Source organism: Myxine glutinosa, chromosome 12 (assembly GCF_964187855.1).
Source record: "Myxine glutinosa chromosome 12, kmMyxGlut1.1, whole genome shotgun sequence".
Lineage (NCBI taxonomy): Eukaryota > Metazoa > Chordata > Myxini > Myxiniformes > Myxinidae > Myxine > Myxine glutinosa.
The window spans coordinates 7350456-7415455 of record NC_136272.1 but is presented as its reverse complement, the minus strand read 5'-3'; the positions used below and the strand labels follow the sequence as shown (position 1 = coordinate 7415455).

General features: G+C 45.6%; 2 protein-coding genes across 2 annotated transcripts; one reads left to right on the top strand and one right to left on the bottom strand.

Annotated features, from left to right (window-relative positions):
- The first annotated feature begins 9361 nt into the window (after positions 1-9361).
- LOC137416566 (GTP-binding protein Rheb) lies at positions 9362-40011 on the top strand. The gene is made up of 8 exons (XM_068102205.2): positions 9362-9589; positions 29185-29256; positions 29531-29598; positions 29727-29809; positions 29934-29990; positions 30169-30216; positions 36948-37029; positions 39284-40011. The coding sequence occupies exons 1-8, from the start codon at positions 9538-9540 to the stop codon at positions 39374-39376; spliced, it is 555 nt and encodes a 184-aa protein (XP_067958306.1). The 5' UTR covers positions 9362-9537; the 3' UTR covers positions 39377-40011.
- Positions 40012-40202: 191 nt separating this feature from the next.
- GOSR2 (golgi SNAP receptor complex member 2) lies at positions 40203-61927 on the bottom strand. Its single transcript, XM_068102204.2, has 6 exons — positions 61659-61927; positions 60391-60455; positions 60001-60109; positions 51644-51776; positions 51407-51547; positions 40203-40971 (listed from the first exon to the last, which is right to left on the bottom strand). Exons 1-6 carry the CDS (start codon positions 61685-61687, stop codon positions 40810-40812), a joined length of 639 nt encoding a protein of 212 aa, XP_067958305.1. The 5' UTR covers positions 61688-61927; the 3' UTR covers positions 40203-40809.
- Positions 61928-65000: the final 3073 nt, after the last annotated feature.

The following is a 65000-nucleotide window of genomic DNA, read 5'->3' as shown; positions in this document are numbered from 1 at the left end:
TTTCATGTGTCTTTCACCGAGGAGAGGCTTCCGTCTGGCCACTCTGCCATAAAGCCCAGATCGGTGGAGTGTTGCAGTGATGTTTGTCCTTCTGGAAGTTTCTCCCATCTCCACACAGGATCTCTGGAGCTCAGCCAGAGTGACCATCGGGTTCTTGGTCACCTCTATTACCAAGGCCCTTCTCCCCCGATTGCTCAGTTTGGCCGGGCGGCCCCAGCTCGAGGAAGAGTCCTGGTTGTTCCAAACTTCTTCCATTGAAGAATTATGGAGGCCACTGTGCTCTTGGGAACCTTCAATGCAGCAGAGATTTGTTTGTAGGCTTTCTGAATGCACTGTATACATGTAGATTTTGGCCTATGTCTCAATGGTGAAGAATCATTTAAACATTCTAATATCCGGATCCGAATCCGGATCTTCACCAAAATCTAATCATTTCGTCCTTGTCACATACGCTACGTCTCTGCCAAATTTCATCAGAATCCGTCCACAACTTTTTGAGATATCTTGTTCATGGACAGACAAACAAACAAACAGACAGACAGAGAGCGGTGAAAACATAACGTCCATCCACCTTCAGTGGCAGAGGTAACAAAACTGTGACTTTCTGTTACTCTTTTCGTCATAAGTAACATCGACACGATCACGTGTGTCTAACTCACACATTTGAGTGAGTTTAACTCACAAGGTTGAGTATGTCCAACTCAGACGGTTGAGTGTATCTAACTCACACGGTTGAGTGTATCTAACTCACACGTTTGAGTGTGTCTAACTCACACTGTTGGTAGAGGCATTCATGCGTGTGATGTCCCTCGGATGGACATTAAGCCGGGCGTCCCAACTGCTGGCATTAGTCGGTGGACGTTAAAGACCCCACGGTGTCCTTCCTAATAGTGAGAGTTCTATACCCGGCATCCTGAAACTCTTCACCTGTTGTATGAAGAAATTAGAAATTCCATTTTAGAAAGAAATTACAAAAATTGTTTAAACAGCAGTTTATGCATCATTTTCTTGTGATGCGGCTGTGCAGCTGATGCAGTGCCCCTACGTTACCAGTAAGCTGTTTTTGGTGTTTTGTTGCTTTTTTTTGTCGACCTCGGAAGGATGACATGTGCAGTTGACCCACCTGGTGTTATTTAACGGCTAGACAGGGGCTCAAACTCAAGAACCTCACCGGCTCACCGGCTCCTCCAAACGCTCCTGCTCTTCAGATGACGGAGAACCTTGGCCATCCAGATTTGGTCAACCAGGTGTTTTTCAAAGAGCCTGGAGTAATAGGCCTCCACTGCTTCGGTAATTTGGTCCAGGGCCAAAACATGGCCTCCTCCCACATTAACCTGCGGCAAAACTCCCCTCTGTCTGGCACATCGTTGGAAGAAGAATCTGGTACACATTTCATTCCCCTCCAATACCTGCACCCTGCTCCGGAAGATGACGGTCCTCGCTCTGGCTTCGAGAAGGCAAAAAATCCTCCCCTTCACCTGGTGGATTTTCTCCGACACGTCCTTCCCTTCGCAAAGTTTCTTTTGCAATCGTTTGAGGTACACCTGCATGCGCTTCAAACGCTTCTCGCCTCCCCGCGGCCCTCATTCACCTGGCCGTACAGAAAATGCGCTAAGGTCCGATGTTTCACCTCCTGCCACCAGGCTGCTGAGGTAGGGAAGAGGCACCCAAAAGTTTTCCAATCCCTATACTTCCGAACTAGGAACGCACTGAACTGTCATCCCGCAAAAGGTGACAGTTAAGGTTCCAGAGTTCAGAGCACCGGGCGCACACCCCATCTAATTCTATGCCCAGAGACGGATGACAGTGGTCTGAAAACGCGACCACGTGAAGTATCAGGTCCGGGTCGCCAAAATTTGGTGTATTAAAATATGTATATATATATACAGTCACGTGAAAAAGTAAGTACACCCCATGTAAAGTTTTGACTTTTTCAAAATATTTCAACATACAGCTATTTGATCTTCATTTCAACAATATTGAAAGATAAAGGTGATATAACATAACAAATATCATGAAACATTTACATTTTGTAGTCCATTGTATAATTTAAATAAACATAAATGCAAATTTCGCATGTGGAAAAAGTAAGTACACCCCCACATTTATCACTACTTCAAACACCTAAAATTAGAATCAGGTGCACCAGCTCAGGTGCAAATGATTAGAACATCGTTCGAGAGGATCTTGGAGGAACCTGTGTGAAAATTAAATTAAATATTATATATTAAATACAAATTAAATTAAAAATTAAATCTGTCTTCGACCGACTCCTCTCCGGCCTTGCTCCCCCAGCTCTCTCTGTGCTCTGCCCCCCCAATATTCCTTCAGGTCGCACAAGATCTGCCTGCAACCCTCTTATGGTTAAACTGCCAAAGTCTAGGCTCTCTGCTCACCTTCACTCTTTCATTCCCCTTTTCTCCCGCCTCTGGAACAAACTCCCCCACTCCCTTCAATCCCACTCCTCCCTCCAGGTCTTTAAAACAGCTGTTCACCACCATCTCTTATCTTCCCCCATCGAAAACCTTGATCTTTTCTACCCCCGGTAATTCACCCCAGAGTCCTTGCAGTGTTCATATGTTTTATTGCTCTCCCACCTCCCCCCAAGTCCTCCCGATGTCCGTGCTCTCAAATGTTGTGTTTGTGTCCTTCCCCCTCTCTCCCCATCTTGTCTGTCGCTCCCCTTGTTTTTTGTGTTTTGTGTGTCGGTTTGTCTTTTTTTGTGATTAATGTTAGCTCTTTCACGAGCCTCGATCTTGTATACACAAAAAAAAAAAAAAAAAAACCTGTCTTATTTAAACCTCAGCCATTTAGTTTGGTTTGCTCTTTGTTGTTGAAGTGTGTGGCGTCACCATGCCCAGATCAAAAGATCTCTCTGAGGCCTTCAGAAAGAAGGTTATAGATGCCTACGAGTCTGGGAAGGGATTTAAAAAGATCTCCAAACAATTTGAAATCAATCATTCGACTGTCCGGAAGATCATCTACAAGTGGAGAAGAGTCCAAACAACTGCCAACTTGTTCAGGCCAGGCCGCCCCAGCAAGTTCAGCCCGAGAGCAGACCGCAAGATGCTGAAAGAAGTCTCTAAGAACCCCAGAATGTCATCACGGGACCTACAGGTAGCTCTTGCCACTGTTGATGTCAAAGTGCCTGAGTCTACCATGAGAAAGAGGGTGCACACATTTGATCTACATGGGAGGTATGCCAGGAGGAAACCTTTGCTGTCCAGAAAGAACATCAGGGCAAGACTAAAGTTTGCCAATGAACACCTAGGCAAAGACCAGCACTTCTGGAACAATGTGCTCTGGACAGATGAGTCGAAGGTAGAGCGATTTGGCCACAGTACCAGAAGGCATGTTTGGAGAAAACCAAAGACAGCATTTGACCACAAGAACCTGATACCAACTGTAAAGCATGGGGGTGGAAATATTATGGTTTGGGGCAGCTTTGCTGCATCAGGGCCTGGGCAGCTCACCATCATAGAATCCACTATGAATTCTTCATTGTACCAAAGGGTGCTTGAGGATAATGTGAGACCATCTGTCGGAAGGTTGAAGCTCAACCGACGGTGGACCTTACAACATGACAATGACCAGTAAATCCACCAAGGAAAGGCTGAAAAGAAAGAAATGGAGGGTTCTGGAATGGCCAAGTCAAAGCCCGGATCTAAATCCCATCGAGATGTTGTGGGGGGGATTTGAAACGAGCTGTGCATGCAAGAAACCCCTCAAACATCTTAATTTGTTGTTGAATAAATTATTGCAAAGTCAATTTTTCATTGTTTTTTGTTCAATTAGATCACCTTTATCTATACTGTTTAAATGAAGATCAAATATTGATATGTCCACATATGTTAAAAAGATTTAAAAAACATTTTATGGGGTGTACTTACTTTTTCCACATGCGAAATTTGCATTTATGTTTATTTAAATTATACAATGTACTACAAAATGTAAATGTTTCATGATATTTGTTATGTTATATCACATTTATCTATCAATATTGTTGAAATGAAGATCAAATAGCTGTATGTTGAAATATGTTGAAAAGGTCAAAACTTTACATGGGGTGTACTTACTTTTTCACGTGACTGTATATATAGTATATATATATATATATATATATATATATATATATATATATATATATATATATATATATATATATATATATATATATATATATCGATCCTAGCCCGACTGGTACCAGCCGCATCGGTTCGGGTGATCATTCCTCCTTGCACCTGTATCCCTCAACCTAAAATCCGAAACAAGCCCCCAAGGGCCCGCACCAACGAGCCCCGGACCAATCTGTGCAAACTTATATTAAAATCTCCCACAACAATCACAGTACCAGAGCTGGAACGCAGAAGCCTCAACTGGTGCAAGAGCTCCAATCTTTAACCTGCTGTCTGAGGGGCGTACACATTGACCAAGGTCGGTTGGGTTGACGACCTAGCCACCCTAAGCGACACCAATCTCCCCAGAATAATTTCTTCGAAACCAAGGACCACGACATTTGGGCTCTTAATAAGGAACCCTAATCCTGCCGCCATATTGTACACCGCGCTCCTTTCCTATGCCATCTCCAGGCGCTGCATGACGTCATTGCAGGGCACCGAAGGGGGCTCGGCAGTGACGCACGCTGAAAGGGAGTACTCAGTTTTCACCCTGGTTGTTTGTTTGTTTGTTTTCTTTCTTGTTTGTTTGTCCGGACGATATCTCAGCCATCCTTTGAGCTAGGAAGTTGAAATTTTGGCACAATAGTGAGCAACTACTTTGACAAAAACTGTATTTTTGTTTTTTGATTAATCAATTAATTGATGAGTTATTTAATTATTAGCGATTAATTAAGTACTTATTTATTTCCTTTCTCTTCTGGCCATGATCTCAGGCACCTTTTGAGATAGGAAGCTGATATTTGGACATGACAATGACCAAGTGATTTGGCTGTAAAATATATTTTCGATTTATTGATTAATGAATTAATTGATGAATTATTTAATTATTAGCGATTAATTAAGTACTTATTTATTTCCTTTCTCTTCTGGCCATGATCTCAGGCACCTTTTGAGTTAGAAAGCTGATATTTGGACATGCCAATGACCAAGTGATTTGGCTGTAAAATATGTTTTTGATTTATTGATTAATCAATTAATTGATGAGTTATTTAATTATTAGCGATTAATTAAGTACTTATTTATTTCCTTTCTCTTCTGGCCATGATCTCAGGCACCTTTTGAGTTAGAAAGCTGATATTTGGACATGCCAATGACCAAGTGATTTGGCTCTAAAGGCTATTTTTGATTTATTAATTAATGAATACATCGATTAATTATTTAATTATTTGATTAATGATTAATTTTTTTAATTTTTTTAGTTACAGATTCAGATGAAATGGTGGTGGTTTATGTATTATATTAGCGAATTGATTAATTATTTATTTTTTTATGATTATTATTTATTTATTTTCATTATTAATCATTTATTTATTTTCTTTCTCATCTGGCCAATATCTTAGGCACCTTTTGAGCTAAGAAGCTAATATTTGGACATGACAATGACCAAGTGATTTGTCTGTAAAGGGTATTTTTGATTTATTGATTAATCAATTAATCGATTAATGATTTATTGATTAATAAATTAATTATTTAATTATTTAATTCATGACTTATTTAATTAAATTTCTAAAAGTTACATCTTAGGATGAAGCACTAGTGGTTTAGTTATGCTATTAGCCAATTGATTAAGAAAATATTTTATGATAATCTTGTATTGATTTTGATTATGCAATTAATTAATCAATTATTGTACACCTCTCCCTCCCAATGCACTCTCTATGAGCTGCACTGCGGTATTGCCGGGCGCCTGAGGCAATGCCGAGCTGGAGGATATTTAATTATTTCGCATGGGGGCGGTGTACTTTGAATGTATCTGTACTTGTTTGTATTATTTCCAGACCAATACGACTTTCAATACCACCAATTTGCATGGAGGTATCCATGCTCACCATGCGGAACATGGCATTCCTCCAACAGGCAAATGTCCCATTCAAAATTGCATAGTTCTTCAAAAATGCCGATCCTGCGGACCATGCTGCGGACTCCCCGTAAGTTCAAATACGTTAATTTTAAACTCATGGGTGTCAGTACATTAATCACCACCCACAGCGCAAAACACAAAGGAGTCATGGGACATATGAAGCTTCTCCCTCCATGCCAGGACACCACAGGTTACCACCATGTTTCCTCCCCCCCTGTGGCTCTTCCCACAGCCAGGGGTCACGAGGGTGACATGGAGCCAGTCTCCATCAATGCAGACATTCTACCTGGGCAGCTGGGCGAGCTCCTCCTGCTCAGGAGTAAAAAAGATTACCTCCCTCAATTCCCGCTGCCTGAAAGGCAAGAAAAGGGAAGAAAGGCATCGGTCATCCTCAGGCAAGCTATCACTGATGCCCATGACCACAGCCACCCCTGGAGGGACAAAACGAAGGGATGGGGAATGCCTCATGGGGTAACGAAAGCGGGATCAATCAAGAGAATATTGACGGGGGAGGGAGGGATCCCCTGGCGACCTGCTGCGGCCAACCCCTCCCTCAAGCAGGCATTTCCCCAGACCTGGCTGGATCGCTTGACGCACAAGGGGGCTCTGCGCCCTACAGGAGTGTTTGCATTTTCAGTTTTTGCTAACTTGCCCTGTGGTGCTAGACCAGGGAAGCTTTTCCTTTATCTCAGACACTCCTCCGGTGCCAAGGCGATGGCGAGGAGGGGTCAAGAGAGCGGAGCAAGAGGGGACCGGATAACATAACCAGTGGTGCAACAGCTCAACTAGACCCACTCAATGTGGGCACAGCACACGACCCAAGCTTTCTCTTGTAATGTACTTTTCATCAGTGCCAACTTGTTAGTACTTTCCCTCATGAACTTTGTTTCATTTATTTGTCCCACCAATGGCTGTAGTGTATGCATGGTTTTATCTGGTTGCTAACCAATCATTTTGCCCCACACTCGACTACCGGGCTCGATGACCTCTCCCTTACTGGACTTTGAGGTAAAGACTTTATCGAGAATGTGAGGACGCCTTCCCTCCTGGCAGCTCACTATTTTACATCGTAGTGGAAATGACTCATGGAATTGAGTTTCACTGGAGTTAAACTAAAGTTCACTGGAGTTAAACTAAAGCTCACTGGAGTTAAACTAAAGTTCAATGGAGTTAAACTAAATTCACTAGAGTTAAACTACGTTTGCAGCCCGATCTTCACTTTTCAGCAGCGTTTCGCTCTCTTCACCCGAGAAGCTTAGTACTGTCGTGTCCGTAGCCGATGCAGACCAGCCTTGGATAGATAGCTGAACGAGCTTTCACTCTGAGGCATATACCCAACTATGGTGGTACCTTTTGCACTCGGCGCATGGGTGGTGGAGGGTAGCGAGGTCCTTATCTGCACAAACAGACGTGATGGGGGTTATCCGATCCCCACAGACAAATAAACGTATAAGACAAGAAATTGAAAATCTAACAAATTGGGTTTAATGAAAATAAATGCAATACAATAAAAAGGTAGCACTAAATTCCTAAATGAGGGACCCTCCATATGGACTCGTGTACAACACAAGGAGATGACGAAATAAAAATAAATGTGTAGTGTGGTGCATGGGCTGAAACTCCGCCTGGCGTCCTTGACCGGCGCCACTGTCCGCGACAAAGCCAGAACAAAGGAGAGAGCGGCAAACACGACCATCCGCAATGAATCCCAGGATCAGAATAGGAGACCAAGATGGCGAGACTCCGTCTTTTTGTTCTCCTAGCTCTCAAATGTTCTACTGCTGACGTCACTCTGTCCAATCACCAACGTTCCATGACATCGCTATCGTTATTTTACTGAACCCTTGATTTCCTGGCTGGCTGAATGTAATAAAACCGAAGGGAAGACCACAGGAGACAAATTACACACTGGGGAATTAATCTTTAAGCCCTATAATTAATTAGCACAAAGCCACGTCCCTTATGGCAACATGCAAACACTCTTACCCGGACAGACGGCCTACTTACTACATCGAGATGGCTTCTTCTTCTTCGTGACACTCGGAGCATGCTAATTTATACGATTCTGGACTTTCCTAAGGTATTCCATACTTACCCCCACAAGCGTAACAATATTATTTTCATGGATAATGGTCATTTATGATTGGTGATAATCTTGGATCATATTACTTTGTGGAAATGACGCCAGATTGGCCTACTGGTGATATGCCATTTCTGGTGATAATCTACTGGTGATATGCCATTTTGGTGATAATCTACTGGTGATATGCCATTTCTGGTGATAATCTACTGGTGGCATGCCATTTCTGGTGATAATCTACTGGTGATATGCCATTTCTGGTGATAATATACTGGTGACATGCCATTTCCAGCTTCTTATTGAACTTGTGACAGTATACCACGTGCTTCAGCTTAAGAGCTTACGGGACACCGCTCAAACTGGACAAAATCATTAACCTTTAGAGGTGAGTAGAGGTCGAGAACTCGATTTTCTAACCTCTCCTTTTGGCTTGACCCAATACCCAATCTCTCTTTTTTCCAGATGCATGCGGTACCAGCAATTGTTGAGTTGTTAGGTCACTATTAAGGTTATGAGGATGGATATGTCGAGTAGGGGTAATGGGAGTGTGATACGTATTGTCGATGATTGCTTTGATTGACCTGTGTCTCCTTTGGTAAGCGCTAGATACGGTTACGTAACCAGTGGTCCCGCTCGGCCAACTATTTGAGATCGGTTTTGTGATCGCCGGCCTGGTACCCCCGCTCGTACTCTGGCTTTTTCGTATGGTAACACGACTTTGGGCTTGGGACCCAGCAGGTAGTTCTGGGACGACTGGCGATCGTGGTCTCTTCGAGACAAACCGTCGTCTTGGAGTTACCCAGAGGCGACGACCATCGCAGTACGAAGTGTCAATTTCAGCCACTGCGTTCTTCCATATTTGATTACCTCAAGCTCATTCATTCCAGAAAATCTGACAGTCATTGCTGTGACGTCATCTCATTGTCATTGCGGTTTGAGTGTGTGGGGTACAGGACGTCATCATACCAAACTCAACGAACACAAAGCGAGTGAATGAAGTTCGCTTTCTTGAATGAGCATCAGTTTATACTGTATTCGTGTTTAAAAGTAATAATTGTAACTTAGTACTGCTCTGCGTGATGCTGCCACGACGATGTAGTTCGCTGCAGTGCTTTACGGTGCGCAACGGCAAAATTCACGGTGCGCAACGGCAAAATTCACGGTACGCTCGGCAGGTCACCCTTCGTCCACCTTTTCAGATATTCTGTATCCAAACACTGATTAAAAATGCGATCAAAAGTCAAAGCAGATGAAATTAAAAAGAAACAGGAGTGTTCGTCATTTTATTTTTTTATCCTCATTTCACACTTTCGTTTCGTCCCGTCGTGTTCTATCGGCGCTTCCCGTCCCGGCTCTTTGTGTCCCGCTCTACCCTTGCACACTCCTCCCCTTTCCCTCCCCTCATACTTACGGTAGCGATGCCGCAGACCAAGTTCCGAAAAATTGTCATCCTGGGATACCGCTCCGTGGGTAAGTCGGCCTGGAGGTGAGACCGCCTCGCGACTCTGTCTCGTCTGACTCCTGGCGATGCCAGACGGTAGGCTTTGCGGCCTAACGTTGTTGGTGGATTTCTATCTGCTGTGATCGATTGAAACAAAACGAGGTTACGGGCGTAAACTGGATAGGCGGCTGCCTTCAAACCAACTGCCTTAACGAATGCTTTGTCGAGTCTTACAGGTAGAGCAGAACCATGTCTTCCCGTCTGATAGTGATACATCATCACGAGTAATAAAACCACAATGGACATTACATCGAGGGCAAATACAAGAATTCTTGATGAGTCTGCGACGTGCACACCAGTCACCACTTAATAATGTCAGGTATTAGAGCCAAAGAAGTGATATTATGATCCTCCGCGACCATAGCGTTATCATCTAAAATTTCATCTTGTGGCACAATAAAACGAGGAGCTGGGGGACGACCGCCTGCCATAACCGAGTGCTCAAACTGAACGGATCAATATTTAAAAAAAAAAAAAAATCAATGGACAAAGGTTTGGGTGATCATGGTCAAGGTTTGGGTTTGGGTGTTCACGGTCAAGATTTGGGTGTTCATGGTCAAGGTTTGGGTGTTCATGGTCAAGGTTTGGGTGTTCATGGTCAAGGTTTGGGTGTTCATGGTCAAGGTTTGGGTTTGGGTGTTCACGGTCAAGATTTGGGTGTTCATGGTCAAGGTTTGGGTGTTCATGGTCAAGGTTTGGGTGTTCATGGTCAAGGTTTGGGTGTTCATGGTCAAGGTTTGGGTGTTTATGGTCAAGGTTTGGGTGTTCATGGTCAAGGTTTGGTTGATCATGGTCAAGGTTTGGGTGATCATGGTCAAGGTTTGGGTGATCACGGTGAGGGTTTGGGTGTTCACGGTCAAGGTTTGGGTGTTCATGGTCAAGGTTTGGGTGTTCATGGTCAAGGTTTGGGTGTTCATGGTCAAGGTTTGGGTGTTCAGGGTCAAGGTTTGGGTGTTCAGGGTCAAGGTTTGGTTGATCATGGTCAAGGTTTGGGTGATCATGGTGAGGGTTTGGGTGATCATGGTCAAGGTTTGGGTGATCATGGTCAAGGTTTGAGTTTGGGTGTTCATGGTCAGGATTTGGGTGTTAATGGGCAAGGTTTGGGTGTTAATGGTTTCGGTTTGGGTGATCATGGTCAAGATTTGGGTGTTCATGGTCAAGGTTTGGTTGTTCATGGTCAAGGTTTGGTTGATCATGGTCAAGGTTTGGGTGATCATGGTCAAGGTTTGGGTGATCATGGTCAAGGTTTGGGTGATCATGGTCAAGGTTTGGGTGTTCATGGTCAAGGTTTGGGTGATCATGGTCAAGGTTTGGGTGTTAATGGTTTCGGTTTGGGTGTTCATGGTCAAGGTTTGGGTGTTCATGGTCAAGGTTTGGGTGTTCATGGTCAAGGTTTGGTTGTTCATGGACAAGGTTTGGTTGTTCATGGACAAGGTTTGGGTGTTCATGGTCAAGGTTTGGGTGTTCATGGTCAAGGTTTGGGTGTGTTAATGGTCAAGGTTTGGGTGATCATGGTCAAGGTTTGGTTGATCATGGTCAAGGTTTGGTTGTTCATGGTCAAGGTTTGGGTGTTCATGGTCAAGGTTTGGGTGTGTTAATGGTCAAGGTTTGGGTGATCATGGTCAAGGTTTGGTTGTTCATGGTCAAGGTTTGGGTGATCATGGTCAAGGTTTGGGTGATCATGGTCAAGGTTTGGGTGATCATGGTCAAGGTTTGGGTGTTCATGGTCAAGGTTTGGGTGTTCATGGTCAAGGTTTCGGTGATCATGGTCAAGGTTTGGGTGATCATGGTCAAGGTTTGGGTGATCATGGTCAAGGTTTGGGTGATCATGGTCAAGGTTTGGGTGTTCATGGTCAAGGTTTGGGTGATCATGGTCAAGGTTTGGGTTTGGGTGTTCACGGTCAAGATTTGGGTGTTCATGGTCAAGGTTTGGGTGTTCATGGTCAAGGTTTGGGTGTTCATGGTCAAGGTTTGGGTGTTCATGGTCAAGGTTTGGGTGTTCATGGTCAAGGTTTGGGTGTAAATGGGCAAGGTTTGGGTTTGGGTGTTCATGGTCAAGATTTGGGTGTTCATGGTCAAGGTTTGGGTGTTAATGGTCAAGGTTTGGGTTTGGGTGTTCATGGTCAGGATTTGGGTGTTAATGGGCAAGGTTTGGGTTTGGGTGTTAATTGTTTCGGTTTGGGTGTTCATGGTCAAGGTTTGGGCGTTCATGGTCAAGGTTTGGGTGTTCATGGTCAAGGTTTGGGTGTTCATTATAAATAAATGTGACTTTAATGGGACTGTGTTTGATGTCGCTGTAGATTAGCTAAATGTAATGTGCTCAGTCCAAGAGACGTGGATGCAACATGGACTCTGATGGCCCCTTGTCTGATTTTTACCGTATTTACATTGGGGAAAGGTGAGGGGGTAGGAGTAGGTAGAGTGTGTGTGGGTGTCTGTCTCTGTGTGTGTTTCTCGCTGTCTGTGTGTGTGTGTGTGTGTGTGTGTGTATATTACTATTAGTCCCCTCAACTCTCAATTGGACGCCATTTTGTTTCCATCGTGTGCAGTGCAAGGAACCTATGTCCATTGCGTGTGAAGCGTAATGTGTCCGTTTTCCCATCAAAATCTTTCTCTGCACCCAAAAGTGAGATTATATTACGTAATTTATCTTCGTTCTTCCAACGCGTCAGAATAAGCATACACTCAGACATGATAAATTTAACCTTAAAACTCATCAATGAAGACCCGGTAAAATGAAGTGTAATCGGCTGATAAATGTTCACACTGACTCGTGCCTGATTTGAGGTGTACAGAGTCTGTAAGGAGAAGAAACACATGCAGGTAAGTGACAGAATGGAGAATTTTGAAAGAAGTGGAAGAAGGAAACAGATGGAGGCACACCATTCATGCTAGATGTGCACACCATTAGGAGAGCAGATCATCTACCATACAGAGCACAGTCAGTTTGTGTGTTTGTACAGATGTCTGTCCCCCTTCATAAGGATAGGTTTTGAAGGCCAATCTTTTAACATCAATGTGTGTTCACTACGGTCTGTTTTTTGAGGATAAAACAAACTCGAAAAACATTTTCCAGAAAAGAGTAATTATGTCTCTTCTATTGGAATTGTAGACGGTGACTTTCAAACCGAGCCCCAAGGGCGGTGTCGAGAAGCGTTTAAAAAAACAATACAAGGTTCAGGGAGGTCAAATTCGCTGCACATGATGTGCAATGGGCGCAGAGTAAAAAGAATGTTCATTTATATCCACATGATGTCAAATAAATAAACTAGAACGACAGTCTTGGACGTCACAACGTCGACTGATATGCCGACACCCACATTGTAACATCATTACAATACCTGCCTGCTAGAATAGAGCCTTGGAAACATACCAAGTTTGATTTAAATCCGAGATGGAGGCACACCATGTGAGAAGGATGAAAATCCGAGATGGAAGGATGAAAATCAGAGCTGTCTCCCTTGACATATCACGTGCCTTCGATACGGTCTGGCACCCCGCTCTGCTCACCAAACTCTCCTCCTATGGTATCCATGGAAATCTCCATGCATGGCTTGCGGACTTCCTCTCTGGTCGTAGTCAACGTGTGGCCCTGAATGGATTTCTCTCATCTCCCCTTCCTGTTCAGGCTGGAGTTCCCCAAGGCAGTGTGCTGGGCCCTGTGCTTTTTCTGGTCTTTATCAATGATCTCTCCGACTCTCTGGAAAATCCTCTCTATCTCTTTGCTGATGACTCCACTCTCTGCCGCTCCATTCCTCTTCCCTCAGATCGGCAGTCTGCAGCCTCCTCACTCTCTGAAGACCTGGACAAAATCACAGACTGGTCAAACAAGTGGAACATGTCTTTCAATCCTGACAAATCTCACACTCTTAATATGTCTCTCCGAAAAGATCGACTGGACAACCCTCCCATCTACTTTCTGAATAATCCTCTCCAAGAAGTTCTGTCGCTCAAGCTTTTGGGTCTCACTATCTGCCATGATCTTTCTTGGGAAAACCACATTTCCAAGCTGGCCTCCAAAGCCAGTCGCCGACTGGGCATCCTCCGTCGTGCGAAGTCCTTCCGAGGCACACCTGAGCTCCTCACCACATACAAGGCTTTCATCCGCAGCTCAATGGAATACTGTTCTCCCCTATGGGCTGGTGCTCCTGCCTCACACCTAGCTCGGCTTCACGCTGTTGAATCCAAAGCTTTCAGAATCATTGGAATCTCCCGCGATGAAGCTATCTCTGAGGGCCTTTCACTCACTCACCGCAGGCAGGTAGGTGGTCTTTCTGTCTTCTACCGACTCTTCTCCGGCCTTGCTCCCCCAGCTCTCTCTGTGCTCTGTCCCCCAAATATTCCTACAGGTCGCACAAGATCTGCCAGCAACCCTCTGATGGTTAAACTGCCGAAATCTCGGCTCTCTGCTCACCTTCACTCTTTCATTCCTCTTTTCTCCCGCCTCTGGAACAAACTCCCTCACTCCCTTCAATCCCACTCCTCCCTCCAGGTCTTTAAAACAGCTGTTCACCACCATCTCTTATCTTCCCCCATCGAAAACCTTGATCTTTTCTACCCCCACTAATTCACCCCAGATCCACCTTGTTTGAAATTCCAACGTCTTTCCTGGAAGTCCTGGCAGTGTCCATATGTTTTATACCTCTAATGCCCCCCCCCCCCAAAGCCCTCTCGGTCTCCATGTCTCTCTGTCCCTGCTCTCAAATGTTGTGTTTGTGTCCTTCCCCCTCTCTCCCCACCTTGTCTACTGCTCCCGATGTTATTTGTTTTATGTGTCGGTTTGTCTTTCTGTGTGATTAATGTTTGCTCTTTCACGAGCCTCGATCTTGTATTCAAATCTTGTATTCTTGTATTGTATTGTATATGAATCTTGTATTCAAAAAAACAAAAAAAACAAAAAACATTCAGCTGTTCTCAAGTTTCATGATTTCTAATTGACCTCTAACCTCTGACCCCAAAATCTAACCGGTTCATCGATACCTCATTGTACATACCTGCACCAAGTTTGACTTGGATCCCTTCAGCCGTTCTCAAGTTGTCGCAGTAACGAAAACCTATCAAGGACAACCTGAAAACATAATGCCTCTGTCTTTAAGACTTTGGCATGCTCACGAGGCTGCACCGTTGAATATACTGTTGCAACCTGTCAAAGGGTCTTTTATTTTAGTTAGAAACTAGAACAACGCGACTGTCGCCAATATGCCTCCACGTAGTCCCACAACATATCACAAATATTATAGTCGTTGAAGCTGAAGGGAAAGGTGTATGCTGCATGTGTGAGAAGTGTTATGATTTATGGGAGCGAGACATGGGTAATGAACGTAGAGCAGCAACGAAGGCTGGAAAGGGTGGAAATGCGAATGGTTCGATGGATGTGCGGAGTATCGTTGAGAGAGAGGAAGACAAATGATGAATTGCGAAAGATGATGGGAATAGAGCCTGTGATGGATGCTGTGAAGAGGAACAGGTTGAGATGGTTTGGTCATGTGTTGAGGAAGGATGAAGTGACTGGTTGAGAAGAGTAATGGAAATGAATGTAGAGGAAGTAGAGCATGGGGAAGACCGAGAAAGACTTGGCTAAAGATGGTGGAAGAAGAAATGGGGGCAAAGGGGTTAACAAGGAGAGATGCAGAAAATAGGGCAAAATGGAGAAGATCGTCATGGGGACCGCAAGGCTTCACACTGTTGAAACTAAAGCTTTCAGAATCATTGGAATCTCCTGCGATGAAGCTAACTCCAAGGGCCTTTCACTCACTCACGGCAGGCAGGTAGGTAGGTCGGTGGTCTTTCTGTTTTCTACTGACTCCTCTCCGGCCTTGCCCCCCCCCCCCCCCCCCAGCTCTGTCTGTGCTCTGTCTCCCAAATATTCCTGCAGGTCGCACAAGAGCTGCCAGAAACCCTCTTATGGTGAAACTGCCAAAATCAAGACTCTCTATTCACCTTCACTCCTTCATTCCCCTTTTCTCCTGCCTCTGGAACAAACTCCCTCACTCTCGTCAATCCCACTCCTCCCTCCATGTCTTTAAAACAGCTGTTCACCACCATCTCTTATCTTCCCCCATCCAAAACCTTGATCTTTTCAACCCCCATTAATTCACCCCAGATCCACTTTTTTTGAAATCCTGACTTCTTTCTTTCCTGGAAGTTCTAGCAGTGTCCATATGTTTTACACCTCTTCCCCCCCCCCCCTGCCTTCCCATGCCTCCTCCCCCCAAGCCCTCTCCCTCCCACGGATCTTCTTTCATCCCTGTTCTCTGCTGTTGTACTTGTGTGCTTTCCCCTCTCCCATCTTGTCTCCCGTTCCCTTTATTGTATGTTTTATGTGTGCGTTTTTTTTCCTTTGTGATTGATGTTAGCTCTTACATGAGCCTTGATCTTGTAAAAAAAAAAACACACTAACGCCCGCTCTAGCAGGGAAAATGGCCTTAAAATGCCTGTTGTTGTTGTGTATAGTCCCACAATGGGTAGATGCCCTCATTCACTGTCCTAAAAATAAACAAGTTTCAAATTAAATCCCATCCATCAGCTGTTTTCAAGTATCACATTTTCACCAGCCATGACAAGTTTCACATCGATCGATCGGTGAAGCAGTTTCAGAGAAGGGATTTTTTGGAATATCAGCTTTCAAGTTAATATGGTGGCCACACCACGTGACGTATGACCTATGCATATGTATGGGTAGGGGATCACGTTTGTGAAGTTTCATGTTGATCGGATAAGGTTTGTTTTCGCATCAGGTTCGTTTTTCTATCCAAGATGGCTGCCAAACCACGTGACCGATGACATCATCATTTACAAACTATATGCAACAATGGTGTTGGATGATATTTGTAAAATTTCGCATCATTAGGGTAAGTGGTTTCAGAGATATAATTATTTAATATTTTCCTTCAATCCAATATCGCTGCCACACCATGTAACCAATGATGTTTTCGTGATTATCTTTTAATCGCCATGCCTAGTCAATGACACACGTAAAGTTTAGTGTCATTCAATTTGGTGGTTTGGGAGGGGATGTTTTTTTGTCCCCCGTCGCACAGCGGAGCGAAAGGGGGACTATGGTTTTCCCCTCCGTCCGTGTGTCTGTCCGTGCGGGCGTGCGTGCGTGCGTAAGCGAAGGACCGCATTCGAATTTGGTGTGGGTGCAACCCACGTCAAAATCAAAGATGGCCGCCGCCATGTATGTCTGATGCCATGTATGTCTGAACCTTGTGAGATTAATATCTTGAAAAATAAGCGAAGTACCAACTTCTAATCTGGTGTGTGGGTGTATCTAGGCACAAGGAAGAACGCTATTGAAAATTGGGTCGCCACGTCAAAATCCAAGATGGCCACCACCATATATATGTCTGAACCTTGAGCGAAATATCTTGAAAAATAAGCGAAGTACCAACTTCTAAGCTGGTGTGTGGGTGTATCTAGGCACAAGGAAGAACACTGTTTAAAATTGGGTCGCCACGTCAAAATCCAAGATGGCCACCGCCATGTATGTCTGAACCTTGTGAGATGAATATCTTGAAAAATAAGCGAAGTACCAACTTCTAATTTGGTGTGTGGGTGTATCTCGGCATCAGGAAGAACACTATTGAAAATTGGGTCGCCACGTCAAAATCCAAGATGGCCGCCGCCATGTATGTCTGAACCTTGTGAGATGAATATCTTGAAAAATAAGCGAAGTACCAACTTCTTATTTGGTGTGTGGGTGTATCTAGGCACAAGGAAGGACGCTATTGAAAATTGGGTCGCCACGTCAAAATCCAAGATGGCCGCCGCCATGTATGTCTGAACCTTGTGAGATGAATATCTTGAAAAATAAGCGAAGTACCAACTTCTCATTTGGTGTGTGGGTGTATCTCGGCATAAGGAAGAACGCTATTTAAAATTGGGTCGCCACGTCAAAATCCAAGATGGCCGCCACCATATATATGTCTGAACCGTGTGAGTGAAATGTCTCGAAAAATAAGCGAAGTACCAACTTCTAATCTGGTGTGTGGGTGTATCTCGGCATAAGGAAGAACGCTATTGTAAATTGGTTCGCCACGTCAAAAACCAAGATGGCCACCACCATATATATGTCTGAACCTTGTGAGCGGAATATATCATAGCATGTTTTCTGCGTCTTCCACTTTGTCAACTCACATCACTTCACCGACGGGGGACCTAGGCATAACGCTTGTTTTTAAGGTTTTAGGTTAAATCCAATATGGCTGCCAAACCATGTGATCGATGATGTCATACATTTAATATTTCAATATAAATGGGTCATACATACACTACCAGTCAAAAGTTTTAGAACACCTCAATTTTTCAAGTTTTTATTGAAATTTACGCAGTTTAATGTTCAGTGAATAACCTAAAATGGTACAAAGGTAAGTCGTAAACTTCTTGAGGTTAAAGAAAAAGTTTAGGTTAGCAAAAATGGGAAAGTAATGTAAATTGCACAGTTGTATTGCAAAACAAGGCCTTCTTCAGGGAACAAGTAATGGGTTAACAACTTACAGCTGTTCTGCAGCAATGTAAGTAAATTAAGCCTTGAAAGTTGATGCAAACAATTCCTACAGGTTTCCCAACCTCTGCTGATTACTTGATTACAAACCCCCTGTCTGTATAAAAGCAGTATTGGAACAGACTGTTATTACACCCACTGAAGCATTATTTGGACAATATTGCACTGCAGGAAGTAGTATATTGGAAACTGGAGGAAACTCTGACAGGAAGAGGTCTGGCAGACCCAAAGCTACAACAGAATCAGAAGACAAGTTTCTGAGAGTCAACAGCTTGCGTGATAGGCGGCTCACAGGACAACAGCTTCAAGCACAGCTTAACACTGGTCGAAGTAAGTAAGTCTCAGTTTCAACTGTGAAGAGAAGACTTTGAGCTGCAGGTTTGACAGGTCGAGTGGCAGTAAGAAAGCCATTGCTAAGATGGCAAAATAAGAAAAAGAGGCTTGCCTGGGCCATGAAGCACCCACCGCCAGTGGACTACTGAAGACTGGAAGAAGGTCGTATGGACCGATGAATCAAAATTTGAAATCTTTGGTTCATCACGCAAGGTTTTTGTATGCCGTATAGTAGGCGAAAGGATGGTTGCTCAGTGTGTGACACCAACTGTCAAATATGGAGGAGGACACGTGATGGTCTGGGTCTCTTTTGCTGGATCCACGGTCGGCGACTTGCACAGAGTGTCTGGCACCCTGAACCAAAAGGGCTACCACAGCATTTTGCAGTGCCATGCAATACCCTCTGGTATATGCCTAGTTGGTCAGGGGCTCATCCTACAGCAAGATAATGACCCTAAACACACCTCCAGGCTATGTCAAAACTACCTACGAGGAAAAAAACAAGATGGTAGGCTTCAAATCATGGAATGGCCAGCACGGTCTCCAGAATTAAACCCCATCGAGCTGGTTTGGGATGAACTGGACAGAAGGGTGAAAGCAAAGCAACCGACAGGTGCAACACATTTGTGGGAACTTCTGCAAGTGTTGGGAAGAACTTCCCGAACAATATTTGATTTCCATTGTAGAAAGAATGCCACGAGTGTGTTCAGCGGTTATATCTGCAAAAGGTGGTTACTTTGCTGAGTCAAAAATTTAAATGAAATTGTGTTAAACAAAATGATTCTTTGATTTCTTTTTTTATGTCCAATTGTTTATTTGTTCTATGCTTAATTTCAGAGTACATTGAGACATTAAACTATAAATTTCAATAAAAACTGTAAATATTGAGGTGTTCTAAAACTTTTGACCGGTAGAACCATTTGTTCATTCAGTTCATTTGTTTCGCATTCCCCAAGGTAGTGTTCTGGGCCCTGTGCTTTTTCTGGTCTTCATCAATGATCTCTCTGACTCTCTTGAAAATCCTCTCTATCTCTTTGCTGATGACTCCACTCTCTGCCGCTCCATTCCTCATCCCTCAGATCGGCAGTCTGCAGTTCTCAGAGTCTCACTCAGAGACTCTCAGAGTCAGAGTCTCAGAGACGGCAGAGTCTCACTCTCTGCAGACTTTGACAAAATCAGACTGGGCAAACAAATGGAACATGTCTTTCAATCCTGACAAATCCCACACTCTTACTATGTCTCTCTGAAAAGACCAACTGGACAACCCTCCCATCCACTTTCTGAATAATCCTCTCCAAGAAGTTCTGTCGCTCAAGCTTTTGGGTCTCACTATCTGCCATGATCTTTCTTGGGAAAACCACATTTCAAATCTGGCCTCCAAAGCCAGTCGCCGACTGGGCATCCTCCGTTGTGCGAAGTCCTTTCTTGGCACACCTGAGCTCCTCACCACATACAAGGCTTTCATCCGCAGCTCCATGGAATACTGTTCTCCACTCTGGGCCGGTGCTCCTGCCTCGCACCTAACTCGGCTTCACGCTGTTGAAACCAAATCTTTCAGAATCATTGGAATCTCCCACGATGAAGCTACCTCTGAGGGTCTTTCACCTACTCACCGCAGGCAGGTTGGTGGTCTTTCTGTCTTCTACCGACTCCTCTCTGGCCTTGCCCCCCCCCCCCCAGCTCTCTCTGGGCTCTGTCCCCCAAATATTCCTACAGGTCGCACAAGATCTGCCTACAACCCTCGTATGGTTAAACTGCCAAAATCAAGACTCTCTGCTCACCTTCACTCCTCTTTTCTCCCGCCTCTGGAACAAACTCCCTCACTCTCTTCAATCCCACTCCACCCTCCAGGTCTTTTAAACAGCTGTTCACCACCATCTCTTATCTTCCCCCATCCAAAACCTTGATCTTTTCTACCCCCGCTAATTTCACCCCAATTCCACTTTTTTGAAATACCAACTTCTGTCCTGGAAGTCCTTGGTGTCCTTGTGTTTTATACTTCTCTCTCCCCCCCCCCCCTCCCCTTCCCACGCCTCCTCCCCCCAAGCCCTCTCCCTTCCACATATCTCCCTGCTCTCAAATGTTGTGTTTGTGTGCTTCCTCTTCTCTCCCCATCTTGTTTTCCGCTCCCTCTTTTTATATATTTTGTTTGTCTGGTTGATTTGTTTGTGAAGTAAATGTTAGCTCTTTCACGAGCCTCGATTCAGTGCACAACAACAACAAAAAAAGTGAATATTAAATAATTATAAGGAGAACAAACATTCTGAGTATTGCGCTACAATACATGTCCCCTACTGGCAGTCTATCGTCCGGAAAACTGTTGGGGAAATTACACGTATTGCACTGTGTGAATTATGCAACATGCAACGGTGAAGGAAGTGTCCATGTCCATGCAACATGTCCTAGGAGACATGCAATGGTGAAGTACCAACCGAGAATGAAGGTGTGGAGGTTGAAAGAGGTGACAGCGAGGGAGGCATTAAAAGAGAGGCTGAGTATGGTAGAGGATGATGTGGTTGAGCTTGAAAGTGGTTGGATGTCAATGAAAGCTAGTCTGTTGGGAGCCGTTGGTGAGGTATGTGGATGGACAAAAGGACCACCGAGGCACTCGGAAACATGGTGGTGGGATGATGAAGTTGGAAAGAAGATTGACGAGAAGAGGAAGAAGTTCAAGGAGTGGCAGAAGGTGAAGGGTACGGGGGCAGAAAAGGAAGAGCATGAAAGTTATAAGGCAGCCAAGAAGGCTGCAAAGAAAGAGGTAGCACAGGAGGCATGTAGGAAAATGTTCGGAGAACGCTTGGATTTGGAAGAGGGTCAGAAAGCAGTATTCAGGATTGCAAAGCAGATAGAGAAAGAGGTGTGATGTGATGGGGGTGAGTTGCTTGAAGGATGAAGTGGGACAAATCGTTGTGGACCCAGATGGAATTAAAGGAAGATGGAAGAGATGTATGGAAATACTGTTCATTGCAGAGAATGAATGGGATGGCAACATCGAGAGTAACCCAGTTTTAGGACCGGCAGAGAAGATAACCGAGAAGGAAGTTGAGGAAGCGATTAAAGCAATGAAGAGTAGAAAAGCGGGAGGGCTGACGGGTGTTGTGGGAGATATGTTGAAGGCAGCGGGAAATTGGGGTGTGAAGAGAATGACAGAGATCTGCAATCTGGTGGTGAAAGAAGGCCGCATTCCAGTGGATTGGGAACTGCGTACACTCGTCCCTCTATAGAAGGGGAAAGGTGACCCTCAGGACTGTGGCTCGTATCGAGCGATAAAGTTATTGGAGCATGGAATGAAGGTATTGGAAAGAGTGTTGGAGAGGAGGATAAGGAAGAAAGTGAAGATTGACGAAATGCAGTTTGGATTTATGCCAGGAAGAGGAACGACACACGCTTTTTATTGTGAGGCAGTTGCAGGAGAAGTACATGGAGAAGAGGAAGAAGTTGTTTCTTGGGTTTATTGATCTGGAGAAAGCATTCGATGGGGTTCCACGTGAAGTAGTGACATGGGCATTGAGGAAGTTAGGAGTGGAGGAATGGTTGATCAGAGTAGTGATGGCAATGTACAAAAGAGCGCGCACAGCTGTAAGGACGAAGGACGGGAACAGTGGTGAGTTTGAGGTGAAGGTGGGAGTGCATCAGGGGTCGGTACTAAGTCCACTACTATTTGTAGCTGTGATGGAGGTGCTGTCTCGGAACGTAAAGGAGGGTTTACCGTGGGAGTTGTTGTATGCAGATGATCTGGTGTTGATTGCAGAAAGTATGGATGGCCTGAAGGAGAAGATGAACAAGTGGAAGGAATGTATGGAGACGAAAGGTCTGATGGTGAATATCGGAAAAACAAAGGTGATGGCAAGTGGTAAAGCATGTGGTGAGGTGGAAAGAACTGGGAAGTGGCCATGTGCTTTGTGCAGGAAGGGTGTCGGAGTGAACTCAATTCAATGTACAATGTGCGCTGAGTGGGTTCATCAAAAATGTAGTGGTTTGAGAGGGTCATTAACCAGTGTGGCAGCTACATTCAAGGTGTGCACAGAGGGAGCTGCAGATGGAGGAAATGTTGAGTTGGATGTTGGAGACAGTGTGAAGCTGGAAGGTGTGAAAACATTTTGTTACCTAGGAGACATGCTGAATGGAGAAGGTGGATCAGACTCGGCAACGGTTGCTAGAGTGAGATGTGCATGGAAGAAGTTTCGGGAACTGAGTGGCGTGCTGACGAGGAGGCGAGTGTCATTGAAGCTGAAGGGAAAGGTGTATGCTGCATGTGTGAGAAGTGTTATGATTTATGGGAGCGAGACATGGGTAATGAACGTAGAGCAGCAACGAAGGCTGGAAAGGGTGGAAATGCGAATGGTTCGGTGGATGTGTGGAGTATCGTTGAGAGAGAGGAAGACAAATGATGAATTGCGAAAGATGATGGGAATAGAGCCTGTGATGGATGCTGTGAAGAGAAACAGTTGAGATGGTTTGGTCATGTGTTGAGGAAGGATGAAAGTGACTGGTTGAGAAGAGTGATGGAAATGAATGTGGAAGGAAGTAGAGGACGGGGAAGACCGAGAGACTTGGCTAAAGATGGTCGAAGAAGAAATGCAGGCAAGGGGGTTAACAAGGGGAGATGCAGAAAATAGGGCAAAATGGAGAAGATTGTCATGGGGACCGCAGGGCTAACCCCCGCTCTTGCAGGGAAAGTGGCCTTTAAAATGCCTGTTGTTTGTTGCACTGTGTGAATTATATAATTACCAACTCACGGTCTGAGGTAACTCGGCTAAACATTATCCGATTTGCACCAAATAAAGTTAATGAATGGTTGCATAGACCCTACGTCTCACTAAAAGGGGAAAAAGTTTTGATTTGATTTGATTTCTCACTAAAAGGGGTTTTTCGAAGTTAAGTCTGTTCACAATTGTATTTTGTCGAAACTGTATTTATCTTTCGGTGTGTGAAGTTATTGTGTGCAACTTTGGTTGTTTCTCGGTGTTTATATTTCATAAATTGATCGTCTGTTTGCCGTGTCGCGAGCAAGGCATTTGCCGCGTCGCGAACGATTTGAAATCGAAGTTAAGTGATTGTTCCCATTTGTATTTTCGTTAAAACTGTATTTATTTATGGTGTTGTACGTATATTGTGTCCCGACGAAGATTTTTCGGTGCAAATCTTTCATACCTGCATTGAAAATCGTGTTAATTCGTGTCGTGTCTTGAGGCCTTGTACAGTGTGCACTGTACAACCTTGAGGCTTTGTTTTTCTCAGCGGTCCGTCGTTTGTGATCCAATAACTTTCGTTCTCTGTATTCCCAGTCTTTTCACCCATAGCCTACTTCCTTGTGTAAATCTCAACTCAAAAAAAAAACAAAACATTTCCTTCTCTGTTCTCATTCGTTTATTCATTCTTATTCGTTCGTTCGTTCTTCGACCACGTGTTTCTCCCCCATTTCCCCAGATAGTTTTCACTCATTAACCTTCAATGTTTACACTTTCCCCTCAAGTTATGTATTCCGTCATATTTTATAACACCTTTTTCTTCTTCTTCTTTAAAAGGCTGCTTTCGACTTGCTCACCAAATCAATTCATCCCAAAAAAAATATCCATCTCCTATAGTGCCTTTTTTCTACATTCCCTAAACTCTCCTGCACTCCATCCTCCATCCAGCGTCCTTAAACGTATTTTTAACTCGAAGGTGACAAGAAACTCATTTTGCAATAAATGTTCGTTTCCCATAAATCGTACACTTTCAAAAATCCAATCTCACCCCTCCCCTCCAAATCTTCCCCATAACCCCTCCCCTCCAAATCTTCCCCATCACCCATCCCTTTCAAATCTCCCCCCTTGCCCCCTCCCTCCTAAGCTACCCCCTCACCCCTCCCCGCCAAGACGCCCCCTCGCCCCTCCCCTCCTAGACTCCTGCCTCACCCCTCCCCTCCAAATCTCCCCCATATCCCATCCCTTTCAAATCCCTCCCCTTGTCCCTTCCCTCCCAAACTCCCCCCTCACCCCTCCCCTTCAAATCTCCCCACCCTCATTGCTTCTCAATTTCCCCCCTCTCACTCCCCCTCCTCAAAGCGTCCTCCCCGCTTCTTCCCCCTTCAAACTCTCACCTCCATCTCCCCCAACCTTCTGCCTCGCTCTTCCCCCTCCTCAAATAACACCTCATTGTGACTCACCCAATCACCATCAAACCTTTTGTCCGCCCCATCCTTCCCTTTCTCCGAGCTATTCTGAAATCTCTGACACACCTTCAACAGCTCTCCCTACCTCACCACCTCTTCCACATCTTACCCTACCCCTCCTCCCCCCTGTTCTGTATCTGATGCTCCCCCTTCCTCTTCATTAACGGTATGGACCTCAAACATCCGGGGCCTTCGTTCAAACTTAACTGATCTCTCCATACAGGTTGATTCTGTCAAACCAGACGTGATCTGCTAAACAGAAACTTTCCTCCTTTATGATGTCTCTGATTCCATAGTATCTCTCCCGGGCTACTCCCTCCTCCGGTATGATAGACCTGAGCCTCGTCCTGGAGGCGGGGTTGCTATCTTTATCAAAAACTCTCTTCCTCACTCGCCCTGCACTGCACTCTCTCCACCTCACCCCCAGGAATACCTCTGGCTACGGCTTCCCCTTCGCTCCCACCTCTTGTTCATATGTGTGTTGTACCGTCCACCAAACAGTGATGACTCCATCTACATCTCGCTGTCTGATGATATGGACCAACTTCTATCTACTCATCCCAACTCTCTCTTCCTCATATGTGGTGATTTCAACTGTCATCATGCCAGTTGGCTGGGTGTGGGTACCTCTCTCACCAGCCATGGCTCCTCAGCAAAGGACTTCTGCGACTCACTGGGACTGACACAATCTGTCAATTTCCCGACCCGGATCTCAGTCAACGGAACATCTTCTCTTCTGGACTTGGTTATGACTAACTTCCCTGAAAATGTCTGCTGCTCTTCTTCTGCTCCGATCGGATCATCTTATCATGTCCTTGTTAAAGTGGACATCTCTCTGACCATCCTCAGGGAGCCTGCTCAGCGTCGACGAGTCTGGCATTTCACTCAGGCCAACTGGCACGGTCTTCAAGCAGCCATCAATCATCTGGACTGGTCTCCCATCTCTACCACCTCTGACATCAACTCATCCTGGGAATTCTTCCAAAGTAAATTGCTCTCTCTCATGCACAGATTTATCCCATCTCGTCTTCAGTTGTCATACCTTTCCTCCCGTCCATGGTACACGGAATCTTGTGGTGAGGCTGTTGCCCAGAAACAACTTGCCTTCGTCTCCTGGAAAGCAAATCCAACGGAAGGAAATCTCATTTCCTTTCACAAAGCCCGAAACAAGTGTGTGTCCACCCTCAGGAGAGCCAGGAAACAATATCTCTCCGTTCTCAAGACCGAACTCTCTTGTCTGTCTCCCTCTTCCAAATCCTGGTGGCGTCTGGTCAAATCCGTTTCTGGTGTTTGTTCCCCCTCCATCCCCTCCCTTACCTCAAACGGCTACACAGCTGACTCCGCACGTGAAAAAGCTGAATGCCTCAACTCTGTGTTTGCCTCTAAATCTTGTGTCCCAAACCCATCCCTCTCTGTACCCACCATACCCAGTCGTACCCTGCTGCTCCTGGACTCCGTGTCCTTTCCTCCTGACAAGGTGGAAGAGTTTCTGTCAACCCTCGACTCTGATTCTGCAACTGGACCCGACGGCATCAGCCCACAGGTCCTAAAATCCTGCTCTGCTGCTCTATCTCACCCTCTCTCTGTTCTCTTCACCCTCTCTTTTGCTCAAGGTCAACTGCCATCTGCTTGGAAATCAGCCAACATCACCGCTTTGCACAAAACAGGTGCAAAAACAGATCCTAGCAACTACAGACCAATCAGCCTTCTCCCAATTATCAGCAAAGTCATGGAATCCATCATTGCTTCGGATATGAAATCTTTCCTCTTCTCCAATGGCTTGATCTCTGATCATCAATTTGGTTTCAGACCAGGTCACTCTACTCTGGACATGCTGCTTCTGCTGTCTCAACAATGGATGGAGGTCCTCAATGCCAAACAGGAAATTAGAGCTGTCTCCCTCGACATATCACGTGCCTTCGACACGGTCTGGCACCCCGCTCTGCTCACCAAACTCTCCTCCTTTGGTATCCATGGAAATCTCCACGCATGGCTGGCGGACTTCCTCTCTAGTCGTCGTCAACGTGTGGCCCTGAATGGGTTTCTCTCATCTCCTCTTCCTGTTCAGGCTGGAGTTCCCCAAGGCAGTGTTCTGGGCCCCGTGCTTTTTCTGGTCTTCATCAATGATCTCTCTGACTCTCTCGAAAATCCTCTCTATCTCTTTGCTGATGACTCCACTCTCTGCCGCTCCATTCCTCTTCCCTCAGATCGGCAGTCTGCTGCCTCCTCACTCTCTGAAGACCTGGACAAAATCACAGACTGGTCAAACAAGTGGAACATGTCTTTCAATCCTGACAAATCTCACACTCTTACTATGTCTCTCCGAAAGGATCGACTGGACAACCCTCCCATCTACTTTCTCAACAATCCTCTCCAAGAAGTTCTGTCGCTCAAGATTTTGGGTCTCACTATCTGCCATGATCTTTCTTGGGAAAACCACATTTCCAAGCTGGCCTCCAAAGCCAGTCGCCGACTGGGCATCCTCCGTCGTGCGAAGTCCTTCCTCGGCACACCTGAGCTCCTCACCACATACAAGGCTTTCATCCGCAGCTCAATGGAATACTGTTCTCCCCTATGGGAGGCTCCTGCCTCACACCTAGCTCGGCTTCACGCTGTTGAAACCAAAGCTTTCAGAATTATTGGAATCTCCCGCGATGAAGCTATCTCTGAGGGCCTTTCACTCACTCACCGCATGCAGGTAGGTGGTCTTTCTGTCTTCTACCGACTCCTCTCCGGCCTTGCACCCCCAGCTCTCTCTGTGCTCTGTCCCCCAAATATTCCTACAGGTCGCACAAGATCTGCCAGCAACCCTCTGATGGTTAAACTGCCGAAATCTCGGCTCTCTGCTCACCTTCACTCTTTCATTCCTCTTTTCTCCCGCCTCTGGAACAAACTCCCTCACTCCCTTCAATCCCACTCCTCCCTCCAGGTCTTTAAAACAGCTGTTCACCACCATCTCTTATCTTCCCCCATCCAAAACCTTGATCTTTTCTACCCCCGCTAATTCACCCCAGATCCACCTTGTTTGAAATTCCAACTTCTTTCCTGGAAGTCCTGGCAGTGTCCACATGTTTTATACCTCTCCCACCGCCCCCTTCCCACGCCCCCCCCCCCCCCAAAGCCCTCGCCCTCTCTCAGATCTCTCGATGTCTCCATGTCTCTCGGTCCCTGCTCTCAAATGTTGTGTTTGTGTCCTTCCCCCTCTCTCCCCATCTTGTCTACCGCTCCCTATGTTATACGTTTTATGTGTCGGTTTGTCTTTCTGTGTGATTAATGTTCGCTCTTTCACGAGCCTCGATCTTGTATACAAAAAAAAAAGAAAAAAAAAGAATGTAAATCGGAGTTAAAATAAGCCCGCAAGGTCGCTCCGTGGAGCGGCCTGCACGTATTGCATCGTGTGAATTATATAATTACCAACTCTCGGTCTGAGGTAACTCGGCTAAAGATTATCCAATTTGCACCAAATAAAGTTTATGAATGGTTGCACAGACCCCTACTTCTCACTAAAAGTGGAAACAATGTAAATTGGCGTTAAAACAAGGAATATTAACAGCTTTGACTTACCGCACTCCAAATTATAGTCCGGAAAACTGTTGGGAAAATTACCAAAGTTCAAAGTGCCATAACTTTGTTAAAAATGATCGAAATGTCGTGAAGTTCGAATTTGATCTGTAACTTATCATGAGGAAACCATGTACCATGTTTGAAATCATTAGCATTAAGAGTTTAGAAAAAAAAGTCCGGAAAGCTGTTCTCTGCGTGACGAACTGACGGACTGATAGACTGACAGACTGACAGACTGACAGACGGAGGGACGGCGTGCAAACCTATTGTCCCATCCGGTGTACACCGGTAGGGGACTAAAAAGAATAACAATGAATTGGAGATACTGCATTTAAATTGGACAAGGGAATCAAAAAAAGGTCTTTCTCCCATGTTAGTCCCCTACCGGTGTACACCGGAGGGGACTATAGCTTTGCACGCCGTCCCTCCGTCTGTCAGTCAATCAATCAGTTCGTCACGCAAAGAACAGCTTTCCGGACTTTGTTTCTAAACTCTTAATGCTAACGATTTCAAACTTGGTACATGGTTTCCTCATGATAAGTTACAGATCAAGTTCGAACTTCACGACGTTTTGATCATTTTTGACAAAATTATGGCACTTTGAACTTTGGGAATTTCCCCAACAGTTTTCCGGACGACAGACTGCCGGTAGGGGACATGTATTGCAGCGCAATACTCAGAATACTTGTTTATCATATTTTTCCACCAAAACACTCGTGTTATGTTCATTATTTTCTCACATAATGGAAACGACCGATTCCCAGTGAATGGAAACAAAATGGCGAACACGGCCCACGTGACTAGAAATTTCTGGACACCATGTTGGAACTCGAAATGCAGGGACTCCAGGGGTGGGTGGAGTATACATATTGAGGAAGAAGAGGAGAATGAGGAAAATGGAGTATGATGCGGTGGGAGAGATTGGTATAAGATGGAGTTGCGCACGGTTGTAAACTCTAACATGTTGACATTTTGGCGTGCTCTTTTTATTCCCCAATCAACAGGAAAATCCTCTCTGACCATTCAGTTTGTGGAAGGCCAGTTTGTGGATTCGTATGATCCGACAATAGAGAACAGTAAGTCGTATTTTTGTTCTAATCTGATGCAACTTTTACTAAATCGTAAATGAGTGATGATGGAGATCTGTTGAAACCATGCAAGATGGAGTAGTTCTTTACCTGTGTTGTTTCATCATTAGTGCTGTGTTACACAAGTAGCATACTGTATGGGCTAAGGTGATGTGTGTGTGTGTGTTACACAAGTACCATACTGTGTGGGCTAAGGTGATCTGGTTTTGATAATCTTCAGTTACATTTGCATCATACCTTTCCCCCACCACCCCCCCCTCAGCTTTCACGACGACGTTGTCCTTAAATGGGCAGGAATTTCATCTCCAGTTGGTGGACACAGCCGGACAGGTAACATCTCCCACCGGCGTCAAACGCGCATGGTGGAATTTGACCGTGATTCTGTATCAACATTCGTTGCCATGACGACACTTGATTGAAAGCACTTTGTGATCATAATGTTGTTTTTTTTTCATTAGGATGAATACTCAATATTTCCACAGTCTTACTCTATGGACATTCATGGTTACGTTCTGGTCTACTCTGTGACATCCAATAAGAGGTGCGTGGCATTCAGGGCCCGGAGCTCTCATGGAAAGCGTAAACCAATTTCTAGTAAACATTTCCTGTAAAAGGTAAGTTATCAAGTTACAAATCCCACATGCGTTGATGTTTGTTTTGTACAGCTTTGAGGTTGTGCAGGTGATTCATGACAAGCTACTCGACATGGTGGGAAAAGTACAGTAAGTTCAATTTGATTCCTACCGAGTGAGATGAGACGGGTTTTATCTGGGGTCGAGTTGAAGAATACCGACCGTGAATGGAAAAATAAATTATGTTTTGGGATTTTGAAAGAGAGAAACCCTGCTCATTTGATAACCATGTGATCACAGGATGACTTTCTCCCATGTCTGGTTGTAGAGTTCCCATTGTGCTGGTCGGGAATAAAAAGGACCTGCACATGGAAAGGTATGACTAAACTGGCTCCACAGAACTCAGATGAACACCTTTCTTCCTCTATGGCACGAGCACCCCTTTTTCCCCCTGACCTCCACTTGTGGACACGGACCCAATCCAGAAACGATGGCTCTGGACCACTTGACATCTCAAGCCGCCGAAGACAATATAATCATATTACCCTCATAACTGAGCCTGGTGTTGGCTTAATGGTTAGGGTGCCGGCTTGGGATCCTCGGATCCTGGGTTCGAATCATGGTCAACAACAACAACAACATGCATTTTAAAGGCGATTTTCCCTGCTAGAGTGGGGGTTAGCCTTGCGGTCCCCATGACAATCTTCTCCATTTTGCCCTATTTTCTGCATCTCTCCTTGTTAACCCCCTTGCCCGCATTTCTTCTTCCACCATCTTTAGCCAAGTCTTTCTCGGTCTTCCCCGTCTTCTACTTCCTTCTACATTCATTTCCATCACTCTTCTCAACCAGTCACTTTCATCCTTCCTCAACACATGACCAAACCAGCTCAACCTGTTCCTCTTCACAGCATCAATCACAGGCTCTATTCCCATCATCTTTCGCAATTCATCATTTGTCTTCCTCTCTCTCAACGATACTCCGCACATCCGTCGAACCATTCGCATTCCCACCCTTTGTTGCTGCTCTACGTTCATTACCCATGTCTCGCTCCCATAAATCATAACACTTCTCACACATGCAGCATACACCTTTCCCTTCAGCTTCAACGACACTCCCCTCATCATCAGCACGCCACTCAATTCCCGAAACTTCTTCCATGCACATCTCACTCGAGCAACCGTTGCCGAGTCTGATCCACCTTCTCCATTCAGCATGTCTCCGAGGTAGCAAAATGTTTTCACACCTTCCAGCTTCACGCCGTCTCCAAGATCCAACTCAACATTTCCTCCATCTGCAGCTCCCTCTGTGCACACCTTACATTTGAATGTCGCTGCCACACTGGTTAATGACCCTCTCAGACCACTACATTTTTGATGAACCCACTCAGCGCACATTGTACACTGAATGGAGTTCACTCCGACACCCTTCCTACACACAGCACAGGGCCACTTCCCAGTTCTTTCCACCTCACCACATGCTTTACCACTTGCCATCACCTTCGTCTTTCTGATATTCACCTTTAGACCTTTTGTCTCCATACATTCCTTCCACGTGTTCATCTTTTCCTTCAGTCCATCCATACTTTCCGCAATCAACACCAGATCATCTGCATACAACAACTCCCACGGTAAACCCTCCTTTACGTTCTGAGCCAGCACCTCCATCACAGCTACAAATAGTAGTGGACTTAGTACCGACCCCTGATGCACTCCCACCTTCACCTCAAACTCACCACTGTTCCCGTCCTTCGTCCTTACAGCTGTGCGTGCTCTTTTGTACATTGCCATCTACTCTGATCAACCATTCCTCCACTCCTAACTTCCTCAATGCCCATGTCAATACTTTGCGTGGAACCCGATCGAATGCTTTCTCCAGATCAACAAACCCAAGAAACAACTTCTTCCTCTTCTCCATGTACTTCTCCTGCAACTGCCTCACAATGAAAAGCGCGTCTGTCGTTCCTCTTCCTGGCATGAATCCAAACTGCATTTCGTCGATCTTCACTTTCTTCCTTATCCTCATCTCCAACACCCTTTCCAATACCTTCATTCCATGCTCCAATAACTTTATCGCTCGGTACGAGCCACACTCGAGGGTCACCTTTCCCCTTGTATAGAGGGACGAGGGTACTCAGTTCCCAATCCACTGGAATGCGGCCTTCTTTCACCACCAGATTACAGATCTCTGTCATTCTCTTCACACCCCAACTTCCTGCTGCCTTCAACATATCTCCCACAACTCCCGTCGGCCCTCCCGCTTTTCTACCCTTCATTGCTTTTATCGCTTCCTCAACTTCCTTCTCAGTTATCTTCTCTGCCGGTCCTAAAACTGGGTTACTCTCTATGTTGCCATCCCATTCATTCTCTGTATTCAACAGCATTTCCATATATCTTTTCCATCTTCCTTTAATTCCATCTGGGTCGACAACGATTTGTCCCACTTCATCCTTCAAGCAACTCACCCCCATCACATCACACCTCTCTTTCGCTATCTGCTTTGCAATCCTGAATACTGCTCTCTGACCCTCTTCCGAATCCAAGCGTTCTCCGAACATTTTCCTACATGCCTCCTGCGCCTTTGCTACCTCTTTCTTTGCAGCCTTCCTGGCTGCCTTATAACTTTCATGCTCTGCTGTTTCTGCTCCCGTACCCTTCGCCTTCTGCCACTCCTTGAACTTCTTCCTCTTCTCGTCAATCCTCTTTCCAACTTCATCATCCCACCACCATGTTTCCGAGTGCCTCGGTGGTCCTTTTGTCCATCCACATACCTCACCAACGGCTCCCAACAGACTAGCTTTCATTGACATCCAACCACTTTCAAGCTCAACCACATCATCCTCGACCCTACTCAGCCTCTCTTTTAATGCCTCCTTTACTGTCACCTCTTTCAACCTCCACACCTTCATTCTCGGTTGGTACTTCACCCGCCGAGCTCTCCTCGCACCTTTCACCCTTACGTCGCAGACAACCAAGTGGTGCTGTGAAACAGTCTTTCTGTTTTCGTCTTTCGAATCACCGTCGATCGCTGAATTAACGCCAGGGGGGTTGACTCAGCCTGTGATCCTTCCGAGGTCGGCAAATTGAGCACCAGTTCACTGGTAATTCCCTGTGTGTCACAAGAGGAGACTAACAGGGTTGGCGGCAGGAAGGGCATCCGGCCATAAAACATTGCTTCAAAAAGGGGGCCAGGGTGCCCGAAAAAGGCTAACCCCTGCTCTGTGGGGAAAAATGGTCTCAAGTTGGGTACCCTCATAACTACAAAGCCAAATAGTTGTAACCGTGTATATCACAAAAAATCCTTTTAAAGTCTATCACTAATATCAGCATGGGTGTGGTGGGGGTGGGAGAGGGTTTATCCCCCACTAATTATCTATGTGTTTGTGTTGTGGAGCCATTCTAAAATAAAAACATAGGGCAGTACACCTGGCGCTCACCTGGTAGAATAAACTGTATACTGCACTGACTAAAGGTAATTCGATCAATTTAAATCAATTTCATTGATTGCTAGAAAACAGGGCAGCATGTAGAATCATACTAACATAATCACAACACTTTAAACAAACAAACAAAAAAATACCTATTTTGCCCCCCCCATTCCCATATACCTCCTAAGATCTCAATTTTTCCAATGCATTGAACAAACATTGGTACATCATGGGTGATTAAGGTTGTGGTGAAGTTTCATCGAAATTGCATGTGTAGTTTCTGAGAAGAAAGCAAATAGTCACGTGAAAAAGTAAGTACACCACATGTAAAGTTTTGACTTTTTCAACATATTTCAAAATACAGCTATTTGATCTTCATTTCAACAATATTGATAGATAAAGGTGATATAATATAACAAATATCATGAAACATTTACATTTTGTTGTCCATTGTATAATTTAAATAAACATAAATGCAAATTTCGCATGCGGAAAAAGTAAGTACACCCTTGGCTCTAATAGATGGTATTGCCCCCTTTGGCAGAAACAACCTCAAGTAGGCGTTTCTTATAACTGTCTACCAGTCTCTGACATCGACTGGGAGATATTTTTGCCCACTCCTCCATGCAGAATTCTTTCAGCTGTGCGATGTTTGAGGGGTTTCTTGCATGCACAGCTCGTTTCAAATCCCCCCACAACATCTCAATGGGATTTAGATCCGGGCGTTGACTTGGCCATTCCAGAACCTTCCATTTCTTTCTTTTCAGCCATTCCTTGGTGGATTTACTGGCATGTTTAGGGTCATTGTCATGTTGCAAGGTCCACCTTCGGTTGAGCTTCAACCTTCCGACAGATGGCCTCACATTATCCTCAAGCACCCTCTGGTACAATGAAGAACTCATAGTGGATTCTATGATGGTGAGCTGCCCAGGCCCTGATGCAGCAAAGCTGCCCCAAACCATAATATTTCCACCACCATGCTTTACAGTTGGCATCAGGTTCTTGTGGTCAAATGCTGTCTTTGGTTTTCGCCAAACATGTCTTCTGGTACTGTGGCCAAATAGCTCCACCTTTGACATCCTTCCAGAGCACATTGTTCCAGAAGTGCTGGTCTTTGCCTCGGTGTTCATTGGCAAACTTTAGTCTTGCCCTGATGTTCTTTCTGGACAGCAACGGTTTCCTCCTGGTACACCTCCCATGTAGATAAAATTTGTGCAGCCTCTTTCTAATGGTAGACTCGTGCACTTTGACATGAACAGTGGCAAGAGCTACCTGTAGGTCCCGTGATGACATTCTGGGGTTCTTAGAGACTTCTTTCAGCATCTTGCGGTCCGCTCTCGGGCTGAACTTGCTGGGGCGGCCTGGCCAGAACAAGTTGGCAGTTGTTTGGAATCTTCTCCACTTGTAGATGATCTTCCGGACAGTCGAATGATTGATTTCAAATTGTTTGGAGATCTTTTTAAATCCCTTCCCAGACTCGTAGGCATCTATAACCTTCTTTTTGAAGGCCTCAGAGAGCTTTTGATCTCGGCATGGTGACGCCGCACACTTCAACAACAAAGAGCAAACCAAACTAAATGTCAGGTTTAAATAAGGCAGGTTCCTCCAAGATCCTCTCTGACGATGTTCTAATCATTTGCACCTGAGCTGGTGCACCTGATTCAAATTTTAGGTATTTGTCGTAGTGATACATTTTGGGGTGTACTTACTTTTTCCACATGCGACATTTGCATTTCTGTTTATTTAAATTATACAATGGACTACAAAATGTGAATGTTTCATGATATTTGTTATATTATATCACCTTTATCTATCAATATTGTTGAAATGAAGATTAAATAGCTGTATGTTGAAATATGTTGAAAAAGTCAAAACTTTACATGGGGTGTACTTACTTTTTCACGTGACTGTACCTATTTTGGGGGGCAACCCCTGTAGATCCCCAAAGGGGCAGATTTTTTTTTTAATGCCGTGAAAAAACTTTGGTACATCACGGGTGATGATTGTTGTGGTCAGGTTTCATCGAAAGAGTGTGTGTAGTTTCAGAGGAAAAAGCAAATTCCTATTTTGGGGGTCAAACCTGGATCCACTTTGACCCCGGTAGATCCCCGTAGACTCCGAGTTGTTTTTAATGCCGTTTATCATTTGTGCCAAATTTGGTCGCAATCCCATCAGCGATTTTGGAGAAGTTTCAAGTGTTTACGGACGGACTGACAACGCGCCATCGCATAAGCTCACCTGAACTTCATTCCAGGTGAGCTACAAAACGTCGATTTCTCACAAGTTTGCCGATTTCTTTATTTTTTAACATTATTTCTACAGGGGTGGGGGGTATAAATGGGCTTTTTATCAATTGTACGTTTTTTAGAATATCATGTTTGAAATTGTTTTTCATAATTGAAAACTGCAAATAAGACTGTTTGGTAAATTATACTTTAAGCAATTTTATACGTCATCTCTATCTATAAAACGGTTTGTGATGTCCATCCCATCTTCCGTTATCTTTTTCCTCTTTCTCCTCCGTTGTTACCTGGCTGATTGTTCTGAAACGCGACACATTAATACAAGACAGCAGCCCGCACATAGTTCGGGCTTCGATTTTACGATTTCGTGGGGACTCCCAGGCGCAACTTCAAACACCTACTTGTCACTTATTTACCAACCGATTGCTCTGAAACCCGAAACAGCATTTCCGCTCTTGTCTGCAGGATCGCTCAGTCTTAGACTTTTCAATTTTGGATCAAGGGGGCCCAGGGGATCGATCAGGGCACTCCAATCAGCAGTGGTCTGAACTACAACCTAAATTTCAGAGATTAAACAAAGTAAATAAATAAAATAAAACCCACTTCCACCAACAGTATAATTGCTGGTCGATTCCCTCATTCTTCTTCTTCTTCCTCACTCCCATTTCTTCAGCAACAAACATTTCATACAACTTTAAGCAACATTGTCATAGTCAATTAGTAAATCTACAATATTGTTCTGTATTTCATTGTCCACTTATTCAATTTATTACGAACAAAGTTTTTCAAAGTATTGTTTAAATATATACTGTCCGGTATTTGGAAAAGAGAACTCACCTTTATATAAACTTTACATGTACCCCGGGAATAGGAAACAATGTGGACTACAGTTCGATCCATGACTTCCGTTTTCAGTCTCTAAGAGCTTTTAATGCACACGTGTAATGAAATGCATCATTTGCTTGGGAAAAAAAAAATTTGGTTAGACCCATTTATTTGTAAAAAATAAAAATAAAAGAAAGATCTGTCAAGCCTGACACAGCCTTAAGGCCTCAAACCACACAAATTTAAACATTCATGAAAACAAAACCTAAGGCCCCACAAACACACCACTTACCTTATTCTTATCGGGAAGCGCTCGTCTTTCTAAATAAGCACATGTCCAGTGTACACCCACTCACGTGAACACAGCACCGACCGACATTAAGCAAACAAAATGGTGGCAATTTGATTGTGATGGACAAACACACTGGAGGGGAGTATTATCGTGTCGATACAGTATACAAGATCTTAGAGATAGAGACGGATAGCAAGATTTGGGGTGGGTGTTTGAGAGGTGAAGTGGTCCAGAGCTTTCATTTAACTAACACACACACCATTTAGCATGTCAAGATCTTCTCTTCCTTGAACTGTTTCGACATGGCTGTCATGGCATGCAGGGTGGTACGGTTTGACGAGGGCAAGGGCATGGCAGACTCATGGAAGGCTGTGTTTATGGAGTCCTCTGCTAAGGAAAACCAGGTATCGGTGCCATCCTCGTTTCCTTCGTTACCAAAATCTCAATGCTGTGCTTTCATTTACCTCTCCCTTATTTTTGTATTCCAATTACATCTTAAATCTCTTTTGCCTTGGTTTTTTGGCCAATTGTTTGTTTTCTTAAAACAAGGAAACATTTTCAGATTTGTGCAATAAGATTTTTTTCCTATCCCATTTCAAAAAAGGAGATTCCTATCTAAAAATAAATCAAATTCCTTACACAAAATTTTGACACAATTTGTCAATCAAGCAATCACTTTTTTATACAATTGTTTTTATTGTTTGGACCCTGACATAGCTGATGAATATGCTTTGTCCCCAAATCATACTTTATTTTGAAGGAAGTCATTTTCTATGAGAATCACAAACTTAGAACCGTAATATGGCTGCGTGTGTCTGAAGCCTTCCAGTCAAAACCCATTGGTTGGACAGCTGGCATGACTACACCCACTGTAAGCAGGAGAATCATGACCGCAATTTATGGTAAACCTAAAGACGTCTTCAGAAGTCTCATTCACAATCGCCATACCCGATAACTTTTCTGTTTGATGTAAAACAAACCAAAACGACTGTTAAAAGGATAATCAAATGTGAAGATTGAAGCCAAAAAGCAACACGGCCCTCATGAAGGTGATGGGCCTCAGGTTTCAGGTGTCAGTGCAATTGCAAACGAGAACAGCACTCGGTACAGAGCATACCTCCGCCAGGCTGAACAGTTTACGTTTTGTATCCTGATAGGCCGGATCTAGATTCGGACCTGAACCAAAATCTAATCGGCTTCTTATTGTTGCCTAACCAACTCATCTACCTCGTTTTGTCATAAGTCGTCCATAACATTTTGAAATACAATGTTATTTATTGTTTTTGGCCCTATCACTCAATGGTAAAGAATCGCTAGAATTTTTTTTTTAATTCTCGTATCCCAGTCCCTGATTCGGATCTTCACCAAACTCGAATAGATTTGTCCTCGTCACACACCCAACCTGTCCATCAATTTTCATCCAAATTCGTCCATAACTTTGAGACTTCGTGCTATATAATCAGTTTTAGCCCTATGGCTCAATGGTGAAGAATCGCTTAAATTTTGGATACGGATCCGGATATTCACCATAATCTTATCGTTTTGTCCTCGTCACAAACCCAACCTCTCCACCAAATTTCGTCTGAATCTGTCCACAACTTAGATATCCTGTTCACAGATGGGCAGATAGTGGTGAAAACATAACCTCCATCTACCATCCGTGTCCGTACTATATAACCACGATGTATCATATATGCATATGAGCAGGTGGGTTTTTATTCATTTAATTTTTGCTACATGCACGTAACCCGGGTTATGTTCATATTTTTGGGAGCAATTGAGGTAGCGGTCTGTTCGGGGTGATCGAGGTGCCAATACGTCGTCCAAATAAAGGGATGAGCAATTTGGATAATAAATGAAGGTTTTAGCCCGACTGAGCTTGCCATACCTATCCGACAGGTAGGTCTCATTGGGTGGGATGAAGCACCTGTGGCGCATCGCCATATGCTTGAGGCACTGGACCAGATGTTGCAAGATCTGATGCAGGAGGATTTGCCATTCGGAGACAACGTAATTTTATTTGGTGCTGTCTTCCACCAAGTCCTGGCCAATAGTAAAGCGCAGTTCGTGGGTGCAAATAACGAATGCATGCATTAAATGCTCTGCTCTATGGCAGCACTTCCACATTTACAAGCTACGCGAGTACGACGCAGCGGCATTGGTGAGAAATATGCCAAATACCTTCAAATGGGTAATGGTGAACTACCAAAAGCATCCACGAAATGCTGTAATGGCATCCGCATAAAGAGATAACATGGCTTTGCAAGCAACGCTGCAACAGACTAATGTCATTTGAAAATCGTACCTTCCATTGTTAACTGGCCTGGTGTTGGTGTAGCACAGGCATGATGGGCCAAATGGCCTCCTCCTGTGCCAAAGTTCTTTGTTAACTCAATGCCAGTGCTACATCGATGTCGTGGTCATGAGCGTGCAGCTCCATCTCTGGGCATCTCGGTGGCAAAGTCATCGGGCAGGACTTGTTAATTAATAGCTCCGTTTAAATTGAAGGTTTGAAACAGGTGTACCTGTTCTTTGAAATTTGGAGGATACATAAAAACTTTTCGCAGAATTATTTTAATGTTTTACAGTACGTTATTGTCCGAATAATCCAGTTAGTTTGTTTTTCTTCTTAATTCTGAAAGTGCATTGTGCTTGCAGACAACCGTGGATGTCTTCAGACAAATCATCGTGGAGATCGAGAAGGCTGATGGAAATGTTCCACAAGTACGAAGGGGCTGTCAAGTCATGTGACTTTCTTTATTTGGTCAAACAGGTTGAGGGGCAGTGGTCAAGATGATTACTTGTCAGTGTTGCAACATGATCATGGAGAAGTGTACGATTATGTTTGGATCATATTTATCAAAACGATATAATACTAATTATTTTTAAAGGTTTTGTCTTGGTGAATCTTTTTTTTTTTTTCCAACCTTTCACTGTTTCACGGTAGTTGCTGACGTTGTTTTGAGCAATTAAGGTTTCCTGCTCGCTGGACCTGGCTTGTCCAGCAGTTTTGTCTAAAGCTGAGGTGGTGTCAAAGCCATACTAAGACAAAATGATGATCATACGGATAGTGATTGATGCCACGAGAATTTCTTAAGGTGGAATTGAAAGGTAAAGGTATTTGTAAATTGGATGGAGGACAGGTGTGCACAGTAATGGTTCAGAGTTCATTTGATTGTGATTGCATTTTTTTCTTTTTTTTTTAAACCTTCCCCTCCCAACAAGGGTTTTAAATGTATTATTTGCTGGTTTTCAGGCATGAGGGTCATGTTGCACTGCTAAACGTTTGTATAAACTACCAGCTTCTTGTGCTGTAAGGTTTGCATCTGCTTTTATCCTCCCGGCAATTGGAGATGTACTCCAAATAAACTTTGCTTTCAAAGTGAGCATGCACTTTCCAAAAACACAATTATTAGGTCATGTCATCTCGATTCTCAAATATATGAGCTTGTAAAATGGGTCGTGATGCCTGGTCGTCTGTCCTTCCGTTAACTCTTTTAGCTATTTTAACTACTCCATTATCACCTGGCTGATTGTTGTGAAACTTGACACATGAACACAAGACAGTAGCCTGTCAATCGCTCGGACTTGATTTTTAATTTTTTTTTTGTTCAAAGGGGCTCCCAGAAAGGGATATCCCCCAAGCATCAGATCCCTACACGTCACTTATTTACCAATGGAATGTGTGGAAATCCGATACAGCCCTCTACTCAATGCCCTGTACAATCACTCAGACTTCAATTTTGGATCTTGGTGGCTCCTAGGAGGGGTTACCCCCTGAAACTTTGGATCCCTACTCACCCCTCATATACCAACCGATTGCTCAACCCCGATAATCCTTCTACTCTGGCCTGCAGGATCGCTCGGTTTTAGACTTTTTGATTCAAGTGGGCTCCTACGGGGTTCCCTCAAATCAGCAGAGGTCAGGACTACAACCTCAAGAGAAGACTGTCAGCCCACTCGGTAATATTTATTTATATTGATCTGCTCATGTCAACTTATTTACCTTTTACATATTTGATCTCTAGCCGCTTGGGGTGCCAGATTTATTTGTCGACAGATGGTGAGATTTATTATGGGTTAGGATGAGGCCTTGCCACAACTGCATGAGCCTTGTTCGGCACCAGACCAGGAAGGAGATAAGAAGCAGCCAGAACTTAGGTGAATGGAAGAGCACGGTGACCTCACGTGAGGTACTTTATGACGAGCACCATGACTATGCACGTAATGATCATGCCAACGACCAGAATGACTCGGTCTTGTCCCCCCCGCCGTTCCACAAGGCGCATAACTGTGTTTGAAAGGCCAAGTGTGTTTGCGAGATCCAGGAGTTTTGTTCGAGCACCCTGCAAAAAACAGTTGGCACAAATCATTAAAAAAGGTATTTACATAATGTATCTCTGCTCTACAAAACAGATTACAAAAAAAAAACCGACGGTATTTTGAGGGATTATAAACTGAACATGCTACTCTACACAGTTACAAATGTTCCATTGAAGTTCATTTCAATTACCATTATATACACTAGAACACCCGCTCACTATGGGAGTGGCAGAAGTCATGTTATTATCCTCTATTATTGCCAATTATTATTACTATTACTTGTGTTACATTAGGTCATTGAAAATATCAGACTGTGCCTCTTCATTATACGTAAATTCCCGATAATAAAATTTACTTCGGCGATAGTGTCGAGGGGACCTGAGGGGGCAATATCAAGTCACAAAACCCCTTGAGTGGGGATATCGTTTCATAATATTTTATATATATACGTATATATATATATATATATATATATATATATATATATATATATATATATATATATATATATATATATATATATACAGGGGGCTGCAAAAGTAGGTATACAGTAAGGATTATAGGTGGATTGGACGTCGGGGACCCGTTGACTGGCCACCACGTTCGCCGGATCTCACCCCCATGGACTTCTTTTTCTGGCGATGTGTAAAAGACAGGGTTTTCGCACGCAAGCCACGTTCTGTTGATGCCATGATTCAGTTCATACGGGAGGCTTGCCAGGAAATTGATGCTGATAAAGACTTTTGTGCCAGAGTGTGCATGGGTGTCCACACTCGACTAGTGGAGTGTGTGAATGCCGGGGGCAAACAGTTTGAATATTTGAGGGATTAATATTGTTGCGAATATGGAATTGGCCTCCATATCCGCTTGTAAATATTCCCCTATTTTCCCCAATACTCCCCAACTATCCCCAATCCCCCATTCCCTAGTCCCATTGTCTGTAAACAACAATCAGTAGAGCCGACCTTCCCCTTTTTCCCCCATTAAATGTCGTGCCCAGGTCCACCGCACCACACGTAGACCACTTTCGGACATCTTGCTAGTTATTCTTAGTCTATGTCAGTTAAGGCCTCGTTTCCATTAATTATGACTCTTCGTTGCACCAGAATGTGATTATATGGCACCAGTAGTGAGTTTAGGACCTTTCCCATACCTCCTTTCTTCTTCCCCGTCTACAACAACAGAGGGGCACGGCGCTGCGCGGGGGGGAGTGTGCGTCCTCCCACCGGCTCGGTTAGCCGCCATCGACAATGCGCTCCAGACAACGCGCTCCAGACCATGCGCTCCACGGGGTTACCACAAAGGGGCTCCTTGTCAGCTCCTCGTCAAGGGCGGAGCCGGTAACCCCCCCGCACGCACCCAATGAGAAGCAACGTGCCGATTCCACGAGGCGGAGCTAACGAGCCGAGGGCGTGTCACTCCCCGCCGGATATACGCGGCCCCGCGCCGGATGTGACGTGAGATGCGCCCCCAGCTTGAGACGAAAAGACGCCACCTCGAGCGCTGTGCAACCTTCCGCATCTCTGGACCGGACCGGGTCGATCCTGCCCTGAGCCCAGGTGCACCTGGAGCCATCGACAACCGCTTTCCTGCCATCAACCCCCGTGTGAGTCAGCCTTGTCCCGTTTATCTGTCGTCTGTTGGGAATAATATAAGATTGTGTCTAAGTGCTTGTCTTTCTATGTTGTACCTCTCGTCCCTGTAATCTGACCTTCCGAACGAATATAATCTCCTCCGGAGGTCTTGAGAACTGAACCCTGGGTGTCGTGTCATTTGAAACCCAGCCGTGTGTCCTTTTCCTTTATTGCCTTTATTGACCTAGCGCAGCGCGATTAGTCGACGTTCGGGTATAATCGGGTAACTTGTGCAGACGTGGTCATACCAAAACCGCTCGGTAAATAACATCCAAGCCACGTCTGTAACAATTGGTGTCGAGGAGTGGAATTCGAACCCGGGACTAAATTTATTAGGCCCAAATTTGTAACAAGTAGAATCGATTCGGAGCGCGTTTCCCGCGCGTTATTAGGCCCAAATTTGTAACAAGTAGAATCGATTCGGAGCGCGTTTCCCGCGCGAAATTATAACGGCCGAAATTTGTTTTGTTGTATAAAAACCCGAATTTTGAAAGTCGCGCTATGGCAGACCAAGACAGCTGGGGTCCGGTAGAGGAGAGTGAGGTAGGGTCGATCCAGGACCAAATTGAGGGACAAGAGGAGAGCGAAGCAGTGAGGGCGGCAGGGTCGCAAAATAGCGTTGTCATGCACGAGGTGGCCGCGGCGTCCACGCCCGCGACCGTAGTGGCGCCACTGGTGGATTCGAACCTTATCCGAACCTTATGGTGGATTCGAACCTTATCCTGCAAATGAGGGCCCTTATGGAACAAATGGGTGAGCAATTGGGAGACCAAATTAGAGGTTTGAAAAGCAGTATGGGACAAATGGGGAACCGGATGGAGGCTCAGAATGAGCAATTGGGGGTAATGGGGAACCGGATGGATGCTCAGGGTGAGCAATTGTGGGTAATGAGGGACGAAGCGAGGGGTACCAGTGAGGGGTTAGACAATAATTTTGAGGAGTTAGACAAGAAATTTGGGAGGTTAGACAATAATTTTGAGGGGTTAGACAACGGGATAAAAGAGGTGAGAAATGGGTTAATGGGGGTAGAAAACAGAATGGCCGCTCAAGAGAATCAGATAGAGGGAGTGAAACATGGGTTAACGGGGGTAGAAAACAGAATGGCCGCTCAAGAGAATCAAATGGAAGGGATGCAAAAAGGGTTAGAGGGGTTAGAAAACACCATGGAAGGCAAATTGAGGGACATGAGGGACCAAGCGGAAAGGGAAGTTAACCAAATGGGGCAGCAGATAGAGGGGGTCAGAATGGGGGTAGAAACCAAACTGGATGCTCACAGGGAGGAAATGGAGCAGATGAGGGTGGCATCTGGGCAGGAGATGCAAGTGATGGGAGAAGAGATCAGAAGAGGTGTGAGTGAGGAGGTCGGAGGAGTGCGCGAGGAGGTGAGGCACTGTAAGGAGCACATGGAGAAGGAGGTGAGAAAGGGGACTGTAAAGTTACAAGGGGGCATAGAGGTCCTGACGCAGGAGGTGGAACAGCTGACGGAGGGACAAAAAGGACTAACGGAGCAGGTTCAAAGGAACACTGCGGTATTAGGAGGTTTAAAAGCGACACAAAACGACATAAAAAACGACTTAATAGCGACAAAGAGGGAATGTCAGATGGTACGTGAGGGACTGACAACGAGGCTGGACGAGGTGATAGAGGTTATGGAGACGAAGGACCGGCAGGTGAGGACGCACCTGGAAACGGTCAAGGTAGCCTTAGAGGATGAGCTTGAGGAGACGTACCGGGGAATAAAAGAGGTGAAGCACAAATTAGAAGAAGTGGAAGAAGGGATGAGCGAAATTAAGAAGCGACGGAGAGGGGATAAGAAAGAGATAAAAGAGGAGATAAAAGAATTGGTCCAAAGTCTGTGTTTGGATCGTGATGATGTGCTCATTAACCGGATGAGGGATTCGCAGGTGATGGAGGAGAAGCGAAGAGGAAGAGGACCCGGTGTAAGTGGTGACCAATATGGTCGTGCGTATGATGCGCCAGGGGATTTAATAAGCTTGGGGGTCGAGATAGACCCGGGTGTTCGTGAGAGGCCGTTGGTGAAGTGTGCGACAGGTCTGGTGTGCGAAAAAGGAGGTGTGCGAGAAAGTCAGACTCTGGGGTGTGTGAGGAAAAAGTGCGTGCCAAGGAGTAGCGAGGGTGCTGGCGAGAGCGAGTCGGTCGCAGCGCGTGTGCGAGGGAGCACATGGAAGCGCGGTGTGGTAAGTGTTACAGAGGGTGTAGCGGGAGAGTGTGCGCAAGGGTGTGCGCGAGAAAGGTGTGTGACGGACAGGTGCATGGGGAAAGAGTGCGCTGTCAAAGGCAAGGAAGAATGCACACCTGTGGTGAGTGTTACAGAGGGTGTGACGGGAGAGTGTGCGCAAGGGTGTGCGCGAGAAAGGTGTGTAACGGACAGGTGCATGGGGAAAGAGTGCGCTGTCAAGAGTAAGGGTGAGTACGCTGTCAAGAATGGAGGTGAGAGTAGTGAGAGTGACAAGGAGAGTGAGTTGGTTGTGACAGGTGAGCGAGGATGTACACCTGGGATGGAAGGATGCACGCCTGGAATGGTAGAGCGTGAGTGGGAATGCACGGTGGAGTTGGTGGTGAGGCACGTGGTTGGGTGTGCGAATGAGAGCACACCTGTGATTGTCACAGAGGAGGTGACCGAGGAGGGGGTGCGAAGAGGTGTTTTGGTGAGGTGTGCGACCAACGAATGTGTGCCAAAGTGTTCGGTGGTCAGGTGTGTGACCAAGGCTGTGAGTGGAATGGGTGTACCTGGGTGTGTAAGGAAAGGTACGAGGAGCATGGGCACGGCTGGATGTGTGAGCAAGGAACGGGCTGCGGGGTGTAAGCATGCAGGTGAAGCATCGACGTTACACGGGTTAGAGGTTAGAGCGACTTTTAGCCGAAGCGGGCCCTCGGTGCGTGCTGGGCCTCGCTTTGAACGGCCGCGTCCGTGCTCCACCAGGCGGAGCGGGCGGCAGGATAGGAAGGGTCGTCATGGCGACCACTTTTTGGTGAGGCATTCCGGCAGGCCGAGATCGAGCCATGGGATGGCTCCGTGCCGAGATGGTGCGTGGGATCTCGGCCCGGGTAAACCTCCTTCCCTGCACCGAGTGCTGGACGCATCCAGCCGCTGGCACAGAACAACCCGCATTCATGGCTTGGCTTTACGAAGCCGGGCTTTGGACAGGGATTGGCGCACCGAGAGGTATTAGTGAGTAGACTGGGTGATGAGGTTAGTGTTTTGGACCCAAAATTAGAGAAAAACAAAATTTGATGATTGGCAAGGGATTGGCAGTAGTGATTGGCAGATGATGGGCAGTGATTGGCAAATTTTTAATTTGTTGAAATTTGATGTGCAAAATTGGTAGTGAGAGACCCCCGATGTGGTGGGATGGCAAATCCACCATCCTTCCCATGTGGGGGCAAAGGAGCACTAGATTATGGGGTGTATGGCAGTGAAAACTAGCCCGGGTGGGTTAGGTTATATTGTAGGGATCTAGAAGAGATTGACATTAGGTAACGTTAAGTTTAGTTAGTGACTGATACCTGTAGTGGGGACGCAGGTAGTTTAGTGTGGATGATAATGACGTGGGAGCGCAATAGTTTAAAGGGACGACTGGGAAGCGCAAGTTTCAGAAGGGAGTAGTTAGCTGAGATGATGCCGTGTGTGTGAGAATTGAACAGGTGTGATTGCACAGGTGTGCAACTGGACAGGTGTGTGGAGCCGTGTATGAGTAGTGAGTGTTGTGGAGCAGCGCGAATGCGCTTGGGGAGAGAAGGGTGCAGGTGGCACCAGGTGTGAGAGCACAGGTGTGCAGGTACAGGTGTGTGGAGAGAGTTGGAGTAAGTGGTACGGAGTGGTGTGCATGGTGCGAAGGTGTGGATGGGGGAAGAGTGGACCCCTTTCACGAGTACCCGGGGCGGGTAGTGTAAGTGTTAGGTAGAGGGTACAGGTAAATTGTGGTTGGATATTGGCATTTGTGGTGCGGTGGCAGAATGGTGTTGTGGATGGGTGCATTAGTGTTGTGGAAATGGCTGGGCGTGTAGCCTGTTAGTGTGTGTAGTTGGTTGGGCACTCCACCACTGTGAGGATGTCGGCCAGGTGAGGCCGCAGGTGGGCTCTGGGAGCCGGTAGAGTTGTGGATGGGGCCCGAGGATCCGGAGGACGGACCCGGGTAGCCCAGTGCCAGAGAGGGCACCGAGTGGGGAGAGAGCCAGAGGGCCTTCCCCAGGTAGTTAGGTTAGGGTGAGGAGCAGGTAAGCTCGGAGGCAACTGCAGTGGTGGAGGTGTGCAGGTGGGTAGACCCACTGGGAGAGGTACACGCCACAGCCCAGAAATTGTGCGAGGGCACCGGGAGATGAATCGGGGGAGTGAGACCCCAAATTGAAAAGCACCACAGTCTGGCCAATGGGAATTGGTTTTTAGAACCCATAGTGTAAGAGGGCCAATGGTTTGGCCGGAGAAAGACCCCGGGTAGTGTAAAGTTGTTAAAGTCATTTAGGAAATAGTTAGGATTGATGAACCTGTCGCACCATACGCAGCCACTTACCTGTGGTGATGATGATGACTCCACACCTGTGTTTTCTTTGTTTTGTTGCAGGAAATGAGATTGTGAGGATTTGTGAGACGCATCACGACGTGGATGAGACATTGGGGTGATTCCATCTCTCCCTCCTTAGGAGGGACTGATGATGAATTGGTGATGGCAAATTATGATGTTGAGTTGGAGATGGCAAATTTTGATGAAAGTTGAAGATGGCAAATTTGATTGGTTAGGAGGGAGAGAAGACGAATTTGGTTTATGGGAGGAACGGGGAAGACAGTAGGGATGTTTGTTGATTTGTAAAGTAGATGTTTATGGGTAGTGTTGTGTTGTGTGGATACAGTAAGGGGTAAGGGAGGGGCCATGTAGGTTACCTGGTGGGGGGGGGGGGGAGCGTACGGTAGGAACGTACCTGTCTCACCTGGTTCCCATGTGCCCCCAGTGTGCATTACCTTGCATTGCGTGCACTTTTGCGCCCTTACCACCTTACTCACTTGTCTTCTTCTTTTGTCTCCCACCTCCGAGGATCTGGCTTTGGGGTAGAGAGAGAGGAGAGAGCGGTGCTGGCTACGCAGTTGTGGGCCTGCACTTTCGCTGCTTGCTGCTTGGATCGATACACCATACGGACCGCAATGTTTGTGGCCACCCACAATGGACCGCAGTTCTTTTGCGGCCAAGCACCACCCGTGGAAGGACCTATGGGTCAACGTGGCACCTATGCCAAACAGGTGAACCACTTATAGTTGACACCACTGAAGGCCAAAATACAGAAATGGACGCGGTTGGCGCCTTTCTTTATTTTTGAAAAGAAGTAAGAAGGCCAAGTGCACCACACGAAGGCAAGACCAGCGGCAGAACATCGGCCGGCTGCGACACCACACAATGATTTATAAACACTTTATTGGTGCACCGGATGGTGCTCACTGTGTGATGGGGTGGTGCTTGATGCTTGGAAGGGGTGCTCTGCACGTTATTAAAGGCCGTCGGCCACAGAGCACTCGTGGGTTGGTGTATCGATGCTAGCATGCGTGCTCTCTCTATGCATAACATCTGCATGTGTTCCTCCAAAAACAGGTCCTGGATCGTAGTGTAAATATCAGCGTAGTCTTGTGTAAATAATGCTCCCTACCGGCTGTATGTTTAGTTTGAGAATTCTTTCCGGATTCGGTTATCCTGTGGGTGTGTTTCTGTGAGGAGAAGGGTGCAACGTCGCAGGGGGACATATTTACTCATTCGTGAATATCTGTAAAACTGTCGCACTCAGGGTAGAGTTAATAGTAGAGGGAACTACATTGCGTGCCACACTAAAGTAGGTAAAAATTTATCGGGTCGGGACGCCCCGAGGGTAGAGAAGGGTGCAATGTTGCGAATATGGAATTGGCCTCCATATCCGCTTGTAAATATTCCCCTATTTTCCCCAATACTCCCCAACTATCCCCAATCCCCCATTCCCTAGTCCCATTGTCTGTAAACAACAATCAGTAGAGCCGACCTTCCCCTTTTTCCCCCATTAAATGTCGTGCCCAGGTCCACCGCACCACACGTAGACCACTTTCGGACATCTTGCTAGTTATTCTTAGTCTATGTCAGTTAAGGCCTCGTTTCCATTAATTATGACTCTTCGTTGCACCAGAATGTGATTATATGGCACCAGTAGTGAGTTTAGGACCTTTCCCATACCTCCTCCTTTCTTCTTCCCCGTCTACAACAACAGAGGGGCACGGCGCTGCGCGGGGGGGAGTGTGCGTCCTCCCACCGGCTCGGTTAGCCGCCATCGACAATGCGCTCCAGACAACGCGCTCCAGACCATGCGCTCCACGGGGTTACCACAAAGGGGCTCCTTGTCAGCTCCTCGTCAAGGGCGGAGCCGGTAACCCCCCCGCACGCACCCAATGAGAAGCAACGTGCCGATTCCACGAGGCGGAGCTAACGAGCCGAGGGCGTGTCACTCCCCGCCGGATATACGCGGCCCCGCGCCGGATGTGACGTGAGATGCGCCCCCAGCTTGAGACGAAAAGACGCCACCTCGAGCGCTGTGCAACCTTCCGCATCTCTGGACCGGACCGGGTCGATCCTGCCCTGAGCCCAGGTGCACCTGGAGCCATCGACAACCGCTTTCCTGCCATCAACCCCCGTGTGAGTCAGCCTTGTCCCGTTTATCTGTCGTCTGTTGGGAATAATATAAGATTGTGTCTAAGTGCTTGTCTTTCTATGTTGTACCTCTCGTCCCTGTAATCTGACCTTCCGAACGAATATAATCTCCTCCGGAGGTCTTGAGAACTGAACCCTGGGTGTCGTGTCATTTGAAACCCAGCCGTGTGTCCTTTTCCTTTATTGCCTTTATTGACCTAGCGCAGCGCGATTAGTCGACGTTCGGGTATAATCGGGTAACTTGTGCAGACGTGGTCATACCAAAACCGCTCGGTAAATAACATCCAAGCCACGTCTGTAACAATATGTTTATTATTGATATGCTTATTATTGATATGCTTGTATATAATCAATAAAATATGTTTTGTGCGCACGTTTTGTTTTTCATTACTGTATTCATTCCTTCATTCATACCTACTTTTGCAGCCCCCTGTATATATATATTCTGTGAGTGAGTCAGTCTGTCTGTCCGGGGGTGTGACTATACCCCGGTCTGGGAGGGGCTTTAAAAACAAATATCCACCAAGTTGTTTACTCGCATAGCTTTGAGGCCTCTTTTGTTTGGCCTGTGGTGTCTTGCTCTCTGTCACAGTTTTATTTCAACTCTAATTCGATATCTCATTTCATTTTTCACAGTCGCTAACATGCTTTTAGACTCGGTTGAAAAAAAACGGGAAGAAAATTCGATGAAAGTTAGTTTATAGAAAGAAATGAATTTTCAAAGGCCTGCAACAAAGTTCATCGAGTCTCCCTCACAGCTTTATCTGCACTCTAATTCACCATCTGATTTCATTTTTTATCGATGGTTTTAGACTCGGTTTCAGCAATAATTGAGAAAATTCACGCACACACGGGAAAATATTTTTTAAATCGCGGCACGGTGGCACGCGATATCATATACCGCCCAAATAACTCAGGCAGGAAAATGTTGAGATATATTAAAAATTCGCTTTCTCTTTTCCATTAAGATATATTACTCTTCTGTTTTGGTGACAGTCGTCACAAAAAAGTCAACAATGTGGGGAGGGGCAGAGCTTCATTCAAAATTGCTGACAGATATTTCTTCGTTCCAGTTTCATTCATCTCAAGGTAATCCTGTTTGAACACTCCATTCATTCCATCGATGTAATTCACATGTGTAAAATAAATAAATAAACAGACGGGAGATTGCCGAGAGATATTTTTTCAATCGGCAAAATGTATTCCAACAGCAGTTTTGAATGTGTTGACTTATGTGGGCACGGGGAAGGAGAGGACAATTAAATAGGGGAATGAGAGAGGGAAAGGAGAAGGAGAGGAGAGAACGTTCCCAGGACTTCGTTATTTATATTATCACTTCGTAAAGTACAGCGACTGAATACTGAATTTCGGGATCGAACCGAAGTCTAATTATATTTTTCCATGTTCCTGGGGGGTGTACACACAGTGTTTGTTTAAAGCGAGTCAACTCTTTTCCAACCATGGAATGAAAAATAGTACTTCAAAAATGTACATAATAATGAAAACTAACTATAGAATACAATATTTATTAACAACGTTTGGCTTTAATCCATGATTACTTTGTAACCAGGTAATGCCTGTTTTGTTCGGAGCGATTATACACCGTCCAAAGAAAATGCGTTTCATAGCTACAGGAAATAAAATGGTGAAATCTTTATTTAAAAAATTTTTTTTGCACGAGTATCCGTGTGTGTGTGTGTGACCCACTCCCCCCCCCCCCCCCCCATGTGAATTTCTAACTCGAATACACCCCCGGGTGTGTGGTTGGTTGGTGGTTGGTGTTTAACAGCATTATCCACCGTTTAAAAAGGTAATGTGTTTGTGAATTATTATGGGCCTATAGGAAAAAATGCCGGGATTTTTGGGAGGGTCATGGGTGCTAATTTTTTTATATAAGGTCCATAGAAGTCAAATCAATCGTCAAACCTTACTAGCCAGAAAATGGTCACGGAATCGAGGTTCTGGACCCAACTACTCCTCTGAAACTATCTTGGAAACCACATTGTGATCAGAGGATGTAGCCAAGCCAGTTTGTTTCACTAGAAACGGTTTACGAGTCCTTGAACAGGTTTACTCACTACAATCGCTAATTCAGAGTTTTCAGAGAGCAAAAGCAAGGTGGAACAAGTTCGAGCAGTGAGATGCACCTTCAGCGTTTGGCGTTGGTCTCGCAGTCCGTCCAGGATTCCTCGGCCACTGCCCAGCAATTCGTCAAGACCATGGTGCGCATTGTGCAAAGAAGTGTTCACTTGCAATGCTTCATCCATTGCGATTGCCGTATCCGCATCCTAGACACAAGCAGAGAGAAGGGACGGAGCCGTGGGATGGTGGCCCGCACGGTCCACTACAGTTCTTGGGTATACCGATATCATGGCGTTACCTACGTTTGTGCTGAATGGTTTCTTTAGCAGTTCCTCCCTTTCCCTTTCACGCTGCTCCCGTTGCTCGCGGCGTTGTTGGCATGCTTGCAACGCGGCACGAAGGTGCATTACGTCGTACTGCAGCTGCTGCACCCGCCTGCCAAAACGCATACGTATTCAACCACATGCCACAAATATATGTATATACAGTAATTAGCGTAAACCCCTTTGGTGGTGTTGGCTTTTTGTAACTCGTTTTGCTTCTTTTCTTTTCTTTTCTTCAGCAGTCATGGTGCTCGTTTACTCGGCCGTTGCTTCATTATCAAACGTTTTAAAGGCATACATTTCAAACATTACGTTGAAAGAGGTGACAGTGAGGGAGGCATTAAAAGAGAGGCTGAGTATGGTCGAGGATGATGTGGTTGAGCTTCAAAGTGGTTGGATGTTAATGAAAGATAGTCTGTTGGGAGCCGTTGGTGAGGCATGTGGATGGACAAAAGGACCACCGAGGCACTCGGAAACATGGCGGTGGGATGATGAAGTTGGAAAGAGGATTGACGAGAAGAGGAAGAAGTTCAAGGTGTGGCAGAAGGCGAAGGGTACGGGAGCAGAAACAGCAGAGCATGAAAGTTATAAGGCAGCCAGGAAGGCTGCAAAGAAAGAGGTAGCAAAGGCGCAGGAGGCATGTAGGAAAATGTTCGGAGAACGCTTGGATTCGGAAGAGGGTCAGAAAGCAGTATTCAGGATTGCAAAGCAGATAGCGAAAGAGAGGTGTGATGTGATGGGGGTGAGCTGCTTGAAGGATGAAGTGGGACAAATCGTTGTGGACCCAGATGGAATTAAAGGAAGATGGAAAAGATATATGGAAATGCTGTTGAATACAGAGAATGAATGGGATGGCAACATAGAGAGTAACCCAGTTTTAGGACCGGCAGAGAAGATAACTGAGAGGGAAGTTGAAGCTTTTGTTGAGGAAGGAAGTCGAGGAAGTTAAGAAGGAAGTTGAGGAAGCTCTTTGTGTTTATTACCTCCACCACCTAAGGTGGATGGAGGTTATGTAGTGACCCCTATCTGTTTCTGTGTCTGTGAGCAGGATATCAAAACGTTATGGACAGATTCGGATGAAACTTGGTGGGTAGGTTGGGTGTGTGACAAGAACAAGCCGATTAGATTTTGGTTTAGATCCAGATTGAGATCTGGCCTATCAGTGGGATAACAAAACGTAAACTGTTTGCTCTCCCGCATGCCGTCCCCCACGCAACTGTGTGTGCAATCACATATGTGTATCTGTCTGTCTCTGGCTTTCTGTCTGTGGCTGTGTTTGTCCGGGTCACAACTTTTTTTTAACCATTTGAGCTATTGTCATAACATTTTCACCAAAGCTTTATCTATCTATAATTCCACTAATCTCTGTGTGTGTGTATGTTTGTATGTTTGTATGTTTGTTTGTGACCGCTGTTTCTCGACAACCACGGGTCCGATATACTTTAAACTTGCCAGGTATATTGCTGGGGACCCGAGGATGTGCCTTTTCAAGGTTTCATATTAATCGGACAAGTAGTTACCGAGCTATGTCCAAAAAACGATTCAACCAATCAGAGAGCAGCGAGTTATCACGTGTGCCGAACGTGGCGAACAGACTCTGCCTCGGACGGCACATTTGAGAGCGTATTCATATATTTCACGTTGGCAAACTATGTTGGCGTTAAACTATGTTTTAAAACTAATTAAAACTAATATCTATAATTCCACGGGTCCGATAAAAAACACCGTACTCGCAAGCCGTTCGCTTTGGACCAAACCATTTCATGTAAATAGAGGGGGGGGATTGTCACCGTACTCGCAAGCCGTTCGCTTTGGACCAAACCATTTCATGTAAATAGAGGGGGGGGATATAATTTTAGATATATATATATAGTACGGGCATGCCCTAGTTATGATAATACGGAGAAGGCAAGTTAATAATTTTGTCAAAAGGTCAAAGGTCAGCTTCACATAAAATTGTCAATTTTCATCCAATTGACCTGAAATTTCAATCTACCATTCCAGTTTTGTAATCAAATTTTCAACAAAGCTTTATGATGAGAATATGGAGGAGGTAAATTAATAATTTGGTCAAAAAGTAAAAGGTCAGCGTCACAAAATTGTCAATTTTCTTCCGATTTGCCATGTCAACCTGCCATTTTAAGAATTAGCATATTGGATCAATGAATTGGTTCATCAATCAAAAGCGACAAGCCGATTGTTTGTTTGCTTTTAGATCAAAAGGTCAAAGGTCAAGGTTGCGTAAAATCATCAATTTCCACCCTATTTACCTAAAATTTAAAGAATTTGCATATCAGGTCACTGAATTGGTTCACTAATCAAAAGGTAGGAGTCAATTGCTTGTTTATTTTTAGATCAAAAGGTCAAAGGTTAAGGTTGCATAAAATCGTCAATTTTCATTGTGTACTTTTTGAAAACCGTTGTCATTATTTTGAGCATACGGAAGATGACGACGTCTGAATACAAACAGACGCGGACGGGCTTTGCATTTTCATAAAAAACAACAACAACATGCATTTTAAGACCATTTTCCCTGCAAGAGCGGGGGTTAGCCTTGCGGTCCCCATGACAATCTTCTCCATTTTGCCCTATTTTCTGCATCTCTCCTTGTTAACCCCCTTGCCCGCATGTCTTCCACCGTCTTTAGCCAAGTCTTTCTCGGTCTTCCCTGTCCTCTACTTCCTTCTACATTCATTTCCATCACTCTTCTCAACCAGTCACTTTCATCCTTCCTCAACACATGACCAAACCATCTCAACCTGTTCCTCTTCACAGCATCAATCACAGGCTCTATTCCCATCATCTTTCGCAATTCATCATTTGTCTTCCTCTCTCTCAGCGACACTCCGCACATCCACCGAACCATTCGCATTTCCACCCTTTCCAGCCTTCGTTGCTGCTCTACGTTCATTACCCATGTCTCGCTTCCATAAATCATAACACTTCTCACACATGCAGCATACACCTTTCCCTTCAGCTTCAATGACACTCCCCTCCTCATCAGCATGCCACTCAGTTCCCGAAACTTCTTCCATGCACATCTCACTCGAGCAACCGTTGCCGAGTCTGATCCACCTTCTCCATTCAGCATGTCTCTGAGATAGCAAAATGTTTTCACACCTTCCAGCTTCACGCCGTCTCCAAGATCCAACTCAACATTTGCTCCATCTGCAGCTCCCTCTGTGCACACCTTACATTTGAATGTAGCTGCCACACTGGTAAATGACCCTCTCAGACCACTACATTTTTGATGAACCCACTCAGCGCACATTGTACATGAATGGAGTTCACTCCGACACCCTTCCTGCACACAGCACAGGGCCACTTCCCAGTTCTTTCCACCTCACCACATGCTTTACCACTTGCCATCACCTTCGTCTTTCCTATATTCACCTTCAGACCTTTTGTCTCCATACTTTCCTTCCACTTGTTCATCTTTTCCTTCAGTCCATCCATACTTTCCGCAATAAACACCAGATCATCTGCATACAACAACTCCCACGGTAAACCCTCCTTTACGGTCTGAGCCAGCACCTCCATCACAGCTACAAATAGTAGTGGACTTAGTACCGACCCCTGATGCACTCCCACCTTCACCTCAAACTCACCACTGTTCCCGTCCTTCGTCCTTTCAGCTGTGCACGCTCTTTTGTACATTGCCATCACTACTCTGATCAACCATTCCTCCACTTCTAACTTCCTCAATGCCCATGTCAATACTTCGTGTGGAACCCCATCGAATGCTTTCTCCAGATCAACAAACCCAAGAAACAACTTCTTCCTCTTCTCCATTTACTTCTCCTGCAACTGCCTCACAATAAAGAGCGCGTCTGTCGTTCCTCTTCCTGGTATAAATCCAAACTGCATTTCGTCGATCTTCACCTTCTTCCTTATCCTCCTCTCCAACACCCTTTCCAATACCTTCATTCCATGCTCCAATAACTTTATCGCTCGGTACGAGCCACATTCCAGAGGGTCACCTTTCCCCTTGTATAGAGGGACGAGGGTACTCAGTTCCCAATCCACTGGAATGTGACCTTTCACCACCAGATTACAGATCTCTGTCATTCTCTTCACACCCCAACTTCCTGCTGCCTTCAACATATCTCCCACAACTCCTGTCGGCCCTCCCGCTTTTCTACTCTTCATTGCTTTGATCGCTTCCTCAACTTCCTTCTCAGTTATCTTCTCTGCCGGTCCGAAAACTGGGTTACTCTCTATGTTGCCATCCCATTCATTCTCTGTGTTCAACAGCATTTCCATATATCTTTTCCATCTTCCTTTAATTCCATCTGGGTCCACAACGATTTGTCCCACTTCATCCTTCAAGCAACTCACCCCCATCACATGACACCTCTCTTTCGCTATCTGCTTTGCAATCCTGAATACCGCTCTCTGACCCTCTTCCGAATCCAAGCGTTCTCCGAACATTTTCCTACATGTCTCCTGCGCCTTTGCTACCTCTTTCTTTGCAGCCTTCTTGGCGACCTTATAACTTTCATGCTCTGCTTTTTCTGCTCCCGTGCCCTTCGCCTTCTGCCACTCCTTGAACTTCTTCCTCTTCTCGTCAATCCTCTTTCCAACTTCATCATCCCACCACCATGTTTCCGAGTGCCTCGGTGGTCCTTTTGTCCATCCACATACCTCACCAACGGCTCCCAACAGACTATCGTTCATTGACATCCAACCACTTTCAAGCTCAACCACATCATCCTCGACCCGACTCAGCCTCTCTTTTAATGCCTCCCTTACTGTTACCTCTTTCAACCTCCACACCTTCATTCTCGGTTGGTACTTCACCCGCCGAGCTCTCCTCGCACCTTTCACCCTTATGTCGCAGACAACCAAGTGGTGCTGTGAAACAGCCTCCTCCCCCGGGATCACCTTTGTGTCCCGGAGGTGCCCCCTATCTCGCCTACGCACCATCAGGTAGTCAACGGTTGTCATCGACCCACCTGACGTGTATGTAACAAGCTTATTATCCCCTTTCTGGAACTGAGTATTACAAATCAACAAAGCAGCTCCATCAGCAAACTCCAAAATCCTTTCACTTTCTCCATTTCTCACACCATATCCGTAACCCCAATGAACTCCCTCAAAACCATCCATACTCCTTCCCACATGTCCATTTAGGTCTCCTCCTACCACAACAACTTCCTCATCTTTCACGTTTTCCACCAGCTTGTCTATCGCACACCAGAACTTGTCCATCTCTACACCGCTCCGACCAACCTGCGGAGCATATCCCGAGATGACGTTCACCAAGAGCTTTCCAATCATCATTTTCACCATCATCAACCTATCACTCACTCTGGTCACACTCACCACACTGTCTACAAACTCGTCAGAAAACAGGACACCAACACCATTCACGCCCTCCGGGCACCCTTGCCACACAAACTTATATTTCTGTCCCTGCCTACCCTTCACCATTCTCACACCACTTCCCTTCCGTCTTGTCTCTTGCACACAACATATGTCCACTCTTCTTCTGACCAATACTTCCACCACTTCTCCTGATCTCCCTGTCATTGTCCCTACATTCCATGTCCCAAACCTCAAAAACCGATCTCCACTTCGGGCTGCACCCTGCCCATATGTAGTTGTAATTGTCATGGTTCTCTTTTTGAGGCAATGTTTTTATGGCCGGATGCCCTTCCTGACGCCAACCCTCTTAGTCGCCTCTTACGACACGCAGGGATACGGTGTACCTATTCTGACCAGGGTACACACCGTTCCAAGTCAATTCCTTCTCTTGACCACCGCCGCACCCGCTCCCCCTCAAACCACCTGCCCCCCCTTATCCTGCCATCCCCTGTCTCAATTCTCCCCAACTGACCTCTCTGAACTCCTCATCGGAATGAAAACTGCCACCTGCACTCTTGACCCCATCCCCTCCAGCTTTGTCAAGGCCTCCCTTCCTGCTCTCTCTCCACTTATCATTGCAACAATAAACTCCTCCCTGTCTACAGGCATCGTCCCACCATCCCTCAAAATTGCTGCTGTTACCCCCATTCTGAAAAAACCTGGACTAAACCCTGACACCCTAAATAACTTCAGACCCATCTCCAACCTACCCTTTCTGTCAAAGGTTTTGGAAAACGCTGTCGCCACTCAACTCAAACATCACCTCTCTGCCAATAACCTGTATGAAACATTCCAATCCGGATTCCGCTCCAACCACAGTACTGAAACTGCTCTCCTCAAAATCACCAACGACCTTCTCCTCTCCTCTGACGCTGGCAACCTCAACATTCTCATCCTCCTCGACCTCAGCGCCGCCTTTGACACCATCGATCACACCATCCTCCTCACCCGACTTGAAACCACCTTTAACATTACCGGCACTGCCCTCTCTTGGATTAAATCATACCTCTCTGACAGACGTCAGTTCATCTCTATCAATAACTGCAAATCCCCCACTGCTCCCCTCCCCCAAGGTTCAGTTCTTGGCCCCCTCCTCTTCATCCTTTACCTGTCCCCCCTCGGTCACTTAATCCGCCGTCATGGTCTCCAATTCCACTGCTTCGCCGATGACATCCAGCTTTTCATCTCCACCAAGTCCATCTCCACCGCCACCCACTCTATCCTGACAAACTGCATCACTGAAATAAAATCCTGCCTTCAAATCAACTTCCTCAAACTTAACTGTGATAAATCTGAAATAATCATCATTGGCCCAAAAACGCTCACCAAGTCCACCCATAACTTTGCCCTCAACATCGACGGTTTCCCAGTATCCACCTCCCCTCACATCCGGAATCTTGGCATAATCTTTGACCAAACCCTCTCCTTCGACAAATACACTAAACAGATCACAAAGACAGCCTTCTTTCACCTGAAAAACATCGCCCGTCTCCGTCCATCCCTCTCCTCCGTGGCTGCAGAAACCCTCATCCACGCCTTCATCACTTCCCGTCTGGACTACTGCAATCGCCTCCTTTATGGTTCACCCTCAACAATCACCAATAAACTCCAATACATTCAGAACTCCGCTGCCCGTCTACTCACCCATTCCCGGACCCGTGACCACATCACCCCCGTCCTTTACAAGCTTCACTGGCTTCCCATCTCCCAGAGAATCCAGTACAAAATCCTCCTCTTGACCTACAAAGCCCTGCATAACCTGGCCCCATCCTACCTGGCTGACCTCCTCTCCAGACACACTCCCACCCGCAACCTCCGCTCTGCTGGTACCAACCTCCTGACCCCCCCCCCATCCGGACCAAATTTAGATCCTGGGGGGACAGGGCCTTCTCCATCGCTGCTCCCACCCTCTGGAACTCGCTACCTCACACCATCAGAGACTCCTCCTCACTCACCACATTCAAAACATCACTCAAGACCCACCTGTTCAACACTGCATTCAACATTTAACCCACAGCATCTAACCCCTGACTATCTCCTCTCCTTCTCCCTCCTTTGTGCTTTGAATATTTCCCTATTGATTCTTCTTTTTTTTTTGCAATTGTCTTTATGTTTTGCTATGCATTATGTTTTGCACTCTGTCAAAGCGTCTTTGGGCTTCCTGAAAAGCGCTATATAAAATAAATGCATTATTATTATTATTATTATTAATTCATGTAAAACTAAAAGCACAAGGATGGCCGAGTCGTCCTCCCAAATACATTACACATACAAGCTCCTCCACAAGCTTGAGATCACCATTGATAACAAAGAAAAGGTTCGTTTACACTGCACGTTAAGTAGCTAAGATGGCCAGGCGTACAGAATGTAAACGCAACACTTTCGAAGGTGATGATGCACGAAAGAAAATGCTTGATGCTTGATGAAATGAAAATGAAAAATGCATTTTCATATCCTTTCTCGTTATTTTTTGTTGTAACTACCAAGTGTTACACAATACGTTGATTGCCTTCGTATTGAACAGCACAGTTCACCTAATACATCCCATTCATTGAAAGTGCGAATACCTCGTGTTGTGCTCGTGAACATTGCGGTAAATGCTAATGGAAGATGCGTGCACTGGCCTCTCATCCGTTATTACCCAGCTCTTCCATTAAAACGTTGAAGTTTGTTTGAAATAAAAATTGATGTCCAAAATAGTATTTGTCAATCAGGAGACAGAGATAAAGTGCCTTCAATGTTCAAAAGGTTTAAATTTTAACACTTGTTGAACAAGTCTCGTAACATGGTATGACAGCATACCAATGAACTATCTATCATGAGCAACCAATCTAAAGTGGCACTTGTGATTGGAGAGTTCAAACCCTAATGACTCAGAATACGTGAGAATGAATCTCTTTTAAATCGATAAACATAAACACGAGAGATGTTTGAAAAATACATAACGGACATGTCAACCCGGAACTCACAGTTTTGCTTTCTGCTTGTGGCTCGGCGGCTCTTTCCGTGCCAGCACGTCGAGCCGTTCGGTGCGGATGGACATGTCGTCGATCTGCTCCCGGATCTCGTTCTCTATCACTGAACAACGGCCCATCGTCGTGTGCCAGGAATGAATACGTCACATGAACCAAGATCGGCATTTTAATTTTGTTCATCGGGATTATTCACGAGAAAAAGCTAAAGCCAGAAAACAACACAACAACCGACTGACAATACAACTCTCCGTTGATGATGTTGATAGCACAACCAAATGAGGTGGTAACTTGTTTTTCCCCCTGAACATTGTTTATAAACCCAAACTTGTACAATGACCAGCACGTTTTGTTCTGAAGGCAGACAACGGAACAATAAACACTCACAGTGCACAGAATTGGGGTCTGCTTTTTCCAACTGACACATCTTCGCCTGGATTTCATGGACCTGTCTGCAGCACAGATCATAAAAACAAATAAATAATCTCCTTCTGGCGACATCTCAAGTGTTTATCAAAACGTGGAGGACAAGTCCATGACAACATCTCATATATGCCTTTTTCTGCCGACTGTGTCATTACTTACTTATCCTCTTCATCCCAAAGGGACATAAAGCCACTGACTTATCTTCTCAGACTAGAACATTTAAAACCAAACCAAACATACATCTTTACTTTATCATAGTACTACAATAGTCTGATGGAAAATTAACCGCCACTCTCCCCCATCCCATCCTCCTCCTCTCCTCCTCTTCTCTCCCCCCCCCACTTTCCTCTCCCCTCTTCTCTTACCCCCCACCCCTCCCACTCTCCTCTCCTCCTCCCACTCTCCTCTTCTCTCCCCCCCCCCACCACTGTCCTCTCCCCCCTCCCACTCTCCTCTCCCCCCCCCACTCTCCTCTCCCCCCCCCACTCTCCTCTCCCCCCCCCACTCTCCTCTCCCCCCCCCACTCTCCTCTCCCCCCCCCCCCCACTCTCCTCTCCCCTCTTCTCTTCTCTCCCCCCCCCCACTCTCCTCTTCTCTTCCCCCCCCCCCACTCTCCTATCTCCCCTCTCCCACTCTCCTCTTCTCTCCCCCCCCCCACTCTCCTCTCCCCTTCTCTCCCCCCCCCCTCCCACTCTCCTCTTCTCCTCCCACTCTCCCCCATCCCATCCTCCTCTCCTCTCTTCTCTTCCCTGCCCCCTCTCCTATCTCCCCTCTCCCACTCTCCTCTTCTCTCCCCCCCCCCTCACTCTCCTCCACCCCCTCCCAACACTCTCCTTTCCTCCTCCCACTCTCCTCTCCTCCTCCCACTCTCCTCTCTCCCTTACCCCCTCCCACTCTCTTCCCCCCTTCTTGCCACTCTCCTCTCCTCCTTACCTCCTCCCACTCTCTTTTCCCCCCTTCTTCCCACTCTCCTATCCCCCCCCCCTCCCACTCCCACTCTCTTCCCCCCTTCTTCCCGCTCTCCTATCTCCCCCCCTCCCACACTGCTCTCTCTGTGTGCACTTCTTACTTCTACCTCCTCATCCTTTTGTCTTCCCCCCTCCAGTGCCTCTTCCCCCCAATCCTCCTACTCTTACCTTAGTCTTAATATTTCCTTTCCGCCTCCTAATCCACTCTCCGTATCTTTATTTATTTTCCCAGAACGTCATCGCTGGCATATCAATTCTCACTTGTTCGTCTGATGGTACAAATGATCCATGGCTGACAGACCACAGAGCGAAGTCAATTGGGAAGAGACACGTCAGCGAGGCCGAAGCTCAAACCGTCGATAGACACTTCAGAGAAACCAGGAAACGTGAAAGAACACGTCAGATGGACTTGTTGAGAAACTCGATAGACGGGGAAAAACACTTCAAAACCCCAAAACCTCAAAACTTGTGCAAAAGCCGCTTCATACACCGCACCCACGTCATCCGGCTGGGCGGCGTACCGGAAGTGTATCAAGAACAGCAAATGTTGCAAATCTTTTTATCCTATTCGTCACTAATACCAAAACACCTTAAGGTAAAGGTATATTCGAGACAGATTTGAAACATTTGTATGTAATATACAACGTTATGTGAAAAAGCATTTAATATTAGGGTTTTTGTCGTAACGATGGTAACGCAATGCGATGCTCGTTTACACCTCGCCACTGCGTCTGGAACTCCGACGTATTCCAGAAGGAAAATAAAATGATATTAAAACAAATTGAGAGGGAAAGGGGCACAACCTGACTTTAATAAATATCAACCTTATTTTCAACAAAATGGTTTGATATCTTTTGGCCGCCATATTAAAGCGCAGGTATCATCATCTGTGACGAAACAGATAGTGTATCCATTAATCTATATATATAAAACACAGTTTGTGTGTGTGTGTGTGTGTGTGTGTGTGTGTGTGTGTGTGTGTGTGTGTGTGTTTGTGTGTGTGTGTGTGTGTGTGTGTGTGTGTGTGTGTGTGTGTGTGTGTGTGTGTGTGTGTGCGTGTGTGTGTGTAATGTTACCGATAGACTCCTAAACGGAGAGGCTTACGTGCTTGATATTTGGCATAGACATGGCCATTGAGCCTGGGACGAACATGGCCGAACTCAAAATATTTGACGATCCATATTTTTTATTCATATTTACCTCAGCGCATTTCAGCGCACGGAATCAACGGAATCAGAGCAGGTGGGCGCTGATTCGGTCAGCGCGATCACGTGATGACGCTATGAACGCTATGACGCTATGAAAAAAAAAATCGCTATGACGCTATGAAACGCTATGAACGCTATGACGCTATGAACACTATGACGCTATGAACGATATGACGCTATGACGCTATGAACACTATGACGCTATGAACGATATGACGCTATGAACGATATGACGCTATGAAGCTATGAACGATATGACGCTATGAAGCTATGAACGCTATGACGCTAAGAACGCTATGACGCTATGAAGCTATGAACGATATGACGCTATGAAGCTATGAACGATATGAAGCTATGAACGCTATGACGCTATGAACGATATGACGCTAAGAACGCTATGACGCTATGACGCTATGACGCTATGAACGATATGACGCTATGAAGCTATGAACGATATGACGCTATGAAGCTATGAACGCTATGACGCTATGAACGATATGACGCTATGAAGCTATGAACGCTATGACGCTATGAACGCTATGACGCTATGACGCTATGAACGATATGAACGATATGACGCTATGAAAAAAAAAATCGCTATGACGCTATGAACGCTATGACGCTATGAAGCTATGAACGATATGACGCTATGAAAAAAAAAATCGTTATGACGCTATGAAGCTATGAACGATATGACGCTATGACGCTATGAAACGCTATGAAACGCTATGAAGCTATGAACGATATGACGCTATGACGCTATGAAACGCTATGAAGCTATGAACGATATGACGCTATGAAACGCTATGAAGCTATGAACGATATGACGCTATGACGCTATGAAAAAAAAAATCGCTATGACGCTATGAAACGCTATGACGCTATGAAACGCTATCACGCTATGAACGATATGACGCTATGAAAAAAAAAATCGCTATGACGCTGTGACGCTATGAACGATATGAAACGCTATCACGCTATGAACGATATGAAACACTATGAAAAAAAAAATCGCTATGACGCTATGAAACGCTATGAACGCTATGAACGCTATGAACGCTATGAAACGCTATCACGCTATGAACGATATGAAACGCTATCACGCTATGAACGCGATGAACGCTATGAAAAAAAAAATCGCTCGCTTTACCAAGGGGCTCGCTCTCCCCCCGTTCCCCTCCCCTCCCCTTCCCCCTCCCCTTCCCCCTCCCCCTCCCCTCCCCCGCCCGGCAATGCCGGGTACTTCTGCTAGTGTCATATAATAGTCTGTATATAGGACTCCTAAGATTCGGCTTATGGTTAAATGATGCTTCTGTTCGGTCATCCTTTGGGGTGTGTGGTAAACACTTACAGTCGTGGCCAGAAATATTGGCACCCTTGCACTTTTACAAAGAATTCATCATTTCTTCCAGAAAATTGTTGAAATAAAAAAATCTTTAGGTATCCACATTTGTATCTCTGGTTTTCAGTGGAACAAAACAAAAAAAGGTGAAAAAATTACTAAATCTTAGCTGATTCCACACAGAAATCCTAAAATGGCCCGGACAATATTATTGGCACCTTTTAGAAGTTGTTAGAAATAATTAGATTTCAAGCAGGTGATTCTCCCTTACTTTGGAATTTAACTCACCTGTGGTGAGCTGCAGGTGCCTGCAATAAAATAAAAAAACACTCATTCAACCAGTTTGAACAGAGAAAAGGAGTCATTCTGCTGTTTTGTGTCACTGTGTGTACCACATTGAGCATGGAGGAAAGAACGAAAACGAGAGAATTGTCTGAAGAGGTCAGACACAAGATTGTAGCCAAGCATGGACAATCTCAAGGTTACAAGTCCATCTCCAGAGACCTTGATGTTCCTGTGTCCACCGTACGCAATGTTATCAGGAAGTTTAAGGCCCATGGCACTGTAGCCAACCTCTCTGGACGTGGCCGCAAGAGAAAACTTGATCGAAGATTGCAGCGAAGGATTGTTGAATGGTGGAGAAAGCACCTCGATCAACTTCCAAATAGATTCAAGCTGTTTCAACTCGCACCACCCTTCGCCAACTCGATGAATGGGGGTTCTATGGTAGGAGACCCAGGAGGACCCCACTGCTAAGAAAGCCTGACTGGAGTTTTCCAAAACACACCTGAACAAGCCAAATTCCTTCTGGGAGAATGTCCTGTGGACAGATGAGACCAAGCTAGAGCTTTTTGGTAAAGCACATCATCTCTATGTTTACAGAAAACAAAATGAAGCCTTCAAAGAAAAGAACACCTTCCCTACAGTCAAACATGGAGGAGGTTCAGTGATGTGTTGGGGTTGATGTGCTGCCTCTGGAACTGCGTACCTTGAATGTGTGCATGGAATCATGAAATCAGGAGATTACCAAGGCATTTTGGAGCACAATGTTCA

Coding starts and splice junctions, on each gene's coding strand:
- LOC137416566 (XM_068102205.2), top strand. CDS start 9,538: ATGCCGCAGACCAAGTTCCGAAAAATTGTCATCCTGGGATACCGCTCC. Junction 9,590..29,184: donor CCTGGGATACCGCTCCGTGG/GTAAGTCGGCCT, acceptor CCCAATCAACAG/GAAAATCCTCTCTGACCATT. Junction 30,217..36,947: donor AAGGACCTGCACATGGAAAG/GTATGACTAAAC, acceptor CATGGCATGCAG/GGTGGTACGGTTTGACGAGG.
- GOSR2 (XM_068102204.2), bottom strand. CDS start 61,687: ATGGATCATTTGTACCATCAGACGAACAA. Junction 51,777..60,000: donor CACAAGCAGAAAGCAAAACT/GTGAGTTCCGGG, acceptor GCGTTTTGGCAG/GCGGGTGCAGCAGCTGCAGT. Junction 51,548..51,643: donor AGAAACCATTCAGCACAAAC/GTAGGTAACGCC, acceptor GCTTGTGTCTAG/GATGCGGATACGGCAATCGC.